Source organism: Ooceraea biroi, chromosome 9 (assembly GCF_003672135.1).
Source record: "Ooceraea biroi isolate clonal line C1 chromosome 9, Obir_v5.4, whole genome shotgun sequence".
Classification (NCBI taxonomy): Eukaryota; Metazoa; Arthropoda; class Insecta; order Hymenoptera; family Formicidae; genus Ooceraea; species Ooceraea biroi.
The window spans coordinates 3,755,070-3,827,158 of record NC_039514.1 but is presented as its reverse complement, the minus strand read 5'-3'; the positions used below and the strand labels follow the sequence as shown (position 1 = coordinate 3,827,158).

Sequence of the window (72,089 nt, the reverse complement as noted above, 5' to 3'; positions counted from 1 at the left end):
ACAACTATGTTTAATCTCGATAAATGATCGATTACATGTACAATTGGTTAGTAAGCTGCATCGACCATGTAGATTACAAGTACGAACAGTTCTGTAAGATCGCACGTAGCATTGATAATCCTAACGACATAACCGTTACCATACAAACAGCGAATACTCACGACAAGGAACTATCGATTGTGAGTTATTAGCATTAGCGTTCTGAAAAAGAACATTATTGTGTAATGTAAAACATAATATTGTGGAAACAGTATGAATAAAATAATATTTACTCCTAATCGTTGCAGCACCTCAGTTTATCTGCATGGTTAGATAAGCATCACAGAAGGTATCAAATGGCGCGAACACGTTCTGTGTAGCCCAAGAAACATTGCATCATGACATTGAGACACGTGCAACTGTTGACATCTTGCAGTCCTACAAGATATTTAGATGAGATAATGCAATTTCAACACGTTGCGTTTGAGCGAGATAAAGATACGGTGGTGAGATCTATAATTAGGAAACGATATGCAACGCATAGCAGTATACGTGTCGGGAGTTCTGGATGCATCGGTCACGAAAGTCGAAAATGAAGACACTACTCAAATAGAACAGGCTATGTGGCATACATCGCGGTCAACTTTGGGTGAATATTTCATGACGCAACAGTGCGATGACTTCATCGAGAAATTGAAGAACGCAATGCGCCAAGCAGCCGCGACTTTATCGGATAAACAATCTTAGTGGCCTCGAATCGCGTCGAGGGACTGAAGAAGCGATTAGAAAACGCTTTATCCATATTGGCGGCGAGTATACAGTGGAATAACAGTGTTGAAGGACTCGGCGAGTGATAGACTGGCGTTCCGAAGTTTTTAACCGGTGCTGTGATAATTCCATGGCTAATTGAATGCTGATTCTAAGACGTTATATCAGTGCCGATCATGTGCAAACATTAATGAATGAACACGAAAGTGTGAGTAAATACTATGTTCACTGGCGAGTTTGTGGCGTGAGAAGACGTCAATAAGAGTATATCAATACGCGAAACTGAGCAATTTTCGTACGTCCAATCTGAAAGAGTGATCGTGCAATATGTTTCGAGTCCATCTTGGTCTCTCGAAGAGTTCAGGAGCGCGACAGTGGATGGGCGTTGTCGCGTATACTTGACCGTGACGGTTACATCAACAAGTATAACTCCTATGCACGCTGGATGTCATGCCAAAGTACCGAAAGAGATTATATGAAGAGAGCAGCACAACATACAGAGTAACGATAAGCATGTTTTGCTGGTCGGTGATCGCTGCTCATCCGCTGAAAGCAACGCGGAAAGGACAACGGATATCCTGATTAAAGTCAATATTAAGACTTGATGGCATTGAATCGTCGTTGAAGCAAATAAACAAATTTGAGCTCTGAACAATATATCGATAAATGTATATACCCCACTGGAGAAGAAGAACGGAAAACTCACGGTCGTACCGATACGGGCTCACTGATCAGAAGATGGATACATGTCAATCTGTTGTACATGCAGGATCCGTTGACAACGTGCATTTGCGCATAAAACTTATCCCGGCTGAGCGCCTCAACTGAGCAACAACAAACGAAAAATACATTGCGATCGGTAAGTACAATATTATTATAATGAATACACCCCAGATTAAAGTAACAATATCTCATATTCATGCAGATGTTCAGCATTCTCTCCAACAAGAGATTGAGGCTTCACTCGATTGCACAAAATAAACGATTGTGCCATCGTTTTACCTCAACGAGGACAAGGGCACAAGTGGCCGCGTTTCGACAACCACAAGCAGGAAGGAGTGATGCCGTCGTCGTATACGCCGACTTGGAGTATGCATTGAGAAGAGAAACGGAAAACCGCCATACCCATATCACCATCAAGGATAGTGCTGCGTACTACGCGGTGTTCATACGACAACTCATTATCCGCGTATCGATATCGTCGCGGCAACTGACTGCATTTCGTGGTTTTCGAAGAACTGAAAGCTCAAGCGTTCGCGTGTGCCAATCTAACTGCCAATTGCCCATGGAAAATCGGTAATTATTGAAGGGCCCATCAAAACCTCGATGAAATTAGGCTCATCTGACGCGTTTTGCAAAACGAAAGGATCTGGCAGAAAAGTGTCGCCCTGCCACGCGAAGGAGATATTAATCGTTGTTGTCCACTTATTAGGTTAGGAACCGTCATACACCGACGAAATGTAGTGACCACGGCATGCATGCGCTGCCTTTAGTTACTTGTCGCTAGTAGAAGGCTCGTAATTTGAATTTTAGGTGTAAACAAACTTCCTTATTTACTTTATAGTAAATTTAAAATATTATTTTAGTACTTTAGTTATATTTAATATGTCATAGGTTGATTAGGTTAGTTTAAGTTTAAATACACTAAAAATAAGTTTTTCGTTATAAACCTGTTCTTACAAAATGTGCGTTTGTTAGTTAGGCGGACTGGCGTGTTAAAATTATTGAACTAAACAGTTGAACTACTGAACTTGACTTTATCGTTGAGCGTATATACAATACTGCCCTGACCCTACCTCGTGAGGGATTCAGAACCACTGAACTCGATTGCGTGTTAGGACCGATCCTGTCTCGGCATATAGTCAAACGACTCGATAGCAACTTGAAAACATGCGTCGATACAAGGAGGAGAAGAGCGAAGCGTGCAGGAATGCCGTAAGCGTACGAGAATACCATCTATTATTTCTCCGAACAAACCTAAACTAACCCTAACCAAACCTATAATTGTATAGTAAATTATATTATTATATTTTAGCAGTTTGTTATATTTACATACGCCACAGCTTAATGGGCCAGAACTGAAAACGTGGCCAAAACAACCTTCGAATTTTATCAAATCGGTCATACATCAATATAGATACTTTGAAATAGTTGATCCAAGTTTTTAATGTATCATCAATTACTGTTGATTTGACAGCACCAGAAACCAAGCAGTATGTTATTACCATTGCTGCAATAGTTTTATAAATATCAAATATAATAAAGATTTCATAGCATTCCTAGGTAGAAATGTTGGACTATTATAAATATGTTATTAAAATAAAAATCATATATATAATGGATATGATAAAACTATTTATATCTTGACATTTTCGATGATTATTGAACTTTCATAGCAATGCTAACTTTCGATTACTTATAACTGGTCATAACACGTCATAGTTAAAAAAGAACATGAACGTATTCTATATTGTTGGATATTGAGTTAGTGACACAATAGTTTTGCTAGATGGCTCTGTAATAGGTCACTATTATACCACGCGCGTAGTAATACAGGATCGCGCGCCTTCTTCTCGTTCGGTTCGTTATAAGAGTACGACGGTTCTTTATATATTCCTTAAATCGTTCTAGTACTTCAGATACACTAAGAGTCAAGTTATCTGTACACCCCAACAAAGGTTATGGGCCCAGAGCGCTCAGAGTGCGTACCGAAACGACGAAGAGTTCGGAGGCCAGACGATGGTCCGTGCGTCTGTCGAGGATCGACGCGTCGGTAGCCATTTTGGTGCGCTGTACAAAGAAGAGAGAGAAGCACGGAGGCAACGATGTACTCAAGATTGAGTTCCCGACAACAGCGAAAATTGCAAGGACAATTATAGACAGGGCGTTTTTGTGAAACGTCATCTCAAGCATCATGAGATATGAATACACGTTAGTGGTACGAAACCGATTGAGAGAGATGGCGAAAGTGACGTCTCTTCAAGCAACGATGGACGTATAATGGATCGAACCTCGCGAGCCTGATTATCGCAGGTAGTATTGAAGTAGATCAACGAGCATATTGAGTGCCAGTTTCTGCGTATGAAATGTTTATAACCTTCGCACGTATTCATCAGCGTAGTGATCCGGCTAGTAAAATTGACACTGACTCGTTTCTTTAATATCGATTAGAGGCAGGTACTGAGATCAAATGACAGCCAATGTGAAGATCTTCATGAAGAAATGTGAGATCTCAGAGAAGCTGTCAGATCTGCAAATTATGCGAAGCTTCAAGGTTAACCGTCTAAGTATCGAGGCAAGCAACAATCATGTCAAATAAGGCTATAGCTGAATAGAAGATGACTGATTTATGTGCAATGCTCGAGCACGAGGAAGCTGCTCAGGATGTTGAGGATGAAGAATTGAGCAAAATGACACAGGTATTACATTGCGTGATGGAGATTCAGAAGAAAATAAGTATAAGAGTAAGAAGCAATTGAAGAGTAACATTGACGACGTTGTTACAACTGCAACGGTGCAGGTCACTATGACACGTGATTGTCGTAAGCCAAGAAGATAAAATCTGCTGACGAAGATAGTAAGGTAAAGAAGAACACGAATGAAGCTTATTGTCGTCAACAGCAACGTCAAGGATGTCGATGAATGGAAAGTACAGGTGCATCAGCGCATACATGGACGTTGTGGTATACGATATTCAAGTCGGTCAATCAGATTTTCAACTTGCTGATGGATCACAGCTGAGATAAAAGGAACAGGTGAGATAATGTTAGATTGTCTGATTTCAGATGCAGGAAGCCCTGTAACATTAGGATATTGCTGTGTATATTCCGTTGAGGAGAATTTGTTTAGTCTCGATCAGCAGAAAATATGGTACAACAGTCAGTATTCAGAATGAACAATGCTGATTAAGAAAGTGTAAGTGTGCTGCCATGGCGAAACGAGCTCACAAAATACATTCCGATGAAGATGCGGAAACAGGTTTCAGTTCAAGGAGAAGTACTTGGTTGTGCTGATGTTCAAACATGGCATGAACGACTCCGGTCATATCAGTCAAAGCTCGTACGTGAGATGGCCAAGTAGAAATTACTCTCGATGGTGTAGAAGTTCCAACAATATTCAACTTTGTGAAGGATGTGGTCTTGTAAGACTCACATGGCGTTCTTTAAGACAGTCAACCAAACGCAAGTTAAACTTGAGAGATGATTTACACCGACGTATGTGATCTGGAAATCATCGTTTTAAGGAAAGAAGCGTATTTATACAGACGAAGGGTTCTTCGGTTCGTATATTTTATGGAAGCTACAAGAATGAAGCTTTGAGATGTTCCAGATTCGAGGCATTAGTTGAGCGCAAGTGGGAGCGTGAGATAAAAGCTACAAGTGACAATGGACTGAGTACAACAATGCCAAATTTAATAGATATTTGGAACGAAAAGGAATTGTGGTTGGAGTGAACGGCACCCTACACACCAGAACAAAATGGTCAAGTTGAATGATAATCGAACTATACAGAGAGTGCACGGTCACCATGCCAAAGTTTTGATGAGATATTAAGCAGAAGCTGTAAATTGTGCAGTCTATATTTTGAATCGATCACAACGAAGTAGACACCAGGTTCAAACCATTTGAACAATGGACTGAAAAAGGCTACAATGAAGCATGTTCGAACGTTTGGATCTATTGCTTGCATACGTTCCAGGAGCAAACGAAGTAAGTGGCAACCAAAGCAGTAAATTACTGTTGGTTGGCTATGAAAGACTCTGAACAACTATCGACTTGTGGATCAATCAACGATGAAGATGTTAAGTATCGGCTAATGTGGTCTTTCCTGAAGATACACGTATTGAAGTTGTTAAGATGATTCACCGATGCAACTTATGATTGATCAGACAAATCAAGAACAAGATTAGCCCATGAATCTGAATTCTGAAGATGAAGATGAAGAGGATGCTATTCTAGTATGAGACTCACCAAGTACTACAAGAGCACTACGAGATCGTTCACAGATTAAACCATCTGATCTGGTTTGAAGCTAACTCATTGAACTTATGATAACGACATACGAAGAGGCTATGAATAGCAAGGATGCAAGGCAAGTGAAACAAGGATTGAAGAAGAAGTTCGCGTTGAAAAATAATACTTGGATTGCAGCTGAATTACCAAAGGACCAGAAACCTATTCTGCCAAATGGGTGTTTAAAATTAAACGAAATGCCCATGGTGAAGTGGATCAGTATAAGGCAAGACTGGTGGCACGCGATGAATAACGAGAAGGTATCGACTTACTTGAAACATTTTGCTCAGTTCGATATGAGAGTGTTCGAACCTTATTAGCAGAGGCTACGGAAAACTTGAAATTGGTCAATTTGACGTTAAGACTGCGTTTCATGGAGAGCAGATGAAGAAATTTTATTGAACTGCTAGAAGGAATTGCCAAGAATAAGACTGTCAAGCTTCAACGATCACCTGCATGGTCTAAAGCAAGCACCTCGCCAGTGGAATAAATGTTCATTGTCAAGTTTGACTCACATAAATTACTATAAGCCAGTCCTGCTGACAGATGTGCATATCGAGGACGAATAGATGGTCCGGTACTGCTAGGAATATACTGTTAATGACGGACTAGTGTTAGCTGAGAACGAGAGGTGATCGACGTAATCTTGAAAGTTTCAAGGACTTAATCAGAAGTCACCATTAGGATAGGTGACTATCGTAGGCATAGAAATTCAACAAGATGTTGATACAGGAAACATCAAGATTCATCAGACGCAATATATCATGAATCTTGAGCGTTTTGGAATGAGTGATGCAAAATCAGTAAATGTTCCAGCTGACCTGAATGTTCTATAATGTCAAATACAGACAAGGATCCTGTCATGTTAAAGGTACCATATCGTAGGCAGTGGGATCCCACGTTTGCAGCAGGGTTACTGACCAGATATCATGGGAATTTCTCAGAGTGAGCAGCATCTGGCTAATCCTTCATGGAGCACTGGAAAGCAGTTAGAGAAGATTTCGGGTATCCAAAGGCACCAGTGATTTTGGATTCATTTATACTTAACGAAATAACCAACTTATTGCATAAGCAGTGATGCTGGATTACGCCACAAAGTGGAGAATCGGAAGTCTATCTCTGGAGCAATATTACAGCTGGCTGGAGGCCAGTTTTGTGATGAGTCGTCGTCAGAGTATCGTCGCTCAATTACGACTGAAGTTGGTACGTCGTAGAGCGGCACAACCAAGGAGGCTTTTATGGCTACGAACATTACTTGATAGTATTTGGTTTCAAATAGAGAAACATTATTCTATAGATAACCAAGGTACAGTTAAATCTGTCTAGTGGTACAGAATATGTCGAACTCAAGCATATAGATTAGGTTTCATTTAGTTGGGATCATGTACCAAAGAGCATTGTTGTAGAATTTGTACCTACTGATCAGCAACACTGATATTATGACTAAAGGACTTTGTGAGAAATTTCATAATGCGTTCAGCTTAAATATGAGTTATGTTTAACTGGTTAATTGTGTTCCTAACTAGTGGGAGTGTTGATATTGAGTTAGTGATACAATAGTTTTGATAGATGGCTCTAATAGGTTACGTGTTACGCGTAGTAATACATGGATCGCGCGCCTCTCTTCGTTCGGTTCGTTATAAGAGTACGACGTATTTTATATATCTAATAAATGTTCTAGTCTTGTGATACCAGAAATAAAGTTATTCGTACACCCCAAATATGTTATACAGTATAACGCATATGCTCATTTTGTTCTTTGATGTTACTAAGAAAACAATGTATAAATACGACAGCGCAGCGAACCGTCACGTCGCGCGAATCGTCATGGACGCGATATGGCGCGGCACACCTACGCGCATAATGAGCTTTCTCGTTTAGTGTTCAGATGTTAACATATTCATTTTTAACTCTTTCGTGAGCCGTAAAGACACTGGCGCTTGCAGATTGTTTCAGCTCGTAATACTGACACAAAATAACTCTTGTTATTTTCAATCGCATATACATTAATAGTATTAGTCATTTATTCCTTCATTCACCTTTTCATGGTTTTATTTGTATAAAATTTAATTGCAATTTCTTCACATTTCTTCATTCAATTTAAAAGCAAACGCAAAGTTTTATAATGACACTAAAGTTTACAAAAGAGAAATCTTGAAATCTTAAAAGATGGAAGTGTAGACTGGAGTTACATACATTATCAAAATGGATTTGCGCGATGATAATTCATCCTCAAGGAAAGAAGAGTTAAATCACTTATATCTTCACTTAGAACGAGACGTATCCTAAATTTAGCTGCGAGAAGAATAAAAGCAGATTGAAATGAAAATGCACAATGGTTAGATCTAGAATTTGTATTGATTATCGTAAATTAATCGTCGATGACAATAATGAGAAATTGAAATATTAAGTTCAACTGCAGGTCCTGTCGTCCAACAATTGATTTTAGCAATATTTGATCGTTCGAAACGTCGAGATGCCTCAGGATAAGTACGCAGAAAATAATGCCCAGAGAACGAACCTATGTCGTTATGCTGCAAACTATTCAGGTGATCAAGAGCTTATGCGATTCTCGATGAAGTTGCAGCAAGTCCAACAAAAATAAAGAAATTAATAGACACCTCATTAAATTTCACTAAACCGAAGACCTGATAGAAGTTTTGCAATTCATATCTGAAGCAATTCTATGTCAAGAGTTATATGGATATGCGATTAGAGTCCAAATTATCTGGAGCCGACATTTGGCCAACGATAATGTCGTGAGAGAAGCAATCCGCAATGTAGACCATCGAAAGAAATATTATTTAAGAGAAGAAAGCACATGTATCCTCCAATCTTTATTAGAACATACAGCACGAAGATTAGTTAAATGCAGTCCAATGTAATTATTCAGAATATGCAAAATACAATGTTCTGTTACAGACGCTGTTTTAATATGTTCGGGGATTTGATGTAGTTCTGTTACCTCATAAACAATCAGCGCGTACAGATGGAAACTAATGAAGATGAAAACCTTTTGTTACTTCATGATTCCACTACGATTGACAACACTAATGCAATTTTGTGAAATAACTGTATTTCAATCTGCAAGCTTTTGCAGGTCTATTTCATTAAACTTTGCAGGAATCGGGATGTGTTTTAAAACAGAAAAGTGAGATTGAGGAGCAAATAAGGAATTTAAAAGTCGTAGAAATTAAACTAGAGGATGTTTATTGTACTTGTATACATTTTCTATTTTACATTATAGATGAAAAGTGTTAAATATTATCACAAATACTACACGATGCAGACTTGCCCAATTCCATAAATGACTTAAACACCAATAATATTCTAATAAGAAAACAGGTACCTTTTGCCTAATCCCAATTGTCAGTATGGTACAGTCCTCTCATGCCTGGATAAGAATTTTCGAATGTGTTCCTCACATTTCATTAGAATAGATATGAAAGTCTGGCAAGGAAGTAATGAACAGAAAGCCATTTTGTGAAACGGAAAAGTTAATTCAACAAATCTTATGGGAGAAGATGGGTTTATTGTGATAAAACCAAAAGTCGAAGGCTATGGTACATACTAATGATGAAATACGGCATGTCGAGCTTGAAAATCAAACTCTCCTGCTCAATATCTTGATCTGAATTGTCATCATTTTGTAAATCCAAAACGATTTTAGTCGTTTATCGTCTCATCTTCCAATAGATCCAGTTAGATTTGACAAATTGTGCATGGCAACTGTTCAAATTTATATCGATAGTATTCTGGTTTCATGTCTTCATTTGCATAAAATTTTATGCATCGAGCACAGATATAAGTACAAGTGTATTACCTGTTGGTGTTAAGAAGAAGGATCTGAAGCATAATAAGCATTATAAAATTATATGGTTCTATAGTAGACAACACTCGTCAATTAAATCTATATGATGTATTTTATAGAGCAATGGATACATCGGATCCACACATAGCTACTTCAAAGCTTAATTACAAGTTAAGAAAATCAAAGAGCTAATACTTTCAGCAGGATATAAGAGATTTATTGTACATATTTCAGATGTTGAAGCAACGATGACAAGCAGTAATGAACAAAGGATACTGCATTAGTTGGCCTTTCTTGAAACTTTGAATTTTAGATGACACGGTATTATCGGATGACGAAGAGCAAAATACAAAACTTTCAGACAAATATGAAGAGCCTCACCAAAGATTACTTTTAATGAAAATTAAATAATAATTTTAAATATTTTATGAACTTCAAAGCACCCTGGTTGTGAGATGGAAGGATCTATGGTAAGAAAGCATCTTGAACTTATCTTATTAAAAGTTATTAATAAACGAGCGTCGATTAAAATGTTTTGAAGATTATTTGAGTGCTGTTCTTGATACATATCTCAAGGTCAAGATGATTAGAAATGACACCAAATTACCTAAAATTAATAAATGTTTTACCATTATTTTGATACTATAATAAGTATTTTTAGTGCTTCTGTCCGCATTTGACCTGTCATTTTAAATTTCTAAATTTGAATTCAAATTGAATTCAGGATCCTAGAAACCCTTAGATACCAAATTACATTAATTGAAGCACTTTATATTTCTACCAGGTTCTAGGTTTGATGGTTCATCAGAGAAGTATATAGTTTAGGTTTATAACAGAAAACTTATTTTTATATTATTTTAAATCTTAAACTAAATCCTAAACTTATAGTGTGCGTGGAATATAACGAAACTGTTAAAATATAATAATAAATTATTTATAATTAGAGTTTTAGGTTAGTTTAGTTTTAGCATACAAAACTTATATTGTTTTATTATTTAAACCAAACTAACCTAACTCAAACTATGTCATATGTAAATATAACTAAATACTAAAATAATAATTTTAAATTCTACTATAAAGAATAACGGCAGATTTGAAATTAATATCAATAGTATATAAATACACTTATTAGTTGATAATACAATTTACCTAAAATATATGAAATATCTATTATAAATATACTACTGCAATAAAAAGACTGCAGATGCTTTTATACAGTTAATGATGTCCTAGCGTCTACAATGAAAATGTACAAATATGATACGATAATTCGAGTACCGACAATACATATAGTACCACAATGTACGTTCTATGTATGTATATGGTGTGTATGTGCGTCCGCGTGTATGCTGAAACGAAACTCTTCATGAGTGCTACGTGGTTCTTCGAGTTCCACTGATCCTCGAAGTGATCTAATGGAGGATACATTTTACAGACAATCAAAGATTTCGATGCGTTCCAGCGGATCATAGACGTTTGACAGAAATCTGGCAATATCCAATACGATGGTCGGATCTGGTCATATCTGAATATTTCGAACTCTCCAAATACGCCTATTGCTGAGTATGCGCACCTGAAATTTAAAAATATATTAGAACGTATGATACATATTAATTCCTTTTCACACTCATTCTACCAACCTCTTATCGTTATTCGTAATATATTACCAATTTAAACATGTTCCCAACAGTTTGGATCGACAAAGTGGTGAATGGTTGACTGTTAAATGTTGAATCCTCATTGTTTAAATAATTATAGACTTCCAAAACATCTGAAATAGTTGTTCCTGGAGTATCCATTCCTTTATACATTCAGGAGTGTCATGTTTCTGTCCGATCCCCACTACACAGATAAAATCTTTTGATTCTCGCCTGTATCCTCCAAAATCCACCTTTCACAAGTCGACACGATTGTACTTGCTCTACAATCTTTGTTCATCGATTTCTACGGCGTCCATTGGCCAAGTTTTCATTGATTTTCAGCCTGAACATCACAGACCTATAAATAGCCATAATATTAAAATTTTATATTTTATACACTACTTAATCTTCTTATGTACATATATGTTGAGATTTAATTGAATATACAAGGTTGCGATTGAAAAGAATTTCTTTATTCAGACAAGACTATACGGTATAAACAGAGTCACTCAGTAATGAGTGAGTCTCCTTTAAGGGCGGAAAAGGATATCGCAAATACGATCGGGGGCCGATCAGAATTATCGATCTAGACTATTTGGGAATTATAGATTGCTATCAGTCAAATCCGTTGAGTACATTGCCGGGATACATATAATATTATTTGACTTCAGTGCTCTTCTCACTCAAGCTCTCCTCCTATTCATATCACAATTTATTTGACACATACTCGTTTGTGAGATACACTTAGCGATTCCTGAAGCGCGAATAAACGTCTTATTTAACAATATACAATGTGATTCTTAAAATATATGAATATAATCTACTCTGGCAAAATTAAACTAATCAACACTCGTAGCTGTACACGACGCCAGTCGTTTCCCTGTGTCATCTTACCGGATGTCGCACATTAAGGCGCAAACACTTTACAAATTGTTATTGACGTCAAGATGACTTCTGTTGAAACCACGTATTTTCATCACTTCTTAAAGTCAGCACTCTGCACGGAGACATCGTTTCTTATGTTTGTTCTTTTATTGACGTTACATGTTTCTACATCGGACTATAATGTATGTTTATCGATATTACTATCAGTCACTGTATTACATTTGAACGAGATGCTAAAGACACTCGTGCCTGATTAAAACATCTATCTAGTCCTTCGTATGTATAGTAAGATGCTCACCCATTGATGAGGCTCAATTATCAAAAGTGGTGCGAATTGCAACCCAGGAAATAACAAACATTTTGCATTTATTTGTTTTACACCTAAAATCTAAATTACGAGCCTTCTACCAGTTTAATAGCACTCAAAAGGCATGCATGTCACATGCATGCGGCACCATTTCGTTCGGTTACAGGTTGTCTCTCCCAACCTAATAAGGGGACAACTTTAACGATTAATATTGGCCTCGCGTGGCAGAGCGACACTTTTTCTGCCAGATCCTTCGTTTTATGCAAAATGCGTCGAATGATGCTAATTCATCGAGTTTGAGGGAGGCCAAACTATAATTACCGATTTTCCAATGGGCACATTAGCGGTTAGAATTGCTTTTACGCGAAACGCTAGAGCTTTCAGTTCTTCGACAAACCACGAAATGTAGTTTCGGTGCCAGTCGATATCGATACGCGGATAATGATCATGAAACTGCACTGCTAGTACGCAGCACTATATGCCCGTGATGGTGTATGGTATGCCGGATTTTGTTTCTCTCTCCAATGCATACCCAGTCGCGCATCTGACGAACGGCATCCGCTTCCTGCTGTGGTTAGAAACGCAGCCACTTGTGCCCTTGTCCTCAAGTTAGGGTAAAACGATGGCCAATCGTTTAGTTTTGCACACGATAGAGTGAGCTCCAACTTTGTTGGAGGAGAAGTAGTAGACATCTGCATGAATGTAAGGATCTTTAACTTACTATCTTACCGCCCAGAGAGTGCATTCATTATGAATATAATATTGTACTTACCGATCGTAAATGGTTTTCGTTTGTTGTTGCTCAGTAGCGCTCACCAGCCGGGATAAGTTTTTATGTACGCAAATGCCCCACGTTGTCCAGGATCCTAATGACAACAGATTGACATGCGTATCCATCTTCTGATCAGTGATGTATCGGTAATGACTGTGAGTTTTCCTCGTCTTCTTCTCCAGGTAGCTATAATTTATCGATATATTGTTCAGAAGTCAAATTTGTTTATTTGTTTCAACGACATAGGGAATTCAAGCCATCAAGTCTAATATTGGATTCTATCAACGGGATATCTCGTTTGTCCTTTCCGCGTTGCTTTCAGCCGGATGAGAGCAGACACGGATCACGCAAACATGCGTTATCGTTACTCTGTATGTTTACTTTGCTTCTAACATAACTTCTTTCGGTACTTTGGCATGACATCCAGCGTGCTATAGGTATACTCTTGATGTAATCGTCAGGTCCAGGTACGCGACAACGCCCATCCACTGTCGCGCCCTGGAACTCTTCGAGAGACGCTGGCAGATGGACTCGAAAATATACTGAGCTGAATCACTCTTCAGATTGGACGTAATAGAGTGCTCGGTTTCAGCGTATTGATTTTATTGGCGATCTTCTACCCGCCACAAACTCGCCATTGAATATGTATTTACTCACACTTCGTGTTCATTCATAATGTTTGCACATGATCGAGCACTATGATGCTAGCGTCTTCAAGAATCGCCGCGGTTCAATATAGCCGGAATTTATCACAGCACGGTAAAATGCGGCTTCTGAACGCGGTTCTACTTCACTCGCCACGAGAGTCCTTCAACACCTGTTATTCCACCCTGTATACTGCCACCAATATGGATAAAGCGTTTTCTATCAGCCTTCAGTCCCTCAGCGCGCGATTCGAGCCACTTGGATTGTTTGTATCCGATAAAGAGTCGCGGCTTGGGCGATTGGGTGTTTTCCAATTTCTAGAGAAGTTACCTGCACTTGCGCCAGTCCAGAAATTATTCACCAAAGCGATACACACGCGATGATTTGCATGCCAGCTAAATGGCCTGTTCTTATTTGAGTGAGTGTTCTTATTTCGACTGTGACGATGCATCATCCAGAACTCGACACGTATATGCCGCTATGCTGCATATCGTTTCCGTAATTATACTATCTCTACCATTCTATATCTTTATCTCGCTTCTACGCAACGTGCGTTGAAGAATTGTAGTCTCATCTAAAATATCTTGTCGAGGTTACTCAGAGAGTGCAATCTAGTTGCACGTGTCTCAACGTCATGATGTGTTTCATGAGGCTAAGAACGTTACTGCGCCATTTGAGCCTTCTATGATACTTATCTAACTATGCGAATAAACTGGAGTGCTATGCAACGATTAGAGTAAATATTATTTTATTCCATACTATTCCACAATATTATGTTTATATTACACAATAATGTTCTTTTCAGAACGCTAATGCTAATAACTCACAATCGATAAGTTCCTGTCATCGAAGTATCTGCTTTTTGTATGGTAACGGTTACGTCGCTAGGATTATCAATGCCTGCGATCTTACAGAATAATTCGTACTTGTATTCTAATTGTCGATGCAGCTTAATTTCACCAATTGTACATGTAATCGACATTATATCGAGATTAAACATAGCGTTAGTGGCTTAGCCTATCATTATTGACGCACGTTGTTAGCTTCGAACCGAAACACTTGTATTGTTATACTTAATAAAGTCTACAGTTAACAGGCCGTCTGAATATATGGGATCTACGGCTGTTTATATTTGGAAAATACTCGGATTAAATGTTGATGTTCCATGAGGCCTTTCCAGGTTTCCATTCCGAGATCAATTCATTCCCTCGTTTGTCCCCACAGCAATCTCCATGTAACTCCGGACCGCGTCCACAAGCCATGCCAACTTAAATACTTGTGTTCCGTCGTTGCCACGCGTATCTTCTCTTCCTAGACATGAACGCATCGTCATCGGCGTTGTGGTTGCGATGCTGCAGTATCACGCGCTTCGGAAGTGACGCCTGCTGTGAATTCAGTACTGCGGAGAAATACGTAGAACCATTAGAAAATCCAGTTTCATATATCAATTAAGCAATATACTTACTAGCTTGCCTACTGCTGCTGTTCGCGCTTCACCCATGCCCTTGCTCCACACACCTTCTAGCTTCTTCCTTCAGATCTAATCGTGCTTAGTCCACTGAACAACCATTATTTTAACATCCACACTTATATATGCATTTTGTTTCACCTCCACCGCGAAACGTACACGAAGGATGGCTGTTATGTTACGTACGTACGCATGCGTAACCATCTACTATCTGATGCAGCAGCGGATGGCGCTGCGTTTGTAAGCTGCAAGTGCAGAGTGCTGGAGAAGGTTTCAGTACGAAGGCATGCGTATATCGCCATGCTACTTCGGCGCAGCAGGCATGGGGCTTTTACAGGCTGCGCATGTGCTTCAAGCGTTTCGCGGGCTGTTGCGAAATGCCGCGGCATTTCTCTCGTGAAAAGGTGAGGTAGCTACAGAGAAATATAGAAAGTGGTATAAATGTGCGTTGCATACACGGAGTGAATTAAGTGGAGGCAAATTGCGGCTGCGTATGACAAGTATGCATGTGCACAGTGTAATGGCATCTTCTTCTTCTGCGAGTAGGTTCATGACATGTTACCTGGGTGAAATATGTTGTGTACAAGGAGGTGTCGGTTATACGTGCATGTGTTTCTCGTTTCTCTGCAGCAGAAGGCAAATATGCCAGCGTCTACTTTCTGCGGAAAGAAGGCAAATATGGGCGTTTCTTCGCGGGTTAGTTCGCGAAATTCTTCGCATAGTTCGCGATTCGATCTCCCACCCCGCAATCCGCCCCAACCAACCACCGTTCCAGGGCAGCGATAAAATTTTGTGAAGGTAACAAGTGTTTAGCGTACCAGGCAATTTTTGTGGCAGTTAGCGAAGCCGTGGGCCAGCTCTGTAAGCGTGCAGTGCCATTTGCAGGCTGTACAGCGTAGTAATGAATAAGCAGTGGAGGTAGAAAGTAGCCATTCGCTCGGTACGATGTATGTTGAAATCTGTTTGAACATTTGAAGACAGTTTTTAGATTGTTTAGGTTTTCACGTTTTAGACAGCCTGAGAATGTTTGACGTTTTGCATTATAAGCATTTTCTGCCCGCTTTTGCCTTTTTCATGAATATTGCTCTGTTTAACATTTTAAATGCTTTTAAAGTTTAAATTTTGACAAGTTTCTAGATGTTTTGAGAAGTTTGATGCTTTTTAGATTGCTTCAAGTATTTTTCGCCATGTTTCAGCAGTATGATGGTGAGATGGCCAGATGCACTACTATGTAAGCCGTGTTCGTGCGTTTATATTATTCTACCAAGGCGTATTGCGCTGGTATTGCTATCTTTTCTTCGCTGGGATGAAGTTTCACAAGTTGTTCAGTATACAGGAGCATGTTTTTCGTTTCAAAGTGAATATTTAAGCTACCATATTTTAAGGCATAGGTATATTTCCGACAAAAGGTTTTTGCTACTTTTGCCGCGAGTAGTAAATTCTCGTAGAATGTACTGTATATTTATGTACTATAGTACTTTTTCGGTAAAGCATAGTTTTGCAATAATGTAAGTGCGTAGTAGTACATTTACGGAATGTAAAGGTGTTTAGTAACAATATAGTGAGGTGAAAATAAAATTTTGCCCGGCACGAGGTGCGCTGCTGGAACCATTTGAACATCTGACCGTTTTCAGACTAGTTCAGGTTCTCCGCACCGTCTTGTTTACCGAGAACGTTCTGATTGCTTCAGACTATACGCGATTCTTCCGTCCGTTTGTCTTCGCGCTTAGAACATTTGGTTTGCTTGGAACATCTGAACGCTCTCTAGACCAGCTCCAAATTCTGATCAAGTCTCTAGATTTGTTCGAGAAGCTTCTGATCGCTTCTTTAGACTATTCATGATTCTTCATCACTTGCCCGTTAGCGATGGTGTGAGGATACCCCGCGAATTAATCTACGTGTCGCGTCCGTGTGCGTCGCGAGATCATCCCACCACATGCTATCATGTTTCAGTATCGCTGACTTTCTCCGCTGACGAAGCCCACAAGTCGTTCAGTGCATTGGGACAGGATACTTCACTTTTCGTTCTCAAGTTGAATATTCATGGTCTTCGAATCTAATAATTTACAATATTGTAGACATTTGACGCTATTACATCCTTCTTCGGTCAGCGATAGTAACCGCAGGAATGCAATTGCATACTTACGCACCATAGTAATTTTCTCGGCAGCTTACTAGGCTCGTAAACAAACGGCAAGCGCGCGCAGTGAAATACTCCACGGAATGTAAACGCGGTTTGCGCAACGAATACAGTGATAAGTGAAAATAAAAATTCCGTCCGCACGAGTGCGTTGCTGAACCATTTGAACATCTGAACGTTTTCAGACTGGTCTAGGTTCTCCTCAATCAAGTCTCTAGTTTGTCTGAGAACGTTCTGATCGCTTCTTCAGACTATAAGTACGCGATTCTTCCGTCCTATTTCTGTCTTTCATGAACATTTGGTTCTGTTTGAACATCTGAATCACTTTCAGACCAGTCTAAATTCTTTTGACTGCCTCTGATTGTTCGGTAGTTTGATCGCTTTAGACTATTCGCGATTCTTCACCACGGTTCGTTAGCATGGATGGTGGAGTGATGGCCCGCGACGCACCAATCTACGTGTCGCGTCCGTGCGCGTCGCGAGATCATCCCCACCATTTACGCTATCATGTTTCTGGCACGCGATCCCTTCGCTGACGAAGCCCATGTCGTTCAGCATTGGGACAGGATACTCGTTCTTTCTGCTCGTGCTGAATATTCATAGTTCGACCCACACTTACAATATTGCAGACATCTGACGTTATTTTCATTAACTTCTTCGGTCAAAGATAGTAACTCGCAGGAATGCAATTGTATACTTACGCACCATAGTAATTTTTCTCGGCAGCTTACCAGGCCTGCAACAAATTCGCAAGCGCAGAAAATACCCACGGAATGTAAAATAAGTGGTTTATGCAACGGTATGATAAGTGAAAATAAAATTCGCCCGGCAATGAGGCATGTTGAACCATTTTGAACATCTGAATCATTTTCTGTATAGCTCAGGTTCTCCTAATCAAGTCTCAGTTTGTTCGAGAACGCCTTGATCGCTTTCAGACTATACGCGATTCTTCCGTCCGCTTCTGTCTTTTCATGAACATTTGTCTGTTTGAACATCTGAATCGCCTTCTAGACCAGTTCAAATTTTCGATCAAGCCCTAGATTGTTCGAGAGTTTGATCGCTTCTTAGACTATTCGCGATTCTTCACCACGGTTCGTTAGCATGGATGGTGTGTGAGTGATGGCCCGCGACGCACCAATCCACGTGGCCGCGTCCGTGCGTCGCGAGATCATCCCACCACATGCTATCATGCTTCGGCATCGCTGATCCTTCCGCTGGGACGGCTCCACAAGTCGTTCAGCATTGGGACAGGATACTTCGTTCTTTTCGCTCGCAGTTGAATATTCAGGTTCGAATCTAATACTTACAATATTGCAGACATTCGACGTTATTAATAATCCTTCTTCGGTCAGCGATAGTAACTCGCAGGAATGCAATTGTACACTACGCACCATAGTAATTTTCTCGGCAGCTTACTAGGCCTGCAACAAATTCGTAAGCGCGCGCGCAGTGAAAATACCCACGGAATGTGTAACAAGTGGTCAGCAACGGTCACAGGATAAGTGAAAAATAAAAATTCCGCCCGGCACCGTGAGGTACAAGCTGAAACCATTGAACATCTGAATCGTTTTCTAGACCAGTCTAGGTTCTCCTAATCGTCTCTAGTTTGTCTTGAGAACGTTCTGATCGCTTCTAGACCATACGCGATTCCGTCCGCTTCTGTCTTTTCATGAACATTTGCCCTATTTGAACATCTGAACGCTCCCCAGACCAGTCTAAATTCTTTGATCAAGTCCTTAGATTGTTCGAGAAGCTCGATCGCTTCTTGTGATCATTCGCGATTCTTCACCACGGTTCGTTAGCATGGATGGCGGAGGATGGCCTCGCGACGCACCAATCTACGTGTCGTCTTCGTGCGCGTCGCGAGATCATCCCCACCACATGCTATCATGTCGGGCATCGCTGATCCCTTCTCCGCTGACGAAGCCCACAGCTGCCGTTCGTGCTATTGGGACAGATACTCGTTCTTTCGTTCCCGTAAGTTTGAATATTCATATTCGAATCTACACCTACAATATTGCATATCCGACGTTATTTAATAATCCTTCTTCGGTCAGCGATAGTAACTCGCAGGAATGCAATTCGTATTACTTACGCACCATAGTAATTTTTCGGCAGCTACTAGGCCCGTAAATAAATTGGGTAAGCGCGCAGTGAAAACTCACGGAATGTGTAAATAGCGGTCAAAGTGAAAATACAGTGATAAGTGAAAATAAAAATTCCGCCCGGCAATGAGGCAATAAGTTGAACCATTTGAACACATCTGAATCGTTTTCAGACTGTCTAGGTTCTAATCAAGTCTCTAGTTTGTCTGAGAACGTTCTGATCGTTTCTTCTAGACTATACGCATTCTTCCGTCCGCTTGTCTTTCATGAACATTTGTCTTGTTTGAATATCTGAATCGCTCTCTAGACCAGTCTAAATTCTTTGATCAAGTCTCTAGATTGTTCGAGAAGCTTCTGATCGCTTTTAGACCATCATGATTCTTCACCACTTGCCCGTTAGCATGGACAGTGTGAGGACGGCCTGCGACGCACTATCTACGTGGAAACAGTGTCCTGCGGCGCGTCGCGAGATCATCCCCACCACATGCTATCATGTTTCTGCATCGCTGATCCCTTCTCCGCTGACGAAGCCCATGTCGTTCAGCATTGGGACAGGGATATTTCGTTCTTTCGTTCTCGTAAGCTGAATATTCATAGTTCAATCTAATAATTTTACAATATTGTGTATTATTCGACGCCGCTTCTATTAATCCTTCTCGGTCAGCGATAGTAACTCGCAGGAATGCAATTGCATACTTACGCACCATAGCAATTTTCTCGGCAGCTTACCATATATAAATATGCGTGCATAATTATGCGTATTTCTTAATTAGGAATAATTCATTGATATTATTACTCACCTGGTCGAACAATTCGAATAGGGACGCACTAGGCTGATGTATAGTACAAATTATTGTTTTACCCTCTTGTGCGAGCCGCTTTAGGAGATTTACAATTTTCGTGCAAGATGAGCTATCCAGACCTCTGCAAGGCAAAAAATGCAAATATAAAATGACAAGCATGAGAATGTTGTTTATAGGTGATTCCCTTTGTTACGTTGATATATGCTGTGATATTAGTTGGTCAATAGTGACACTTATTAATCTATATCCATACAAAAAAGAAACGGAACAAATCAGATATTTTCCTGCAGTATTGATTTTAAAAAGTAATATATCTTTTTTGGATATATAAATACGCGAATATTTAATTTATTAATACATCTTTTCTGAACGTTACGCAGAATAAAGTAGATATTCGTCGACATGTTATAAAGAAGAAATTAAGATACCATGTTCATATAAAGATGTTTAATCATCTTAAAGTTGAATGCGTAAGTTATTATTACAAATGATTAAGATATTAATTATTTTAAAATATTAGAATATTTGATTTGATTCTTGTCTTGACTGTTTCAAGAAAGCTTCAAAGTTCAAAAGATAGAAAGATCAGGTATCAGTAACTGATACAATCAATGTTTTACTGTACATAACATTAATTATTGTTTCAACGTAATATCATCGCGGACACTGGCATCGCCTGATGGACGGACAGAATTATTATTGTGATAGCTGCAAGCCAACAATTCGTTTGGACATACTGCAGATACTTTTACTCCCCTACCCCCCTACCCCCGACTACGCGCCAACATATCGTTAGACTTTATAACGTATCTCTTTTACGGAAATAATTAAATGAAAATACTCCATGGTTAATGAAGAATTTGTAATTAATTGTATTTCGTTGTGAAAAAATACCACCCCACGCCAGGGTTCGAACCTGGACCTCCCTCATTCCGTGCGGGCGTCTTAACCAACTCGACCACTTGGGGCATGTGATGATATCTTCTCACAACGAACGATATAAACACCTTGTACGCGCGGTGTGTGTCAATAACAAATATAGATATTCGCCAGGTAATTTTAATTCAACGTAATATCATTGTAATATCATTAATTATTGTTATGTACTTACGTTGTGGGCTCATCAAGAAACATCATCGTGGGATTATTAACCAATTCTAATGCGATGGACAGTCGCCTTTTTTGACCGCCACTTAATTGGCCGGCTCTCGTATGCAAGTGCTCGTACAAACCAAGTGCCGTGAGAATTTCTTTAATCTGAAACAGAATAATTAATTCTAATTATATTAAGAGCTGATATATTTTAACTTAAGTAATAATCGTTACAAACTGAAATTTTGAAAACTGTCTTTTACTTTATGAATCTCTCTCGGCGCCATGATAATTGAAAACTAATCTATTTGTTTTCATTTTTCAACGGCGTTAATCATTAACGGGCGGGATAGGAACGGTAGTGGGAAAACGGTGATGGGTGTCGCGGCGATCTTCCATTCTCTACGCGAGATGTAAAACCGAGAGAGAAAGCATTATGCGACGTACTTCATTAATGCTGTCCCTGGGACAGCATTCGCGTGAATTGAAAGCATGTTTATAAAAGCTGTTTTAAAACTATGTATGTTTGCCAATCATACATAGTTTCGATTAATATATTACATTTCATTTACGAAAATGCGTTAAAGATGTCAGTTAAGTTGCCAAAGATTTGATAAGATTCTCTGTTTCGTTTGTTAAAATATTATTCTCATAGTTATAAGTGCTATAAGTTGAAATAGGATGTATTTATAAGTATTATAAGTAATTACAAATAGTTTTTATTTAAATTGTCAAACAAAGTAGATTTAGGAGATTTACAAAGGGGCAATAAGCATCTTTCTAACTTGTCCAATATTATTTATTATGTCAAAGGCTCGTATTCTCATCTTATTTTTAATGATAAATGTAACATTACATGCACTTATAGTGTAACTTAATGTATAGTATACATTACATACTATAGAGATTCTGAATTAATAAATTTTGTCCATAAAGATTTGGTTTTTTTATTAAGGGGGAAACCTGCTTTAGAACGCTGAAAATAAGATATATTTTACGAATTTGTTTTGGAGAAACTGTACTGCGGATTATTATGAAACTTTTAGGCATTTATTATTACATATTTGAGAGTATGAAAAAATTTTTATTGTTTAAATATATCGCCTGTAGAGGTCGCCCTGGAGAAATCTTCGTACAGTCTCGCCGCCTGTATTGCAAATTGGCGGCCGTTCTCCTACCTCCAAATTTCATCTAAATTGAAAAATTGAAATATTTTCTCATTATTTATGAATTCCCATCGTTGATGAACCAAAGAGAAAAATCTCTCGGCGAAAAATCAACACTGCTGACCGATTTTTATTTTATCTAATGTTTGCATCATCTTCAAAACTGCATAATAACCTTCATTAAAAACACCGACAGCTATAAAAGCAGCGATTTTAATGTCAATTTTTTTTGCCGGAGTTGAGATACTTGAGGAGCGAGACGCCAAATGGTAGAGTTATAACTCTCATTAGGCTATCAATATACAAACATTGACTCATACTCATAAATTCAGGTAAATAGCTGCATATAAGTTATACGAAGAAACGGGTCTACAGGCGAGACTCGTTCGACGCTCCGAGTATTCGATGCGCAGGTATACGCTCGACGCCCAGCTGCTCCGGGGCCTTTACCCGGGGCCTGAAAATACTACGAATTTCGATCTAAAACATTAGAATTATATTTTTCACATGTATTACTATCGATTAAAAGTAAAATCGATTTTTCGACCTGATAAAGCAGATTCCTCCCTTAAAATAAGAATACGGGTCAAAGTTTCGAAAAGAGAGATGACTTATATATTCAAACATTTATTATAATTAAGATAACCAAAAATTCAAGTCAGCCAGAAAATTCAATGAATGAACGAGAATTCCTTAATCAACTCACTGGCAGTTTATTCTCAAATGTGACACAACGTTTCGACCGAAATCCGGTCCTTTTCAAGTGATATGTCTTTTTCTACAAATATAAAGTAAAATATACAATATATAAAAATATAAAAAAAATAAAAAAAGAACAATATAAAACGCAAGAGTACAATATAAATAAATATCTACCAACGTACTGGTTGAAAAAGACACAAACAAATTAGTACAAGATAAAGTGACCGAACACAGTGAGAACACGCTCGCAAATGACACGCTCGAAAATAGTCAGCAAAGTCAAGGTGGAAAGGAGATGTTTGTCAAAATCTGATCGTATGTACCGGGTAGGTTCTCCGTGTCTTTTATTTATTTTATTTATTATAATAAAACATTTCTTACAAGATTTATTGTAATGAAATGTAAAAACATTTATTACATTTTATTCAGACCTACAAAGATATGTACCTGTATAACTAAAAACATATATATAGTTTTATATAGGTGAATGAAAGATTTCTTATTTTTTCAATAAAATAGTTAATAAAATAGTTTCAGTAGTTTCAATACAATGTGACAGTGTAAGTTTATTTCCCCAACGTCGACGTGATCCGGCTCGTCGGAAGTTTATAAAACAATAGGAATATTTTAAATATTTTCATTTTATATTTTTTTATTGATGTTATTGAAATTATTGCAAATTATCATTAATTTCTGAAACTGTTGTATGAATTTTGAAACTATTATATTACATTATCGAATTGTTGCGCTATAAAATTTTGGATTGCTATATTTCGGACAAACGGGAGGTTCTCTCAATTCTGGTCACTGAATTGTGGCCGAAGGAGACGCGGTGTGCGACCGATGTGGACGGGAGCGAGAGGAGAACAGCGAGGTGTGTTCCCATCCGGTCCATAGGACGGACGAGGATAGACGGTGATCAGGGGCGTATGCTCAATTGTATAGAATGTCGATTGATATCGATTCATCGATACGCAAAGAACGCATGCGTAAATGACCGACGGCATCGTACCCGGTCTATGCTCGAAGGAGCGGGATCACTGTGTGGCACTCTTTGGATGGCGGTGCTATAGTAAAGTCCTAGCAGAATCCTAGAGTCAGCTCCCGGGGAGTCGGATCGCCGCTTTATAAGATTTTCTCTGAACCGTGGACGGCTTACAACTGAGATTGCAAAGTTTAATAACACAAGGCTGACAGAGTAAGAGACCTCCCGTCGTCATTGTGAGTAGAAATAACTTGCACTATTCTGCCTAAAGCTAAATTTTCTGTGAGACCTCTATTATTCCGAATTATATAGTATTTGAAGTTCCGTATAACGTTTTTTTATTTCTCAATTATATCCTGTCAATCGGTGTTTTAACAGTCAGTATCGTATAGAAAGGGTCCTCCCAAATATCCACCCCTGAGACCTTATCCAATTTTACTAATTTTATAAAATTAGTTGGCGCCCAGTTATAATGTTCTACTATGTCTCAATAAATTAGCAACCTGATAGCCGCGGACCTGGCCACGTCAGGTGAAGCCGATAAGAAGCTCCCAGTAATTTTTACTTAACGGGAGAAAAGGCTGTCGCAACAATAATAACATATTACATACGTGTCTACCTATTTTTTACCATATTTGCATCCCTTGTACAGTACATATCTCATATACATATGGAGTAGAGAAAGAAAAAGATCGAGAAGGAGAGAGATGGAAAATTTGAGGAGTATGGGAGTTAACAACTAGAGAAGACTATGAATAGAGAGAATGAAAGAGAATCACGGAGGCTCACCAAGCACTGTATATAGTACTGTGATGATGATTTAAATAATAATTTATTATCTACTATATAATTTAGTAATAATATGATCATGATTTAAATAATAATTTGTTATCTACTATATACTATAATTTACTACTATATAATTTAGTTAAAATAACTTCGGTTCCAATCGGTAATAAATTATTAATTGTTAATTAATTTCTTATTCTAAACGTACAGTCGCTTCTTTTTTATTTTGTAAGGTATCCGCCGGCAGCTTTAAATCGGCGGCGATCTTCATATATTCGAGTACAGTGAGTAAAGGTTCCAACCGATCCTCCTGTGTAATGTAGGCAGTGTACCTGAAGACAAAAAATAAACGAGGCGTCAAAAATGTAGGCGTTCATTTATAAAACAAACAGTATAAAAATACATTTAGTAATATATAAATACTTTTCTTACATCTTTTTATATATATACAAGTATATATATAAGTTTTCTTAGATATACTATCTACGAAACAATCTCGGATTTGATAAGTCAATTAGTGATTGAAAACTTACTTCCGGAAAGAGTTGAGATCCCGGACATGACCGTTGACAAATATAGTACCATCCACTCCGGTTACGCGGAAGCCAGAGAGTACATCGAATAACGTGGACTTCCCTGCACCAGATGGACCCATCAGAGCGATCAACTGTTTGCTGGGAAACCTTCCATTAATTCCGTGTAAAATCTCTTTTTTTCCTAGAATTAACAATGCGATGTTACATAATTAGTTTCATTCATATGTATAATTAAATAGTATTTCTATAATTTTTGTGTAACATCCTGTGTGAAGAAGCTAATATCATAAATCGCACTAATTCGCGACGAATATTCGTAATCCATGTAGAAAAAAAAGAAGAATGAAAAGAAGAAAGCAATAGCGTGATCATGATGATCATGATTTACCTTTCCTGAAGCCGAGGTTCACAGTATATGTGATGTGCTCGAAGATTATGTTGATCGATTGTTTGCCGTTGTCGCGTGTGATGCTGGTCGCATCCTGGTCGACATCCTCCGGCGAAGATCGGTCCAAGTCAATCCAATTACACATTGCTGGTGCATCGACCTCTTGTCGATTGATCGTTTCATTACTTCCGTACTTCTTAACTTCAAGCTTTAATACTTCCATTGTTTGTCCTCCCCGTGCACACCTAAGTGATGATTATATACAAATTGCGTCGATGTGGCAGAAGGCTGCAACAGAAAATTCACCACTGTCATAAATACATGTGTTATATGCTATCTTAGGATTATACGTTTAAGTACGTTAAACGTGGTCATCTAACGATAAGATAACATTGAATACAACAATAATAAGACCAATTGAAAAATAAGTTACACGTAAAATTATTTATATTAATCATGTTTATCCATTCCTACTTATAATTAATAATGCATTATTTAATAATAATAATAATACATTATTATCATAAATATTAGCGAGACCATCCCCACCACATGCTACCGAACATGCTACCGTGGCGCGACCTGGCATGAAAAGACAGAAGCGGACGGAAGAATCGCGAATAGTCTAGAGAAGCGATCAGAAGGTTCTCGAACAATCTGGAGACTTGATTAGGAGAACTTAGACTAGTCTATAAACGATTCAGATGTTCAAATGGTTCAACTTGTACCTCGTGCCGGGCGGAATTTTTTATTTTTTCACTTATCACTGTATTCGTTACTTTAAACCACTTATTTACACATTCCGTGGAGTATTTTCACTGCGCGCGCTTACCCGAATTTGTTACGAGCCTAGTAAGCTGCCGAGAAAAGAATTACTATGGTGCGTAAGTATACAATTGCATTCCTGCGAGTTACTATCGCTGACCGAAGAGAAGGATTAATGAAAATAACGTCGAATGTCTACAATATTGTAAAATTATTAGATTCGAACTATGAATATTCAACTTACGAGAACGAAAAGAACGAAGTATCCTGTCCCAATGCTGAACGACTTGTGGAGCTTCGTCAGCGGAGAAGGGATCAGCGATGCCAGAAACATGATAGCATGTGGTGGGGATGATCTCGCGACGCGCACGGACGCGACACGTAGATTGGTGCGTCGCGAGGCCATCCTCACACCATCCATGCTAACGAACCGTGGTGAAGAATCGCGAATAGTCTAAAGAAGCGATCAGAAGCTTCTCGAACAATCTAGAGACTTGATCAAAAGAATTTAGACTGGTCTAGAGAGCGATTCAGATGTTCAAACAGAACCAAATGTTCATGAAAAGACAGAAGCGGACGGAAGAATCGCGTATAGTCTAGAGAAGCGATCAGAACGTTCTCGAACAAACTAGAGACTTGATTAGGAGAACCTAGACTAGTCTAGAAAACGATTCAGATGTTCAAATGGTTCAACTTGTACCTCGTGCCGGGCGGAATTTTTTTATTTTTTCACTTATCACTGTATTCGTTACTTTAAACCACTTATTTACACATTCCGTGGAGTATTTTCACTGCGCGCGCTTACCCGAATTTGTTACGAGCCTAGTAAGCTGCGAGAAAAGAATTACTATGGTGCGTAAGTATACAATTGCATTCCTGCGAGTTACTATCGCTGACCGAAGAGAAGGATTAATGAAAATAACGTCGAATGTCTACAATATTGTAAAATTATTAGATTCGAACTATGAATATTCAACTTACGAGAACGAAAAGAACGAAGTATCCTGTCCCAATGCTGAACGACTTGTGGAGCTTCGTCAGCGGAGAAGGGATCAGCGATGCCAGAAACATGATAGCATGTGGTGGGGATGATCTCGCGACGCACACGGACGCGACACGTAGATTGGTGCGTCGCGAGGCCATCCTCACACCATCCATGCTAACGAACCGTGGTGAAGAATCGCGAATAGTCTAAAGAAGCGATCAGAAGCTTTCTCGAACAATCTAGAGACTTGATCAAAAGAATTTAGACTGGTCTAGAGAGCGATTCAGATGTTCAAACAGAACCAAATGTTCATGAAAAGACAGAAGCGGACGGAAGAATCGCGTATAGTCTAGAGAAGCGATCAGAACGTTCTCGAACAAACTAAGACTTGATTAGGAGAACCTAGACTAGTCTAGAAAACGATTCAGATGTTCAAATGGTTCAACTTGTACCTCGTGCCGGGCGGAATTTTTTATTTTTTCACTTATCACTGTATTCGTTACTTTAAACCACTTATTTACACATTCCGTGGAGTATTTTCACTGCGCGCGCTTACCCGAATTTGTTACGAGCCTAGTAAGCTGCCGAGAAAAGAATTACTATGGTGCGTAAGTATACAATTGCATTCCTGCGAGTTACTATCGCTGACCGAAGAGAAGGATTAATGAAAATAACGTCGAATGTCTACAATATTGTAAAATTATTAGATTCGAACTATGAATATTCAACTTACGAGAACGAAAAGAACGAAGTATCCTGTCCCAATGCTGAACGACTTGTGGAGCTTCGTCAGCGGAGAAGGGATCAGCGATGCCAGAAACATGATAGCATGTGGTGGGATGATCTCGCGACGCACACGGACGCGACACGTAGATTGGTGCGTCGCGAGGCCATCCTCACACCATCCATGCTAACGAACCGTGGTGAAGAATCGCGAATAGTCTAAAGAAGCGATCAGAAGCTTCTCGAACAATCTAGAGACTTGATCAAAAGAATTTAGACTGGTCTAGAGAGCGATTCAGATGTTCAAACAGAACCAAATGTTCATGAAAAGACAGAAGCGGACGGAAGAATCGCGTATAGTCTAGAGAAGCGATCAGAACGTTCTCGAACAAACTAGAGACTTGATTAGGAGAACCTAGACTAGTCTAGAAAACGATTCAGATGTTCAAATGGTTCAACTTGTACCTCGTGCCGGGCGGAATTTTTTTATTTTTTCACTTATCACTGTATTCGTTACTTTAAACCACTTATTTACACATTCCGTGGAGTATTTTCACTGCGCGCGCTTACCCGAATTTGTTACGAGCCTAGTAAGCTGCCGAGAAAAGAATTACTATGGTGCGTAAGTATACAATTGCATTCCTGCGAGTTACTATCGCTGACCGAAGAGAAGGATTAATGAAAATAACGTCGAATGTCTACAATATTGTAAAATTATTAGATTCGAACTATGAATATTCAACTTACGAGAACGAAAAGAACGAAGTATCCCTGTCCCAATGCTGAACGACTTGTGGAGCTTCGTCAGCGGAGAAGGGATCAGCGATGCCAGAAACATGATAGCATGTGTGGGGATGATCTCGCGACGCGCACGGACGCGACACGTAGATTGGTGCGTCGCGAGGCCATCCTCACACCATCCATGCTAACGAACCGTGGTGAAGAATCGCGAATAGTCTAAAGAAGCGATCAGAAGCTTCTCGAACAATCTAGAGACTTGATCAAAAGAATTTAGACTGGTCTAGAGAGCGATTCAGATGTTCAAACAGAACCAAATGTTCATGAAAAGACAGAAGCGGACGGAAGAATCGCTATAGTCTAGAGAAGCGATCAGAACGTTCTCGAACAAACTAGAGACTTGATTAGGAGAACCTAGACTAGTCTAGAAACGATTCAGATGTTCAAATGGTTCAACTTGTACCTCGTGCCGGGCGGAATTTTTTTATTTTTTCACTTATCACTGTATTCGTTACTTTAAACCACTTATTTACACATTCCGTGGAGTATTTTCACTGCGCGCGCTTACCCGAATTTGTTACGAGCCTAGTAAGCTGCCGAGAAAAGAATTACTATGGTGCGTAAGTATACAATTGCATTCCTGCGAGTTACTATCGCTGACCGAAGAGAAGGATTAATGAAAATAACGTCGAATGTCTACAATATTGTAAAATTATTAGATTCGAACTATGAATATTCAACTTACGAGAACGAAAAGAACGAAGTATCCTGTCCCAATGCTGAACGACTTGTGGAGCTTCGTCAGCGGAGAAGGATCAGCGATGCCAGAAACATGATAGCATGTGGTGGGGATGATCTCGCGACGCACACGGACGCGACACGTAGATTGGTGCGTCGCGAGGCCATCCTCACACCATCCATGCTAACGAACCGTGGTGAAGAATCGCGAATAGTCTAAAGAAGCGATCAGAAGCTTCTCGAACAATCTAGAGACTTGATCAAAAGAATTTAGACTGGTCTAGAGAGCGATTCAGATGTTCAAACAGAACCAAATGTTCATGAAAGACAGAAGCGGACGGAAGAATCGCGTATAGTCTAGAGAAGCGATCAGAACGTTCTCGAACAAACTAGAGACTTGATTAGGAGAACCTAGACTAGTCTAGAAAACGATTCAGATGTTCAAATGGTTCAACTTGTACCTCGTGCCGGGCGGAATTTTTTTATTTTTTCACTTATCACTGTATTCGTTACTTTAAACCACTTATTTACACATTCCGTGGAGTATTTTCACTGCGGCGCGCTTACCCGAATTTGTTACGAGCCTAGTAAGCTGCGAGAAAAGAATTACTATGGTGCGTAAGTATACAATTGCATTCCTGCGAGTTACTATCGCTGACCGAAGAGAAGGATTAATGAAAATAACGTCGAATGTCTACAATATTGTAAAATTATTAGATTCGAACTATGAATATTCAACTTACGAGAACGAAAAGAACGAAGTATCCTGTCCCAATGCTGAACGACTTGTGGAGCTTCGTCAGCGGAGAAGGGATCAGCGATGCCAGAAACATGATAGCATGTGGTGGGGATGGTCTCGCGACGCACACGGACGCGACACGTAGATTGGTGCGTCGCGAGGCCATCCTCACACCATCCATGCTAACGAACCGTGGTGAAGAATCGCGAATAGTCTAAAGAAGCGATCAGAAGCTTCTCGAACAATCTAGAGACTTGATCAAAAGAATTTAGACTGTCTAGAGAGCGATTCAGATGTTCAAACAGAACCAAATGTTCATGAAAAGACAGAAGCGGACGGAAGAATCGCGTATAGTCTAGAGAAGCGATCAGAACGTTCTCGAACAATCTAGAGACTTGATTAGGAGAACCTAGACTAGTCTAGAAAGCTATTCAGATGTTCGAACGGTTCAACTTGTACATCGTGCCGGGCGGGATGTTTTTCTTTTTTCTCTTATCACTGTATTCGTTACTTTACACCGCTTATTTACACATTCTCTGGAGTATTTGCACTGCGCGCGCTTACACGAATTTGTTACAGGCCTAGTAAGCTGCCTAGAAAAGAATTGCTATGGTGCGTAAATATACAATTGCATTCCTGCGAGTTACTATCGCTGCCCGGAGAGAAGGATTAATGAAAATACCGTCAGTAGGGAAGGATAGCAGATTCTAACGCTGGGATCTGAGTGGCTGAGTCAGGTGGAAGGGGGGATCGCGGACTATTCGCGAGAGGGGGTTTTCGCGGACCTAACCCGCGGGAGGGAGACCGTGACATGTTTGCTGACCTAACCCGCGGAGGGGTGGACCGTGACATGTTTGCTGACCTAACCCGCGGAGGGGCAAGGGGGGGAGAGCCACGTGCGCGATGTAATAGACACCTCATTGTACACAACATGTTTCGCGGGTGACGTGATGTCGCGGACCTAACTCGCGGGAGGGGAGGGAGGGTCGCAGTGCATGATGCACGTGCATACTTGTCATACGCGATATGATTTGCTATCCGCTGATTCGCTCCAGGTGTTAATACCACTGACGCACGTTTTATCTCGCTTTCTATGTTCCTCTTATTGTTACTTACTCCTACTACTGTTACTCACGGGAGGGGAGGGAGGGTCGCAGCGACATTTTCGCGAACTATTCGCGAACCCAACCGGAGCCACGTGCGCGATATAATAGAAACCCCCATTGTACACAACATATGTCAGGGTGGCGTGATGGAATGTGCATGATAGCATTCGTTACTAAGGAACCAATATCCAGCATCTCGGCACTTCCGCTGACCTGAGCCCGCGAGCGCCGTCCGGCTGCTATGAAATCGGATGAGTGGATGTTAAAGCACATCGCGTCCACGTGCGTGACGTAACCGATGCATCCTTCGATGACACGTTTCGCGGTGGAGGGGGTGAAACAAAATGCATATATAAAGTGAAAAGCGAATGTTAAAAATATTAGTTGTTCAGTGGACTAAGCACGATTAGATCTGAAGAGAAGAAGCTAGAAGGAACAATGTGGAGCAAGAACACATGGAGCAGAAGCGCGAACAGCAGCGTGGAAGCGAAGCTAGTAAGTATATTTAGCAATTGATATATGAAGCATGGATTTCTAATAGTTCTACATTATTTCTCCGCAGTGCTAATTCCACAGCGGGCGTCACTTCCGAAGCGCGTGATACTGCAGCATCGCAACCACAACGCCGATGACGATGCGTTCGTATCCTAGGAAGAAGATACGCATTGGCAACGACGGAACACAAGTATTTAGAAGTTGGCATAAACGTGAGACATGGTCCGAGTTACATGGAGATTGCTGTGGGAGACAAACGAGGGAATGAATTGATCCTCGGAATGGAAACCTGGAAAGGCCTCATGGAACATCAACATTTAATCCAGGAGTATTTTTCCAAAACTAATAAACGACCCGTAGATCCCATATATATCGGGCCATTAACTGTAGACTTTATTAAGTATAACAATACGAAGTGTGTTCGGTTCGAAGTAACAAACGTGCGATCAATAATGATGGAAGCTACACTAACAACTATGTTTAATCTCGATAAATGTATCGATTACATGTACAATTGGTTAGTAAGCTGCATCGACCATGTAGATTACAAGTACGAACAGTTCTGTAAGATCGCACGTAGCATTGATAATCCTAACGACATAACCGTTACCATACAAAACAGCGAATACTTCGATGACAAGGAACTTATCGATTGTGAGTTATTAGCATTAGCGTTCTGAAAAAAGAACATTATTGTGTAATGTAAAACATAATATTGTGGAATAAAGTATGGAATAAAATAATATTTACTCCTAATCGTTGTAGTGCACTCCCAGTTTATTCGCATAGGTTAGATAAGTATCATAGAAGGTATCAAATGGCGCGAACACGTTCTGTGTAGCCTCATGAAACATTGCATCATGACATTGAGACACGTGCAACTAAGTTGCACATCTTGGGTAGCCTCACAAGATATTTTAGATGAGATAATGCAATTCTTCAACACGTTGCGTTAGAGCGAGATAAAGATATAGGGTGGTAGAGATCATATAATTAGGAAACGATATGCAACGCATAGCAGTATACGTGTCGGGAGTTCTGGATGATGCATCGGTCACGAAAGTCGAAAATGAAGACACTCACTCAAATAGAACAGGCCATTGTGGCATAATCATCGCGTGTGTCAACTTTGGGTGAATATTTCGCATGGACGCAACAGTGCGATGACTTCATCGAGAAATTGGAAGAACGCAATCGCGCCAAGCAGCCGCGACTCTTTATCGGATACAAACAATCCTTAGTGGCTCGAATCGCGCGGCTCGAGGGACTGAAGAAGCGATTAGAAAAACGCTTTATCCATATTGGTGGCGAGTATACAGGGTGGAATAACAGTGTTGAAGGACTCTCGTGGCGAGTGATAGAGACCGCGTTCGAAAGCCGCATTTTAACCGGTGCTGTGATAAATTCCGGCTATATTGAACCGCGGCGATTCTTGGAAGACGCTAGCATCATAGTGCTCGATCATGTGCAAACATTAATGAATGAACACGAAAGTGTGAAAGTAAATACCATGTTCAATGGCGAGTTTGTGGCGGGTGAGAAGATCGCCAATAAGAGTATCAATACGCGAAACCGAGCACTCTTTCGTACGTCCAATCTGAAAGAGTGATTCGCTCAATATGTTTTCGAGTCCATCTTGGCGTCTCTCGAAGAGTTCCAGGAGCGCGACAGTGGATGGGCGTTGTCGCGTATACTGGACCTGACGGTTACATCAACAAGTATAACCCTATGCACGCTGGATGTCATGCCAAAGTACCGAAAGAGATTATGTTGAAGAGAGCAGTAATAAACATACAGAGTAACGATAACGCATGTTTTGCGTGGTCGGTGATCGCTGCTCTCTATCCGGCTGAAAGCAACGCGGAAAGGACAAACGGATATCCCGATTGTAAGTCAATATTAAGACTTGATGGCATTGAATTCCCTATGTCGTTGAAGCAAATAAACAAATTTGAGCTTCTGAACAATATATCGATAAATGTATATACCCCACTGGAGAAGAAGAACGAGGAAAAACTCACGGTCGTACCGATACGGCTCACTGATCAGAAGATGGATACGCATGTCAATCTGTTGTACATGCAGGATCCGCTGGACAACGTGGGGCATTTTGCGTACATAAAAAACTTATCCCGGCTGGTGAGCGCCCAACTGAGCAACAACAAACGAAAAAAATACATTTGCGATCGGTAAGTACAATATTATATTATAATGAATACACTCTCTGGGCCAGATTAAAGTAATTAACAGATCCTTACATTCATGCAGATGTCTGCACTACTTCTCCTCCAACAAGAGATTGGAGGCTCACTCTGTCGATTGCACAAAACTAAACGATTGTGCCATCGTTTTACCTAACGAGGACAAGGGCACAAGTGGCTGCGTTTCGACAACCACAGCAGGAAGGAGCGGATGCCGTTCGTCGTATACGCCGACTTGGAGTATGCATTGGAGAAGAGAGAAACGGAAAAATCCGGCACATACCCATATCACCATCACAAGGCATATAGTGCTGCGTACTACGTGCGGTGTTCATACGACAACTCATTATCCGCGTATCGATATCGTCGCGGCACCGACTGCATTTCGTGGTTTGTCGAAGAACTGAAAGCTCTAGCGTTTCGCGTAAAAGCAATTCTAACCGCTAATGTGCCCATGGAAAATCGGTAATTATTCAGTTTAGCGGCCTCACCTCAAAACTCGATGAAATTAGGCTCATTCGACGCGTTTTTGCATAAAACGAAAGGATCTGGCAGAAAAAAGTGTCGCTCTGCCACGCGAAGCGAGATATTAATCGTTAAAGTTGTCCACTTATTAGGTTAGGAAACCTGTCATACCGACGAAATGTAGTGACACGAGCATGCATGTGCGCATGCCTTTTAGTTACTTGTCGCTAGTAGAAGGCTCGTAATTTGAATTTTAGGTGTAAAACAAATGAAATGCAAAAATGTTATTGTTATTCCTGAGGTTGCAATTCGCACGCACGATGTTGAGCCTCATCGAATTTGAGCATCTTACGTATAATACAGAAGGACTAGTAGATGTTTTAATACAGCACGGTGTCTTAGCATCTACAATTAAATGTAATAAATGTGGTAACGATAGTAATATCGATAAAATAACATTATGGTACCGATGTAGAAACATGTACTCAATAAAGAACAAACATAAGAAACGTGTCTCCGTGCAGTGTGACTTTAAAGAAGTGCTATGAAAAATACGTGGTTCAACAGAAGTCATCTTGACGTGGCAACAATTTGTAAAATTGTTGCACGCTTTTTAATGTTGCGACATCCGCGTCAAGATGACACACAGGACGAAACTGGCGTCGTGTCGGCTACGATTGTTGATTGGTTTAATTTTTGCCGAGAGGTAATTATATTTTCATATATTTTAAGAATCACATTGTATATTGTTAAATAAGTACGTTTATTCGCGCTTCAGGAATCATAAGTGTATCTCACAAACGAATGTGTGCAAATACGTGTGATATGAATGAGTGAGAGAGAGAGCTTGAGTGAGAGAACTGAAGAGTCAAATAATATTATGTATCCCGGCTGTAGGCTCAACGGATTTGACGATAGCAATCTATAATTCCCAAATGATCTAGATCGATAGACTGATCATGCGCCGATCATGTTTGCGATATCCTTTCCGCCCAAAGTGAGCTCACTCGTGCTAGAGCCGTTGTATAGCACACACGTATAGTCTTGTCTGAATAAAAGTTACTTTGTCAATCGCAACCTGCTGTTTATTCAATTAAAATCTCAACATATATGTACATAAGAAAGATTAAGTAGTGTATAAAATATAAAATTTTAATATTATTTGTATTTATAGGTCTGTGTGTTCTGAGCTGAAAATCAAAATGAAAAACTTGGGGGCCCAGGACGCACAGTAGAAATCGATGAAGCAAAGATTGGCAAACGGAAGTACAATCGTGGTCGACTTGTGAAAAGGAATTGGATTTTTGGAGGATACGAGCGAGAATCAAAAAAGATTTTTATCGTGCCAGTGGAGGATCGGACAGAAAATACACTCCTGGAGTGTATAAAGGAATGGATACTACCAGGAACAACAATTATTTCAGACTGTTGGAAGTCCTATAATTGTTTAAACAATGAGGGATTCCAACATTTAACAGTCAACCATTCCTACAACTTTGTCGATCCAGAAACTGGTGAGACATGTTTAAAATTGTTAATATATATTACGAATAACGATGTAGGTTGGTAAAAGTAATTAACAAAAAACGATTAATATGTATCATACGTTCTAATATATTTTTTAAATTTACAGGTGCGCATACTCAGCACATAGAGCGTATTTGGAGAGAAGTTCGGGGAAATATTCCAAGATATGGAACCAGATCCGACCACGTCATTGGATATTTGTCCGAATTTCTGTTCAAACGCGTCTATAGTCGGCTGGAACGCATCGAAATCTTTTTTGATTTAATCGCAAAAATGTATCCTCCATTAGTCACTTCCGAGGATCAGCCAGGAACGTCCGAAGAACCACGTAGCACTGCATGAAGAAGTTTCGTTTTCACACACACATAGACACACACATACACACACACACACACACACACCACATATACACACATACATAGACACATACATTGGTACTATAATGTTATTTTGTCGATATTAATATCGTTATCATATTTATTACATTTCATTGTAGACGCTAGGACATCGTGCTGTATTAAAACATCTACTAGTCTTTTTGTGCAATTATGTATATTTATATAGTATATTTATATATTTTAGTAAATTGTATTTATGCAACTAATAATGTATTTATATGTATTGATATTAATTTCAAATCTCCCGTTATTTACTTTATAGTAAATTTAAAATTATTATTTTTAGTAGTTTAGTTATATTTACATATGACATAGGTTTGGTTAGGTTAGTTTAGGTTTAAAATAATATAAAACAATAAGTTTTTGTGTTATAAACCTAAACTAACCTAACCAAACCTATAATTGTAATAGTAAATTTAATATTATTATATTTTTAGCAGTTTCGTTATATTCACATACACTATAGGTTTGGTTAGGTTAGTTTAAGTTTAAAATAATATAAAAAATAAGTTTTTCTGTTATAAACCTAAACTAACCTAACCAAACCTATGCACAGTGGGCCAGCAAACCTAAGAACCTGGCCAAAATACTAAAAGTGCTTCAATTGTAATGTAATTTGGTATCTAAGGGTTTCTAGGATCGCTGAATTCGAATTTGAATTCAAAATTTAGAAATTTAAAATGACGGGTCCAAAATGGCGGACAGAAGCACTAAAAATACTTATTATAGTATCCAAAATAATGGTAAAAAACATTTATTAATTTTTAGGTAATTTAGTGTCATTTCTAATCATCTTGACCTTGAGATATGTTATCAAGAACAGCACTCTAAATAATCTTCAAAACATTTTAATCGACGCTCGTTTTATTAATAACTTTTTAATAAAGATGATTATTACCAAGATGCTTTCTTTACCATGAATCCCCTTGCATCTCACGAACCGGGGTGCTTTGAAGTTCATAAAATATTTAAAAATTATTATTTAATTTTTCATTTAAAGAGAATCTTTGGTGGTAGGCTCTTCATATTTGTCTGAAAGTTTTGTATTTTGCTCTTCGTCATCCGATAATACCGTGTCATCTAAAAATTCAAAAGTTTCAGAAAGGCCCGGCAAATTCATGGTATCACTTTGTTCATTATTGCTGCTTGTCATCGTTGCTTCAACATCAGAAATGTACAATAAATCTCTTATATCCTGTGAAAATGATAGCTCTTTGATTTTCTTAACTTGTGAATTAAGCTTTAGAGTAGCTATTATTGGATCCGATGTATCCATTGCTCTATAAAATACATCGTGTAGATTTAATTGACGAGAGTGTTGTCTACTATGAAACCGCCTATAATTTTTATAATGCTTATTACGTGCTTCAGATCCTTCTTCACCCAACATTCCAACAGGTAATACACTTGTACTTATAATCTGTGCTCCGTGCATAAGAATTTTATGCAAAGTCGAAGACATGGGAAACCAAGAATACTGATCGATATAAATTTGAACAGTTGCCATACACAATTTGTCAAATCTAACTGGATCTATTGGAAGATGAGACGATAAAGCGACTAAAATCGTTTTGAAGTTACAAAGTAATTGACAATTCAGATCAAGATATTGAGCAAGGAGAGTTTGATTTTCGAAAGCTCGACGTGCCGTATTTCCGTCATTAGTAGTACCATAGCCTTCGACTTTTGGTTTATCCACAATTAAACCCATCTTCTCCCATAAGATTTGTTGAATTAACTTTTTCCGTTTCACAAAAATGGCTTTCTGTTCATTACTTCTCACTTGCCAGACTTTCATATCTATTCTAATGAAATGTGTAGAACACATTCGAAAATTCTTATCCAGGCATGAAGAGGACTGATACCATACTGAAGCGAATTGGGATTAGGCAAAAAGGTACCTGTTTTCTTATTAGAAATATTATTGAATTGTTTAGGAGTCGCATGGCAAATTGGGCAAGTCTGCATCGATGTAGTATTTGTGATAATATTTAACACCTTTTCATCTATTAATGTTAAAAATAGAGAAAAATGTATACAAGTACAATAAACATCATCTAGTTTAATTTCTACGACTTTTAAATTCCTTATTTGCTCCTCAATCTCACTTTTCTGTTTTAAAACAACATCCCGCGATTCCCGCACAAAGTTTAATGAAATAGACCTGCAAAAGCTTGCAGATTGAGAAATACGGTTATTTCACAAAATTGCATTAGTGTTGTCAATCGTAGTGGAATCATAGAAGTAACAAATAGGTTTTCATCTTCATTCGGATTTCCATCTGTACATGCATATGATTGTTTATAAGCAGAGTAACCAGAACTACCATCAAATCCCCATGAACATATTAAAACAGCGTCTGTAACAAGAACATTAGTATTTTGCATATTCTGAATAATTACATTGGACTGCAATTTAACTAATCTTCGTGCTGTATGTTCTAATAAAGATTGGAGGGATACATGTGCTTTCTTCTCGCTGATAACAATGTCTTCTTTCGATGGTCTACATTGCGATTTAGCTTCTCTCACGACATTATACGTTGGCCAAATGTCGGCTCCAGATAATTTGGACTCTAATCGCATATCCATATAAACTCTTTTAGACATAGAATTCTTCAGTATGAATTGCAAAGCTTCTATCGGAGTCTTCGGTTTAAGTACAATTTAAGGGGTGTCTATTAATTTCTTTATTTTTGTTGGACTTGCTGCAACTTCATCGAGAATCGCATTAAGCTCTTGATCACCTGAATAGTTTGCAGCATAACGACATGGGTTCAGGATTCTCTGGGCATTATTTTTTAACGCGGTACTTATCTTACAGGCATCTCGACGTTTCGAACGATCAGACATATTGCTAAAATCAATTGTTGGACGACCAGGACCTGCAGTTGAACTTAATATTTCCAATTTCTCATTATTGTCATCGACGATTAATTTACGATAATCAAATACAAATTCTGAATCTAACCATTGTGCATTTTTCATTTCAAATCTGCTTTTTATTCTTCTCGCAGCCTGAAATTTAGAATTACGTCTCGTTCTAAGTGAAGATATAAGTGATTTTAACTCTTCTTTCCCTTGAGGATGAACATTGTCATCGCGCAAATCCATTTTTGATAAAATGTATGTAACTCCAGAGTCTACACTTCCATCTTTTAAAATTACATTCAAGATTTCTCTTTTTGTAAACTTTAGTGTCATTATAAAACTTTGCGTTGCTTTTAAATTGAATAAGAAGAAATGTGTGAAAAGTACAATTAAATTTTAGCTAAATAAAACCATGAAAAGAGTGAATGAAGGAAATAAATGACTAATACTATTAATATATGCGATTGAAAATAACAAGGTTATTTTGTACAGTATTGCGAGCTGAAACAATCTCTGAAAGCGCCAGTGTCTTTACAGCTCCACGAAAGAGTGTAAAATGGACATGTTAACATCTGAACACTAAACAGAGAAACTCATTATGCGCGCGTAGGTAATGCCGCGCCGCGCTCGCGTCCATGACGATTCGCGCGACGTGACGGTTACGTGCGCTGTCATGTTTATACATTGTTTTCTTAGTAACATCAAAAGGAACAAAAATGAGCATATGTACGTTATACTGTATAACATATGTTGGGGTGTACAGATAACTTGACTCTTAGTGTATCACAAGTACTAGAACGATTTATTAAGAGATATATAAAATACACGTCGTACTCTTATAACGAACCGAACGAGAAGAAGGAAGCGCGCGATCCATGTATTACTACGCGTGCCTAGTAACCTATTACAGAGCCATCTATCAAAACTATTGTATCACTAACTCAATATCCAACACTCCCACTAGTTAGGAACACAATTAACCAGTTAAACAAATTAACTCATATTTAAAGCTGAACGCATTATACGAAATTTCTCACAAAAAAGTCCTTTAGTCATAATATCAGTCAATTGCTGATCGGTAGGTACAAATTCTACAACAATGTCTTTCTTTAGTACATGATCCCGAACTAAATGAAACCGTACATCTATATGCTTAGTTCGACGATACAATTCTGTACCACTAGACAATTTAACTGTACCTTGGTTATCTATACGAAATAATGTTTCTCTCTGTTTGAAACCAATACTATCAAGTAATGTTCGTAGCCATAAAACCTCCTTGGTTGTGTCCGCTGCTACGACGTACTTAGCTTCAGTCGTAGATTGAGCGACGATACTCTGACGACGACTCATCCACAAAACTGGCACTCCAGCCAGCTGTAATATTGCTCCAGAGATAGACTTCCGATTCTCCACATTATTGGCGTAATCAGCATCACTGTATGCAATAAGTTGGTTGTTTCCCGTTGAAGTATAAATAATCCCAAAATCACTGGTTGCCTTTAGATACCGAAATATCTTCTTAACTGCTTTCCAGTGCTCCATAGAAGGATTAGCCAGATGCTGACTCACTCTTGAAACCGCATACATGATATCTGGTCGAGTAACCACTGCTGCAAACATTAAGGATCCCACTGCCTAACGATATGGTACCTTTAACATGACAGGATCCTTGTCTGTATTTGACATTATATGAACATTCGGGTCAGCTGGAACATTTACTGATTTTGCATCACTCATTCCAAAACGCTCCAAGATTCGCTTGATATATTGCGTCTGATGAATCTTGATGTTTCCTGTATCAGCATCTCGTTGAATTTCTATGCCTACAAAATAGTCACCTATCCTAATAGTGACTTCGAATTCGTCCTTTAGAGCTTTCAAGATTACGTCGATCACCTCTCGTTTCTCAGCTAACACTAGTCCGTCATTAACGTATATTCCTAGCAGTACCATCGAGCCATCTATTCGTCCTCGATATACACATCTGTCAGCAGGACTAGCCTTAAATTTGTAACGAGTCAAGAACTTATTAAAACATTTATTCCACTGGCGAGGTGCTTGCTTTAGACCATAGAGTGATCGTTGAAGCTTGACAGTCTTATTCTTAGCTTGAATTCCTTCTAGCAGTTCAATAAAAATTTCTTCATCTAGCTCTCCATTAAGAAACGCAGTCTTAACGTCAAATTGACCAATTTCGAGTTTTTCCGTAGCAGCCTCTGCTAATAAGGTTCGAACACTCTCATATCGAACTACAGGAGAAAATGTTTCAGAGTAGTCGATACCTTCTCGTTGACTAAATCCGCGTGCCACCAGTCTTGCCTTATACTGATCCACTTCACCATGGGCATTTCGTTTAATTTTAAACACCCATTTGGCAGAGATAGGTTTCTGGTCCTTTGGTAATTCAGCTGCAATCCAAGTATTATTCTTTTTCAACGCTTGAACTTCTTCTTCAATCGCTTGTTTCCACTTGCTTGCATCCTTGCTATTCATAGCCTCTTCGTATGTCGTTGGCTCATCAAGTTCAATGAAGTTAGCTTCAAACCGAATCGGTGGTTTAATCTGTGAACGATCTCGTAGTGCTCTTGTAGTACTTGGTGGAGTCTCATACTCAGAATAGCTTTCCTCTTCATCTTCATCTTCAGATTCAGATTCAGTGGGCTAATCTTGTTCTTGATTTGTCTGATCAATCATAAGTTGCATCGGTGAATCATCTTCAACAACTTCACATGCAGTATCTTCAGGAAAGACCACATTAGCCGATATGACAATCTTCATCGTTGATTGATCCACAAGTCGATAGTTGTTCGAGTCATTTTCATAGCCAACCAACAGTAATTTACGACCTTTTGGTTGCCACTTACTTCGTTTGACTCCTGGAACGTATGCATAAGCAATAGATCCAAACGTTCGAACATGCTTCATTGTAGCCTTTTTTCCAGTCCATTGTTCAAATGGTGTTGAACCTGGTGTCTGCTTCGTTGGCGATCGATTCAAAATATAGACTGCACAATTTACAGCTTCTGCCCAATAATGCTCGTCAAAACCTTTAGCAGCCAACATTGACCGTGCACTCTCTGTTATGGTTCGATTATCTCGTTCAACTTGACCATTTTGTTCTGGTGTGTAGGGTGCCGTTCACTCAACCACAATTCCTTTTCGTTCCAAATATCTGTTAAATTTGGCATTGTTGTACTCAAGTCCATTGTCACTGTGTAAAACTTTTATCTCACGCTCCCACTTGCGCTCAACTAATGCCTCGAATTTCTGGAACATCTCAAAGGCTTCATTCTTGTGCTTCATAAAATATACGAACCGAAAACCTGTCGCTTCGTCTTTAAATTAAATAAAATACTTCTTTCCGCTAAAAGACGATGATTTCCAAGATCCACATACGTCGGTGTAAATCATCTCTCCAGGTTTAACTTGCGGTTTGTCGTTAACTGTCTTAAAAGAACGCCTGTGAGTCTTACCAAGACCACATCCTTCACAAAGTAGTTGAATATTGTTTGGAACTTCTACACCATCGAGTAATTTCTACTTGGCCATCTCACGTACAGCTTTGACACTGATATGACCGAGTCGTTCATGCCATGTTTGAACATCAGCAACCAAGTACGCTTCTCCTTGAACTGAAACCTGTTTCCGCATCTTCATCCGGAATGTATTGTTGTGAGCTCGTTTCGCCATGGCAACAACTTTATTACCTTTCTTAATCAGCATTGTTCCATTCTGAATACTGACTGTTGTACCATATTTTTCTGCTGATCCGAGACTAAACAAATTCTTTCTCCAACCAGGAATATACACAACAATATCCTTCAATGTTACAGGCTTCCATTCATCTGAAATCAGACAATCTAACATTATCTCACCTGTTCCTTTTATCTCAACTGTTGATCCATCGGCAAGTTGAAAAATCTGATTGACCGACTTGAATGTCGTATACAAATCACAACGTCCCGTAATATGCGCTGATGCACCTGTATCAGCTACCCATTCATCGACATCCTTGACGTTGCTGTTCTCGACTGACAAAACTTCATTCGTGTTCTTCTTTACCTTACTATCTTCGTCAGCAGATTTTATCTTCTTAGGCTTACGACAATCACGTGCATAGTGACCTACACCGTTGCAGTTGTAACAACGTCCGTCGTTACTCTTCAATTGCTTCTTACTCTTATACTTATTTTTCTTCTTTGAATCTCCATCACGCACGTGTAATACTTCCTGTGTCATTTTGCTCAATTCTTCATCCTCAACATCCTGAGCAGCTTCCTCGTGCTCGAGCATTGCACATAAATCAGTCATCTTCTATTCAGCTATAGCCTTATTTCGCCAGATTGTTGCTACACTCCGATACTTAGACGGTTAACCTTGAAGAAGCTTCGCCATAATTTGCGAATCTGACAGCTTGTCTCCGAGATCCTCACATTTCTTCGCTAAGATCTTCACATTGGCAATGTGCTTCGACATCTCAGTACCTGCCTCATATCGATATTAAAGAAAACGAGTCGAGGCTGTCAATTTACTAGCCGGATCACTACGCTGATGAATACGTGCGAAGGTTATAAACATTTCATACGCAGAAGCACAGCACTCAATATGCTCTTGTTGATCTACTTCAATACTACCTGCGATAATCAGCTCGGCGAGGTTATTTTTCGATGACCATACGTCCATCCGTTGCTTGAAAGAGACGTCACTTTCGCCATCTCTCTTAATCGGTTTCGTATCACTAACGATGTATTCATATACCTTATGATGCTTGAGATGACGTTCAACTACAAAACGCCACTGTCTATAATTGTCCTTCCGCAATTTCGCTGTTGTCGGGAACTCAATCTTGAGAGTCGACATCGTTGCCTCCGTGCTTCTCTCTCTTCTTTGTACAGCGCACCAAAAAATGGCTACCGACTTGCACGTCGATCCTCGACAAGACGCACGAGACACAATCCGTCTGGCACTCACGAACTCTTCGTCGTTATCGCAGTACACTTACTCTGAGCGCTCTGGGCCCATAACCTTTGTTGGGGTGTACAGATAACTTGACTCTTAGTGTATCACAAGTACTAGAACGATTTATTAAGAGATATATAAAATACACGTCGTACTCTTATAACGAACCGAACGAGAAGAAGGAAGCGCGCGATCCATGTATTACTACGCGCGTCTAGTGACCTAGTGACCTATTACAGAGCCATCTAGCAAAACTATTGTGTCACTAACTCAATATCCAACAATATAGAATACGTTCATGTTCCTTTTTTTTAATATGACGTGTTATGACCGGTTATAAGTAATCGAAAGTTAGCATTGCTATGAAAAGTTCAATAATGCATCGAAAAATGTCAGAAATATAAATAGTTTTTATCATATCATGATTATATATATGATTTTTTTATTTTAATAACATATTTATAATGATCCCAACATTTCTACCTATTAAGAATGTATGAAATCTTTATTATATTTGATATTTATAAAAACTAATTGCAGCAATGGTAATAACATACTGCTTGGTTTCACAGTGCTGTCAAATCAACAGTAATTGATGAAACATTAAAAAACTTGGATCATAACTATTTCAAAGTATCTATAATATGATGATATGATCGATTTGATAAAATTCGAAAGGTTGTTTTTGGCCACGTTTTCGGATTTCTGGCCCATTGTGCTGTGGCGTATGTAAATATAACGAAACTGCTAAAAATATAATAATATTAAATTTACTATTACAATTATAGGTTTGGTTAGGTTAGTTTAGGTTTTGTTCGGAGAAATATTAGATGTATTATTCTCGTACGCTTACGGCATTCCCGCACGCTTCGCTCTTCTCCTCGCTTGTATCGACGCATGTTTTTCAAGTTGCTATCGAGTCGATTTCGACTACCATACCGAGACAGGATCGGTCGCTAACACGCAATCGAGTTCAGTAGTTCGCCAATCCCCTCACGAGTAGGGTCAGGCAGTATTGTATTACGCTCCAACGATAAAGTCAAGTTCAAGTAGTTCAACTGTTTAGTTCAATAATTTTAACACGCCAGTCCGCCTAACTAACAAGCACATTTTTGTAAGAACAGGTTTATAACAGAAAAACTTATTTTTTTAAATTATTTTAAACTTAAACTAACCTAATCAAACCTATGACATATGTAAATATAACTAAAGTACTAAAAATAATAATTTTAAATTTACTATAAAGTAAATAACGGAAGATTTGTTTTACACCTAAAATTCAAATTACGAGCCTTCTACTAGCGACAAGTAACTAAAAGGCATGCGCACATGCATGCTCGTGTCACTACATTTCGTCGGTATGACAGGTTTCCTAACCTAATAAGTGGACAACTTTAACGATTAATATCTCGCTTCGCGTGGCAGAGCGACACTTTTTTCTGCCAGATCCTTTCGTTTTATGCAAAAACGCGTCGAATGAGCCTAATTTCATCGAGTTTTGAGGTGAGGCCGCTAAACTGAATAATTACCGATTTTCCATGGGCACATTAGCGGTTAGAATTGCTTTTACGCGAAACGCTAGAGCTTTCAGTTCTTCGACAAACCACGAAATGCAGTCGGTGCCGCGACGATATCGATACGCGGATAATGAGTTGTCGTATGAACACCGCACGTAGTACGCAGCACTATATGCCTTGTGATGGTGATATGGGTATGTGCCGGATTTTTCCGTTTCTCTCTTCTCCAATGCATACTCCAAGTCGGCGTATACGACGAACGGCATCCGCTCCTTCCTGCTGTGGTTGTCGAAACGCAGCCACTTGTGCCCTTGTCCTCGTTAGGTAAAACGATGGCACAATCGTTTAGTTTTGTGCAATCGACAGAGTGAGCCTCCAATCTCTTGTTGGAGGAGAAGTAGTGCAGACATCTGCATGAATGTAAGGATCTGTTAATTACTTTAATCTGGCCCAGAGAGTGTATTCATTATAATATAATATTGTACTTACCGATCGCAAATGTATTTTTTTCGTTTGTTGTTGCTCAGTTGGGCGCTCACCAGCCGGGATAAGTTTTTTATGTACGCAAAATGCCCCACGTTGTCCAGCGGATCCTGCATGTACAACAGATTGACATGCGTATCCATCTTCTGATCAGTGAGCCGTATCGGTACGACCGTGAGTTTTTCCTCGTTCTTCTTCTCCAGTGGGGTATATACATTTATCGATATATTGTTCAGAAGCTCAAATTTGTTTATTTGCTTCAACGACATAGGGAATTCAATGCCATCAAGTCTTAATATTGACTTACAATCGGGATATCCGTTTGTCCTTTCCGCGTTGCTTTCAGCCGGATAGAGAGCAGCGATCACCGACCACGCAAAACATGCGTTATCGTTACTCTGTATGTTTATTACTGCTCTCTTCAACATAATCTCTTTCGGTACTTTGGCATGACATCCAGCGTGCATAGGGTTATACTTGTTGATGTAACCGTCAGGTCCAGTATACGCGACAACGCCCATCCACTGTCGCGCTCCTGGAACTCTTCGAGAGACGCCAAGATGGACTCGAAACATATTGAGCGAATCACTCTTTCAGATTGGACGTACGAAAGAGTGCTCGGTTTCGCGTATTGATACTCTTATTGGCGATCTTCTCACCCGCCACAAACTCGCCATTGAACATGGTATTTACTTTCACACTTTCGTGTTCATTCATTAATGTTTGCACATGATCGAGCACTATGATGCTAGCGTCTTCCAAGAATCGCCGCGGTTCAATATAGCCGGAATTTATCACAGCACCGGTTAAAATGCGGCTTTCGAACGCGGTCTCTATCACTCGCCACGAGAGTCCTTCAACACTGTTATTCCACCCTGTATACTCGCCACCAATATGGATAAAGCGTTTTTCTAATCGCTTCTTCAGTCCCTCGAGCCGCGCGATTCGAGCCACTAAGGATTGTTTGTATCCGATAAAGAGTCGCGGCTGCTTGGCGCGATTGCGTTCTTCCAATTTCTCGATGAAGTCATCGCACTGTTGCGTCCATGCGAAATATTCACCCAAAGTTGACACACGCGATGATTATGCCACAATGGCCTGTTCTATTTGAGTGAGTGTCTTCATTTTCGACTTTCGTGACCGATGCATCATCCAGAACTCCCGACACGTATACTGCTATGCGTTGCATATCGTTTCCTAATTATATGATCTCTACCACCCTATATCTTTATCTCGCTCTAACGCAACGTGTTGAAGAATTGCATTATCTCATCTAAAATATCTTGTGAGGCTACCCAAGATGTGCAACTTAGTTGCACGTGTCTCAATGTCATGATGCAATGTTTCATGAGGCTACACAGAACGTGTTCGCGCCATTTGATACCTTCTATGATACTTATCTAACCTATGCGAATAAACTGGGAGTGCACTACAACGATTAGGAGTAAATATTATTTTATTCCATACTTTATTCCACAATATTATGTTTTACATTACACAATAATGTTCTTTTTTCAGAACGCTAATGCTAATAACTCACAATCGATAAGTTCCTTGTCATCGAAGTATTCGCTGTTTGTATGGTAACGGTTATGTCGTTAGGATTATCAATGCTACGTGCGATCTTACAGAACTGTTCGTACTTGTAATCTACATGGTCGATGCAGCTTACTAACCAATTGTACATGTAATCGATACATTTATCGAGATTAAACATAGTTGTTAGTGTAGCTTCCATCATTATTGATCGCACGTTTGTTACTTCGAACCGAACACACTTCGTATTGTTATACTTAATAAAGTCTACAGTTAATGGCCCGATATATATGGGATCTACGGGTCGTTTATTAGTTTTGGAAAAATACTCCTGGATTAAATGTTGATGTTCCATGAGGCCTTTCCAGGTTTCCATTCCGAGGATCAATTCATTCCCTCGTTTGTCTCCCACAGCAATCTCCATGTAACTCGGACCATGTCTCACGTTTATGCCAACTTCTAAATACTTGTGTTCCGTCGTTGCCAATGCGTATCTTCTTCCTAGGATACGAACGCATCGTCATCGGCGTTGTGGTTGCGATGCTGCAGTATCACGCGCTTCGGAAGTGACGCCCGCTGTGGAATTAGCACTGCGGAGAAATAATGTAGAACTATTAGAAATCCATGCTTCATATATCAATTGCTAAATATACTTACTAGCTTCGCTTCCACGCTGCTGTTCGCGCTTCTGCTCCATGTGTCTCTTGCTCCACATTGTTCCTTCTAGCTTCTTCTCTTCAGATCTAATCGTGCTTAGTCCACTGACAACTAATATTTTTAACATTCGCTTTTCACTTTATATATGCATTTTGTTTCACCCCCTCCACCGCGAAACGTGTCATCGAAGGATGCATCGGTTACGTCACGCACGTGGACGCGATGTGCTTTAACATCCACTCATCCGATTTCATAGCAGCCGGACGGCGCTCGCGGGCTCAGGTCAGCGGAAGTGCCGAGATGCTGGATATTGGTTCCTTAGTAACGAATGCTATCATGCACATTCCATCACGCCACCCTGACATATGTTGTGTACAATGGGGGTTTCTATTATATCGCGCACGTGGCTCCGGTTGGGTTCGCGAATAGTTCGCGAAAATGTCGCTGACCCTCCCTCCCCTCCAGTAACAGTAGTAGGAGTAAGTAACAATAAGAGGAACATAGAAAGCGAGATAAAACGTGCGTCAGTGGTATTAACACCTGGAGCGAATCAGCGGATAGCAAATCATATCGCGTATGACAAGTATGCACGTGCATCATGCACTGCGACCCTCCCTCCCCTCCCGCGAGTTAGGTCCGCGACATCACGTCACCGCGAAACATGTTGTGTACAATGAGGTGTCTATTACATCGCGTGGCTCTCCCCCCCTTGCCCCTCCGCGGTTAGGTCAGCAAACATGTCACGGTCCACCCCTCCGCGGGTTAGGTCAGCAAACATGTCACGGTCTCCCCTCCGCGGGTTAGGTCCGCGAAACCCCCTCTCGCGAATAGTCCGCGATCCCCCCTTCCACCTGACTCAGCCACTCAGATCCAGCGTTAGAATCTATCCTTCCCTACTGACGGTATTTCATTAATCCTTCTCTCCGGGCAGCGATAGTAACTCGCAGGAATGCAATTGTATATTTACACCATAGCAATTCTTTTCTAGGCAGCTTACTAGGCCTGTAACAAATTCGTGTAAGCGCGCGCAGTGCAAATACTCCAGAGAATGTGTAAATAAGCGGTGTAAAGTAACGAATACAGTGATAAGAGAAAAAGAAAAACATCCCGCCCGCACGATACAAGTTGAACCGTTCGAACATCTGAATAGCTTTCTAGACTAGTCTAGGTTCTCCTAATCAAGTCTCTAGATTGTTCGAGAACGTTCTGATCGCTTCTCTAGACTATACGCGATTCTTCCGTCCGCTTCTGTCTTTTCATGAACATTTGGTTCTGTTTGAACATCTGAATCGCTCTCTAGACCAGTCTAAATTCTTTTGATCAAGTCTCTAGATTGTTCGAGAAGCTTCTGATCGCTTCTTTAGACTATTCGCGATTCTTCACCACGGTTCGTTAGCATGGATGGTGTGAGGATGGCCTCGCGACGCACAATCTACGTGTCGCGTCCGTGTGCGTCGCGAGACCATCCCCACCACATGCTATCATGTTTCTGGCATCGCTGATCCTTCTCTGACGAAGCTCCACAAGTCGTTCAGCATTGGGACAGGATACTTCGTTCTTTTCGTTCTCGTAAGTTGAATATTCATAGTTCGAATCTAATAATTTTACAATAGTACATTCGACGTTATTTTCATTAATCCTTCTCTTCGGTCAGCGATAGTAACTCGCAGGAATGCAATTGTATACTTACGCACCATAGTAATTCTTTTCTCGCAGCTTACTAGGCTCGTAACAAATTCGGGTAAGCGCGCGCAGTGAAAATACTCCACGGAATGTGTAAATAAGTGGTTTAAAGTAACGAATACAGTGATAAGTGAAAAATAAAAAAATTCCGACGAGGTACAAGTTGAACCATTTGAACATCTGAATCGTTTTCTAGACTAGTCTAGGTTCTCCTAATCAAGTCTCTAGTTTGTTCGAGAACGTTCTGATCGCTTCTCTAGACTATACGCGATTCTTCCGTCCGCTTCTGTCTTTTCATGATTTGGTTCTGTTTGAACATCTGAATCGCTCTCTAGACCAGTCTAAATTCTTTTGATCAAGTCTCTAGATTGTTCGAGAGCTTCTGATCGCTTCTTTAGACTATTCGCGATTCTTCACCACGGTTCGTTAGCATGGATGGTGTGAGGATGGCCTCGCGACGCACCAATCTACGTGTCGCGTCGTGTGCGTCGCGAGATCATCCCACCAGCTATCATGTTTCTGGCATCGCTGATCCCTTCTCCGCTGACGAAGCTCACAAGTCGTTCAGCATTGGGACAGGATACTTCGTTCTTTTCGTTCTCGTAAGTTGAATATTCATAGTTCGAATCTAATAATTTTACAATGTAGACATTCGACGTTATTTTCATTAATCCTTCTCTTCGGTCAGCGATAGTAACTCGCAGGAATGCAATTGTATACTTACGCACCATAGTAATTCTTTTCTCGGCAGCTTACTAGGCTCGTAACAAATTCGGGTAAGCGCGCGCAGTGAAAATACTCCCGAATGTGTAAATAAGTGGTTTAAAGTAACGAATACAGTGATAAGTGAAAAAATAAAAAATTCCGCCCGCACGAGGTACAGTTGAACCATTTGAACATCTGAATCGTTTTCTAGACTAGTCTAGGTTCTCCTAATCAAGTCTCTAGTTTGTTCGAGAACGTTCTGATCGCTTCTCTAGACTATACGCGATTCTTCCGTCCGCTTCTGTCTTTTCATGAACATTTGGTTCTGTTTGAACATCTGAATCGCTCTCTGACAGTCTAAATTCTTTTGATCAAGTCTCTAGATTGTTCGAGAGCTTCTGATCGCTTCTTTAGACTATTCGCGATTCTTCACCACGGTTCGTTAGCATGGATGGTGTGAGGATGGCCTCGCGACGCACCAATCTACGTGTCGCGTCCGTGTCGTCGCGAGACCATCCCCACCACATGCTATCATGTTTCTGGCATCGCTGATCCCTTCTCCGCGAAGCTCCACAAGTCGTTCAGCATTGGGACAGGATACTTCGTTCTTTTCGTTCTCAAGTTGAATATTCATAGTTCGAATCTAATAATTTTACAATATTGTAGACATTCGACGTTATTTTCATTAATCCTTCTCTTCGGTCAGCGATAGTAACTCGCAGGAATGCAATTGTATACTTACGCACCATAGTAATTCTTTCTCGGCAGCTTACTAGGCTCGTAACAAATTCGGGTAGCGCGCGCAGTGAAAATACTCCACGGAATGTGTAAATAGTGGTTTAAATAACGAATACAGTGATAAGTGAAAAATAAAAAAATTCCGCCCGGCACGAGGTACAAGTTGAACCATTTGAACATCTGAATCGTTTTCTAGACTAGTCTAGGTTCTCCTAATCAAGTCTCTAGTTTGTTCGAGAACGTTCTGATCGCTTCTCTAGACTATACGCGATTCTTCCGTCCGCTTCTGTCTTTTCAGAACATTTGGTTCTGTTTGAACATCTGAATCGTCTCTAGACCAGTCTAAATTCTTTTGATCAAGTCTCTAGATTGTTCGAGAAGCTTCTGATCGCTTCTTTAGACTATTCGCGATTCTTCACCACGGTTCGTTAGCATGGATGGTGTGAGGATGGCCTCGCGACGCACCAATCTACGTGTCGCGTCCGTGTTCGCGAGATCATCCCACCACATGCTATCATGTTTCTGGCATCGCTGATCCTTCTCCGCTGACGAAGCTCCACAAGTCGTTCAGCATTGGGACAGGATACTTCGTTCTTTTCGTTCTCGTAAGTTGAATATTCATAGTTCGAATCTAATAATTTTACAATATTGTAGACATTCGACGTTATTTTCATTAATCCTTCTCTTCGGTCAGCGATAGTAACTCGCAGGAATGCAATTGTATACTTACGCACCATAGTAATTCTTTTCTCGGCAGCTTACTAGGCTCGTAACAAATTCGGGTAAGCGCGCAGTGAAAATACTCCACGGAATGTGTAAATAAGTGGTTTAAAGTAACGAATACAGTGATAAGTGAAAAATAAAAAAAATTCCGCCCGGCACTAGTACAAGTTGAACCATTGAACATCTGAATCGTTTATAGACTAGTCTAAGTTCTCCTAATCAAGTCTCCAGATTGTTCGAGAACCTTCTGATCGCTTCTCTAGACTTCGCGATTCTTCCGTCCGCTTCTGTCTTTTCATGCCAGGTCGCGCCACGGTAGCATGTTCGGTAGCATGTGGTGGGGATGGTCTCGCTAATATTTATGATAATAATGTATTATTATTATTATTAAATAATGCATTAATTAATTATAGTAGGAATGGATAAACATGATTAATATAAATAATTTTACGTGTAACTTATTTTTCAATTGGTCTTATTATTGTTGTATTCAATGTTATCTTATCGTTAGATGACCACGTTTAACGTACTTAAACGTATAATCCTAAGATAGCATATAACACATGTATTTATGACAGTGGTGAATTTTCTGTTGCAGCCTTCTGCCACATCGACGCAATTTGTATATAATCACTCATCACTTAGGTGTGCACGGGGAGGACAAATGGAAGTATTAAAGCGAAGTTAAGAAGTACGGAAGTAATGAACGATCAATCGACAAGAGGTCGATGCACCAATGTGTGTGGATTGACTTGGACCGATCTTCCCGGAGGATGTCGACCAGGATATCCAGCATCACACGCGACAACGGCAAAGAATCGATCAACATAATCTTCAGGCACATCACATATACTGTGAACCTCGGCTTCAGGAAAGGTAAATCATGATCATCATGATCACGCTATTACTTTCTTCTTTTCATTCTTCTTTTTTTTCTACATGGATTACGAATATTCGTCGCGAATTAGTGCGATTTATGATATTAGCTTCTTCACACAGGATGTTACACAAAAAATTATAGAAATACTATTTAATTACATATGAATGAAACTAATATGTAACATCGCATTGTTAATTTAGGAAAAAGAGATTTTACACGGAATTAATGGAAGGCTTCCAGCAAACAGTTGATCGCTCTGATGGGTCCATCTGGTGCAGGGAAGTCCACGTTATTCGATGTACTCTGGCTTCCGCGTAACCGGAGTGGATGATACTATATTTGTCAACGGTCATGTCCGGGATCTCAACTCTTTCCGGAAGTAAGTTTCAATCACTAATTGACTTATCAAACTGAGATTGTTTCGTAGATAGTATCTAAGAAAACTTATATATATTTGTATATATAAAAGATGAAAAGTATTTATATATTACAATGTATTTTTATATGTTTGTTTTTATAAATGAACGCCTACTTTTGACGCCTCGTTTATTTTTGTCTTCAGGTACACTGCCTAATACAGGAGGATGGTTGGAACCTTTACCACTGTACTGAATATGAAGATCGCTGCCGATTTAAAGCGGCGGATACCTACAAAATAAAAAGAAGCGACTGTACGTTTAGAATAAGAAATTAATTAACAATTAATAATTTATTACCGATTGGAACCAGTTATTTTAACTAAATTATATAGTAGTAAATTATAGTATATAGTAGATAAATTATTATTTAAATCATGATCATATTATTCTAAATATATAGTAGATAATAAATTATTATTTAAATCATCATCGCAGTACTATATACAGTGCTTGGTGAGCCTTGACTGCTTTCATTCTTCTATTCATATTCTCTAGTTGTTAACTCCATACCCTCAAATTTTCCATCTCTCCTTCTCGATCTTTTTCTTCTACCCATATGTATACAGAGATATGTATACAAGGATGCAAATATGGTAAAAATAGGTAGACACGTATGTAATATGTTATTATTGTTGTGACAGCCTTTCTCCGTTAAGTAAAATTACTGGGAGCCTTATCGGCTTCACCTGACGTGGCCAGTCCGCGGCTATCAGGTTGCTAATTTATTGAGACATAGTAGAACATTATAAAAGCGCCAACTAATTTTATAAAATTAGTAAAATTGGATAAGGTCTCAGGGGATATTTGGGAGGACCCTTTCTATACGATACTGACTGTTAAAACACACGATTAGGATATAATTGAGAAATAAAAAAACGTTATACGGAACTTCAAATACTATATAATTCGAATAATAGAGGTCTCACAGAAAATTTAGCTTTAGGCAGAATAGTGCAAGTTATTTCTACTCACAATGACGACGGGAGGTCTTACTCTGTCAGCCTTGTGTTATTAAAACTTTGCAATCTCAGCTAAAGCCGTCCACGGTTCAGAGAAAATCTTATAAAGCGGCGATCCGACTCCCCGGGAGCTGACTCTAGGATTCTGCTAGGACTTTACTATAGCACCGCCATCCAAAGAGTGCCACACAGTGATCCTGCCTTCGAGCATAGACGGGTACGATGCCGTCATTTCTTATGCATGTTCTTTGCGTATCGATGAATCGATATCAATCGACATTCTATACAATTGAGCATACGCCCCTGATCACCGTCATCCTCGTCCGTCCTATGGACCGGATGGGAACACACCTCGCTGTTCTTCCTCTGCCCTGTCCACATGGTCGCACACCGCGTCTCCTTCGGCCACAATTCAGTGACCAGAATTGAGAGAACCTCCCGTTTGTCCGAAATATAGCAATCCAAATTTATAGCGCAACAATCGATAATGTAATATAATAGTTTCAAAATTCATACAGTTTCAGAAATTAATGATAATTTGCATAATTTCAATAACATCAAAAAATATAAAATGAAAATATTTAAAATATTCCTATTGTTATATAAACTTCCGACGAACCGGATCACGTCAACGTTGGGGAAATAAATTTACACTGTCACATTGTATTGAAACTACTGAAACTATTTTATTAACTATTTTATTGAAAAATAAGAAATCTTTCATTCACCTATATAAAACTATATATATGTTTTAGTTATACAGGTACATATCTTTGTAGGTCTGAATAAATGTAATAATGTTTTTACATTTCATTACAATAAATAAGAAATGTTTTATTATAATAAATAAAATAAATAAAAGACACGGAGAACCTACCGGTACATACGATCAGATTTGACAAACATCTCCTTTCCACCTTGACTTTGCTGATTATTTTCGAGCGTCATTTGCGAGCGTGTTCTCACTGTGTTCGGTCACTTTATCTGTACTAATTTGTTTGTGTCTTTTTCAACAGTACGTTGGTAGATATTTATTTATATTGTACTCTTGCGTTTTATATTGTTCTTTTTTATTTTTTTTATATTTTTATATATTGTATATTTTACTTTATATTGTAGAAAAAGACATATCACTTGAAAAGGACCGGATTTCGGTCGAAACGTTGTGTCACATTTGAGAATAAACTGCCAGTGAGTTGATTAAGGAATTCTCGTTCATTCATTGAATTTTCTGGCTGACTTGAATTTTTGGTTATCTTAATTATAATAAATGTTTGAATATATAAGTCATCTCTCTTTTCGAAACTTTGACCCGTATTCTTATTTTAAGGGAGGAATCTGCTTTATCAGGTCGAAAAATCGATTTTACTTTTAATCGATAGTAATACATGTGAAAATATAATTCTAATGTTTTAGATCGAAATTCGTAGTATTTTCAGGCCCCGGGTAAAGGCCCCGGAGCAGCTGGGCGTCGAGCGTATACCTGCGCATCGAATACTCGGAGCGTCGAACGAGTCTCGCCTGTAGACCCGTTTCTTCGTATAACTTATATGCAGCTATTTACCTGAATTTATGAGTATGAGTCAATGTTTGTATATTGATAGCCTAATGAGAGTTATAACTCTACCATTTGGCGTCTCGCTCCTCAAGTATCTCAACTCCGGCAAAAAAAATTGACATTAAATCGCTGCTTTTATAGCTGTCGGTGTTTTTAATGAAGGTTATTATGCAGTTTTGAAGATGATGCAAACATTAGATAAAATAAAAATCGGTCAGCAGTGTTGATTTTTCGCCGAGAGATTTTTCTCTTTGGTTCATCAACGATGGGAATTCATAAATAATGAGAAAATATTTCAATTTTTCAATTTAGATGAAATTTGGAGGTAGGAGAACGGCCGCCAATTTGCAATACAGGCGGCGAGACTGTACGAAGATTTCTCCAGGGCGACCTCTACAGGCGATATATTTAAACAATAAAAATTTTTTCATACTCTCAAATATGTAATAATAAATGCCTAAAAGTTTCATAATAATCCGCAGTACAGTTTCTCCAAAACAAATTCGTAAAATATATCTTATTTTCAGCGTTCTAAAGCAGGTTTCCCCCTTAATAAAAAAACCAAATCTTTATGGACAAAATTTATTAATCAGAATCTCTATAGTATGTAATGTATACTATACATTAAGTTACACTATAAGTGCATGTAATGTTACATTTATCATTAAAAATAAGATGAGAATACGAGCCTTTGACATAATAAATAATATTGGACAAGTTAGAAAGATGCTTATTGCCCCTTTGTAAATCTCCTAAATCTACTTTGTTTGACAATTTAAATAAAAACTATTTGTAATTACTTATAATACTTATAAATACATCCTATTTCAACTTATAGCACTTATAACTATGAGAATAATATTTAACAAACGAAACAGAGAATCTTATCAAATCTTTGGCAACTTAACTGACATCTTTAACGCATTTCGTAAATGAAATGTAATATATTAATCGAAACTATGTATGATTGGCAAACATACATAGTTTTAAAACAGCTTTTATAAACATGCTTTCAATTCACGCGAATGCTGTCCCAGGGACAGCATAATGAAGTACGTCGCATAATGCTTTCTCTCTCGGTTTTACATCTCGCGTAGAGAATGGAAGATCGCCGCGACACCCATCACCGTTTTCCCACTACCGTTCCTATCCCGCCCGTTAATGATTAACGCCGTTGAAAAATGAAAACAAATAGATTAGTTTCAATTATCATGGCACCGAGAGAGATTCATAAAGTAAAAGACAGTTTTCAAAATTTCAGTTTGTAACGATTATTACTTAAGTTAAAATATATCAGCTCTTAATATAATTAGAATTAATTATTCTGTTTCAGATTAAAGAAATTCTCACGGCACTTGGTTTGTACGAGCACTTGCATACGAGAGCCGGCCAATTAAGTGGCGGTCAAAAAAGGCGACTGTCCATCGCATTAGAATTGGTTAATAATCCCACGATGATGTTTCTTGATGAGCCCACAACGTAAGTACATAACAATAATTAATGATATTACAATGATATTACGTTGAATTAAAATTACCTGGCGAATATCTATATTTGTTATTGACACACACCGCGCGTACAAGGTGTTTATATCGTTCGTTGTGAGAAGATATCATCACATGCCCCAAGTGTCGAGTTGGTTAAGACGCCCGCACGGAATGAGGGAGGTCCAGGTTCGAACCCTGGCGTGGGGTGGTATTTTTTCACAACGAAATACAATTAATTACAAATTCTTCATTAACCATGGAGTATTTTCATTTAATTATTTCCGTAAAAGAGATCACTACGTTATAAAGTCTAACGATATGTTGGCGCGTAGTCGGGGGTAGGGGGTAGGGGAGTAAAAGTATCTGCAGTATGTCCAAACGAATTGTTGGCTTGCAGCTATCACAATAATAATTCTGTCCGTCCATCAGGCGATGCCAGTGTCCGCGATGATATTACGTTGAAACAATAATTAATGTTATGTACAGTAAAACATTGATTGTATCAGTTACTGATACCTGATCTTTCTATCTTTGTCATACACTTTGAAGCTTTCTTGAAACAGTCAAGACAAGAATCAAATCAAATATTCTAATATTTTAATTAAATAATTAATATCTTAATCATTTGTAATAATAACTTACGCATTCAACTTTAAGATGATTAACATCTTTATATGAACATGGTATCTTAATTTCTTCTTTTATAACATGTCGACGAATATCTACTTTATTCTGCGTAACGTTCAGAAAAAGATGTATTAATAAATTAAATATTCGCGTATTTATATATCCAAAAAAGATATATTACTTTTTAAAATCAATACTGCAGGAAAATATCTGATTTGTTCCGTTTCTTTTTTGTATGGATATAGATTAATAAGTGTCACTATTGACCAACTAATATCACAGCATATATCAACGTAACAAAGGGAATCACCTATAAACAACATTCTCATGCTTGTCATTTTATATTTGCATTTTTTGCCTTGCAGAGGTCTGGATAGCTCATCTTGCACGAAAATTGTAAATCTCCTAAAGCGGCTCGCACAAGAGGGTAAAACAATAATTTGTACTATACATCAGCCTAGTGCGTCCCTATTCGAATTGTTCGACCAGGTGAGTAATAATATCAATGAATTATTCCTAATTAAGAAATACGCATAATTATGCACGCATATTTATATATTATTATTATTAAATTAAATATATGTATTTCTATTTTATTTCCATATTGATAGAGAAAGTTTATCTCTTCAGTGTCAAATAATCAATCAATCAAATCAATATCAAATAATAACAAAAGATATGAGATGAACTGTGGTGGACGGTTTTCCAATCACGCGATAGAGAACATGTCAATCTTAGAAGGAAATCCATAGCTATAATCTTGATAAGCTTGAAATATGTCGTAATATACATACATAAACATATTTCAAACTCATTAAACTTGAAAGGATATACTTCCTTGTAGTTGTGGATTTCCTTGTTAAATCACTTGACGTGAAGCACTATATTAGATTTGTGATAATAGAACATTGTATTGTGTAAATTATGTTTATAATTAATAAACAATTTACGGTTCTTACAGGTATACGTGTTGGCAAAAGGCAGTTGCTTGTACCAAGGTGCAACGAACAAATTAGTGCCATATCTTGAAGATATGCAAATGCCATGCCCGATGTATCACAATCCTGCCGATTACAGTACGTATAATAACATAACAAATATAACGAACTTAATTTCTAATTAATTATTTAGAAATTTTATTTATTTTGCCATGTCACTTTGAATTAATTATAAATGATAAACTAAATAAATATAATATCTAAAAAAATCCTGCGGACGCCCATGATCAATGGTGATAACGGAATTGTATATTTACAATTGTATCACTATGTTTCTAGTAATCGAGCTTGCCTGTGGAGACCACGGTGAGGATAAAATAGATATACTAAAAACTGGATCGCAAAATGGATCGAAAAATTTTCAATCGTTCGATAATCCTGAAGCTCCGAGAGATGATGAAAGTTTAACAGGTACAAAAATCGATAAATACATCATTATTAATTCTTTCAGCTCTTATAATAGCTTTCATAGCTTATAATGTACAAAATAAAATGTTCTTCTTCTTTTTGGATAAACGTATCAATGATCATTAACATTAGATAAAATCTTATTCTGACGTAATAACAATACATGTTGCCTGCTTCTAGTATAGCACAATGCCATTTTCTCTAACACATATGCATATACAACATATAATATTTATATAAAATCTAATTTTTTTCAGAGCTGTATTCCTTGAAAAACTCACATATGAAAAAGAATGGTGACTTACACGCAACGAATTTTCTTCATCAAATCAAAGTTTTACTTCGACGTGGATTCATCATGTCCAAACGAAACACGGTATGTTTCACACGTTTTGTATACATTTATTCATAAATTTATATAATTTATATATTTAACTTCTTAATCATTAATAGACATATATCTTACAAACTTTTTAAATATTTACGTGGCATCTTTTTATCTCATCATATTCACACTGTGCTTATATTGTTTTATTGCAGACTCTTACGCATATGCGCATCGGAGTAAACATACTTGTCGGTTTGATGCTTGGATCGGTCTTCTGGCAATCGGGCGCTGATGGCTCACGCGTTCTAGATAACTACAAACTTCTCTTTTCTATCCTCATACATCACATGATGACGACGATGATGCTTACCATAGTAACCTGTAAGTGAATTTTATTCGCTTCCGTTTAATTCATTATAAATTGTACAAAAGTGGCTCTCCACTCTGATTACTATAAAACTAATATGTATTGAATGATGAAATCGCTTCAAAGATCAACTTATTATCTGTTTCTCTTCAAATCAATTTATTCAACCAAGTCAACATTCAACTAAATAATTTCCTTGATTTTCAACCATTTTTGATTGTGTAATACGTTCACATTTTAATCATGGCATTGCCATTTTTATCTTATATTGAGATTATCTACTAACTCAATCATTTTAATACTTTGTTGCAATTTTGAAAGTTACATAACAACACAAGATTTTATTCATGATTTGCAGTTCCAATGCAGATAGCTATTCTTCTAAAGGAGCATTTTAATAGATGGTACAGCTTGAAGGCATTCTACATGGCAATGACACTGATTGACATGCCAATCTCGATACTATGCTGCACCTTATTTAGTGTAATTGTCTATGGCATGTCGGCGCAACCGTTGGAAATAATACGATTCTCCATGTTCTTCATCATTAGCTTGTTGATAATGTTCATAGGACAAAGTACCGGCCTTATGATAGGCGCTGTATTCAACGTTGTGGTAAGTATAATCTCGATAAAAATACCTTGTTTAAAAAATGGTAAAAAAAGGCGTCAAGTATGCGCGGAGTGTTATCTCGATTTAAAAAAATGTATGAAATCTTTAAATTGCGCCAATTACAAAGATTCAAGGATCTTCCTGTCCCAACCCAAGTGGTAGTACCTTTATTTCTCCTTAATAAAATTATTATATCACAAAATTACCTTATTCAACCTAAATAATATATATCGAAATACAATTGTATAACTACTTTTAAAAAATAACTAGAAAAACTTGGCGCGCCCGGGTCGCATTAAAACTACTTTACTTTACTCAACTAACGAACAATATTACACGAGCGTGCAGCTTCATTAAATGAAAATGGAATAAATTATATATATTTTTTTTTATTATTACATAAGAGGAGGAAAAATTAACAGAAGACACTTTACTTTCTTCATTTTATTAGATTTCTCTTTAAATTATTAAATTATTAAATTATTAAATTGTATTGTTATATTATTTATAAATATTATAATAAATCATATGTATTATAATATAATAACAGTGTGTACATGTGTTTTAATGCGACCCGGGCGCGCCAAGTTTTTCTAGTTATTTTTTAAAAGTAGTTATACAATTGTATTTCGATACGTATTATTTAGGTTGAATAAGATAATTTTGTGATATAATAATTCTATTAAGGAGAAATAAAGGTACTACCACTTGGGGTGGAACAGGAAGATCCTTGAATCTTTGTAATTGGCGCAATTTAAAGATTTCATACATTTTTTTAAATCGAGATAACACTCCGCGCATACTTGGCGCCTTTTTTTACCTTTTTTTAAGCAAGGTATTTTTATCGAAATATCATGCATTTTTGTAGTTAAGTATTCTATAAAGAGTATATATATATATATATATATATTTTTTTTTGCAACAAAAAAATATGCAGCAGTAATATAATTCATTAGTAAAACATTTTTAATAAATTCTATATATAACGTAATATGTAGTAAAAAATAAAGCTCACTATACACATCCCAGCAAACACAAAGTAACAGTAATATACATGTTATGTTATAATTTCCCACTCAACAATGTAATTGTTACATAACACGTATGTTATGTTGTATTTATATTACTGAGTGTGAAATTATAACATAACATGTATATTACTGTTACTTTGTGTTTGCTGGGATGTGTATAGTGAGCTTTATCAGGACTCTTTATATCAAAACTTTTATTACATCTTCGTATCATGGTCCTACCTATATTCTCTCTGTACTATATCTTACGATATTATCCTACCAGTTTCTCTCTCTCTCTCTCTTTCTCTCTCTCTCTCTCTCTCTCTCTCTCTCTCTCTCTCTCTCTCTCTCTCTCTCTTCCTCTCTTACAGAAAAAATATATGCATTTTTACCAACTATACCTTTATATTTTCGAAGCATATGTATACATACATATATATATATATATATATATATATATATATATTCGCACCAATATATATTTTTTCCAGGTACAGCTTTAATTTTGAAATCTGTCAGTTTAATTAATTTAGTATCATTAATTGTAAATGGTTTTATGTATTTTTGTATTGCCGCAATAATAAGCACCAATATATATTTTTTCCAGGTACAGCTTTAAGTTTGAAATCTGTCAGTTTAATTAATTTAATATCATTAATTTTTAATGTTTTTATGTATTTTTGTATTGCCGCAATAATAAGCCACGATGATTACATTTAAAACAATTAAATTTAATTTAAATTAATTTACATAGGTCATAAATGCACACATTCACGTAATCATTGGCGCCTTTGATTGTATAGTCAAAGATTGCCGCCATTTTCCGGCCAATAGCCAGTCTGTTATAGAGGGTTTCTATTTTCTAACATCACTGCTCCCTAGTGTAAAAAAATGGAAAGTTACATCATGTTTGTCCAACGTGGACGTTTCTTATACGACATTCTCTCTACATAACGTACTTTATATCATGATATCTCCGCTCATGCGGCACGTAGAGGAAAAATAAAAAAACTTTTATAATATGATTCAAACCCAAGCTATCGATTGAACCTAGCTAGAAATTGATCGGTTCAGCCATTATTGAGTTCCAAATAACTCGGTTACTCGCAACTCGTTGACTCGCGTAAAGAGACACGTCCGGTCTCGCTGCGCGCTTTACTTGGCGCGAGACACTACCGTGTCTCTTGATAGATAATTGTATAACATCACGTTAATGGATGTATATGATCAATGCAATTATCAATATCTATGTAATTATCACTTCCAAAAATCATTTTTGTGACTAAATTGTATTTTACTATTATTACAACACGTATTATTACAAAACGTTTCCTAAAAATGTTTAATCTTTTAAAAATTTTAAATGTAATGAAGACATTTTGAATTTTACAGAATGGTACATTTATTGGACCAACATTGGCAGTAGCACTAATGATGTTCTCTGGATTTGGAATATTGTTACGCGATCTACCGTCTTATCTAAAATGGGGAAGCTACGTCAGTTATCTACGATATGGTCTGGAAGGGTAAGGATTATTCTATGTCCCATTAATTTTTTATTCATTATTTAATATTACTTTAATGTTTAATTTAGATATGTATAATTTAATTAAAACACGTGACATGTTGAATATTTATGATTCTATTTATATCTCTTGCGACTTTAAGAATTTATTTATATTTATATTCAAAAGACATTCAGGAGAGATTTGTTTATATTCGTCTTTGCACACATTACTTATATTCATATTTGTAAATTTACCTTCCATTTGTTGCGTGTAATGTATTTACAATCCTATAAATGTAAAATGTTAAATTTACGTTATAAAAACGAGATGCTTTTTGCAGCTTTATTGATGCAATCTACGGATTGAACCGCCCTGTTCTACCGTGTGAAGAACTTTACTGCCATTATAGATATCCTACCAAATTTCTCTCGGATATTGACATGAAGGAAGGCCAATTTTGGAACGACGTCATGGCGCTCACTGCAATACTCATCATCACGCGATGCTGCACATATTTGCTTCTGCGGTGGAAGATTGTATGGACGCGATAAAACTAATACGAGCACAGTATCGAAAATACTGCCAGTTTATTACCAGCAGTGCACAAGTCTAAATTTGTTATGTATTTCCTTGTAAGAACTAAATTATACTTATATATCTGTATATATAAGTATATATTAAATATGTATTAAGCATATAGTAAATATATTATATATCTTATATATCTTAAGTATAGAATTTTCGATTGCTGCTAATGGACTAGCAATATTTTCATTAGATTTGTGAATGTATTAGATTATTACATACATGTATAATACATTTTATAATTTTATACGTATACATATATGCATAATAAATTTTATACATCTTTATCCTGTAACCTGGCAATATCTTACATATATTATATTTGAAATACAGAAATATTTCAATTACAAAAAGTAAAAAGTGTTATATTTATTTAAGTCCACATAATTATAGTCTCCTCTTTCCTTACCGCTTCACTGTATTTTTAAAATATTATACCTATCATATAGCTAATTATTTGTCATGAAATAGTTTCTTACTTATGTGTCACGTAAGTACATACATCTCGAAATTAATTTTGTACGTCATTTTCTCACATAATAAATTTTCCAAGAAAGTACTGCGTAAATGATTATATGTAAACAGAATATCTAAGAGCCGAGTATTATTAAAATTACATGAAACGACACTGTTGGCATGTCCATCATCGAAAGAATCTCGCTTGGAGATCGTAAGTAACAATATATTTCCGAACATGATAAATTCGGTCGATCGCTGTAGCTCGCTTGCCTTCATGTAGATCATGCCTTCGCAACAAACAAGATTCGCTTGCGGTTTTTCTGCTCGCTTCGACGTTATCAAGAGACACGGTAGCGTCTCACGCCAAGTATATGCGCAGCGCGAAACCGCACCGTGAACTATTACGCGCGAGTCGGCGAGCTGCGAGTACCCGAGATTATCAGATCTCAATAACGGTTGAATTGATCAAGTTCTGAGTAGGCTCAATCGATAGCTTGGGTATGATTTGCATAAGAATAGTGTGTAAGATCTTTGTCAGGGAATCATTGATTAACACGGCGAGTACTGTTCAACTCTCACATGTATTTCAGTTCACACTTGTACAAAACTCCCGCAGTAGACCTTGTCGACGACTTACGCCGAAAGAGCCTCGATTTGGCTACTGTGTGTGCTTTTATTAGTTGCGATCTATCGATTCCAGCCAATACGACGATTACACGGGCTTGATCGATCGCTCTTGTCATGCGCGTATAGATCCGCTGATCGATTCCGCTAATCGGAGCATTCCGCGTGCTCCGGTCGCTCACCTGCGCAAACGCGGGGGATGATTCGGAGCTCGCCCGCTGTCGGAAACGCCAAATGACAGGGGTTCTCCGCTCGTACACTATTTCTAGTGGTTCTCATTTTACTGTGAACTTTACAGCTCGGCCAGCCTGCGATGCATACGTCACGGATGCCGTGTAATGCTGTACTGTTACTGCATGATTACACTGCGATGACACAATTAACATCTTCAACATACATTGCAAAATTATTAGTATTTAACACAACTTAATTAACGATTTATGTAACTTACGTAACTATAAGAACTTATGTAACTATAAAATCTATATATTTATTACATCTCGCCATCTTAAACTACTCGTTATTGATCGGCTTGACCCAATGCTTCATACGATCCGGAGAGATGATCGTGTTGTACGGTTTCGATGTTATGTTAAACCCGGGTATATCTTTAATCACATACCGGTTATTGTTCAAAACCTTCGAGACCATGTAAGGCCCCTTATAATTCGGTTTCAATTTACTGTTTTCGCCCGGCTTAACTACAGTACTTCGAATCAACACGTAATCTCCCGGCTTGTATACTGAGGGCTTCTTATGTCTTAAATCGTATTGAATCTTATTGTACTCTCTCACTCGATCCATCGTCTCAATCGCTAAATCTCTACTAGCCGTTCTTTCGCTTTCATAATTTAACTCTACTTTAGTTACTTGCCGTAGAATTTGCACCATCTTTGCGTCCGGATGGTTACGTTGCTCTAATCCGAAGAACAATTTAGAGGGTGTGGCTTTGAGAGACGAATGCACGGTGTTATTCATAATATATTGCACCAACTCTAGCTGCTCTTTCCAGCTTGATGGCTCATCGACCATTTTCCTTAACGACGATTTCAAAAACCGATTCGCTCTCTCTACCATCCCATTGGCCCAGGGCGCCGCTACTGCTACTAAACGGTGCTTAATTCGCGATCTTTCCATCAATTCAGCAAATTCTTATGAGGTGAACGCGGTACCTCTATCTGAGACGATATTTTCGGTATTCCGACAGTCTTGAACAGTGATTCTAAACACTCGACAACCTCTCTCGTCTTTGTTGACTTTACCGGATATAGCCACGTAAATCTTGTAAAGGCGTCTACGATTATAAAAATATGTTTGTAGCCATCGGTCGTCTCAGCTAACGGCCCGAAATGATCCAAGTGCCACGTTTGGCACGGTTCCGTTGGATTATTACACGCGCTCATTTCACCTTCTCTAGAATTCGCCGAAACATCTGACATTAGACATGTTAGGCAATTGTCGAGATAATCTTTAATCTTTTTTCTCATTAACGGAAACCAATAATTAGTAGCGATCCCTTGAACGGTTTTCTCAAATCCGCAATGCGCCATTCCGTCATGGTAAACTCGTATTTGTCTTGGAGTTGCCGGAACTCCAACTCTCTTTCTAACGGGAGAAGATCTACGTAGCCTATGTTCCTGCTCAACGCATCGACGTGGGTCATGCGGCTTCCTGGCCTATGAGCTACTTTGAACTTATAATTCTGCAATTTTAGCGTCCATCGTGCGATACGCGGATTTAAGTTCGCTTTGGTTACCGCATATACTAGCGCGTTACAATCGGTTATTATCGTAAACTCCATGCCATATAAATACACATGGAAACGCTCGACAGCTCTGACGATCGCCAACATTTCGAGCTCGAAAGAATGATAATTCGCCTCCGCTTTGTTCGTCGACTGACTATAATAGGCCACCGGTGCCCACTGATTCTTACTTCCTTTTTGCAACAATATTGCCGCGAGACCTACCGAGCTTGCGTCCGTATGGAGCTCTGTCTCCGCCGTCGGATCGTAAAGTCGCAACACCGGGAAGGACGTTAATTTTTCTTTCAAAAGTTCAAAGGCTTGGCAACATTCCTCGTCGAAGTCGAAGGGCGTATTCTTTTTTAGCAGGTTGTACATCGGTTTCGCAATCTTGGCATAATCCTGTATGAAGCGTCTAAAATAATTTGTTAACCCCATGAACCGCTGAACATCTAATGGCTTTCGAGGTTGCGGAAAAGCTCTCACCGCTTCCGTGTGCCGCGCACTCAACGTTATTTCGTTCGCCGAGACTACGTACCCTAAGTACTCTACCGACTTTTTCAAAAACTTACATTTCTTGTAGTTCACTTCGAATTTATGACGTTTGAGAAGCAACAGGGTCTCTTTCAGAATTTCAACGTTTTCTTCGACTGTCTCAGTCGCTATCAATATATCGTCCACATAGGGCACGATTTTATCTTTCCTGATCAATGTGCGTAATATTTGCGCTAACCGTTTCTGGAATTCCGCCGAAGATTCACAGAAACCGAACGGCAATCGCGTAAACTCGAACTGACCATCCATCGTGGCAAACGCAAAGTATTTTGTATATTCGGGGTGGATAGCTATTTGATAGAATCCGTCTTTAAGATCAAGTAAAGAGAACACCCTTTTGTTGCTCAAACGTGATAAACAATCCTCCACTGCTGGAGCCGGATATTTTTGCTTCGATACTCGCAAATTGAGTGGTCGCAAGTTGACGCACATACGCATCGATCCGTCTTTCTTTTTCACGGGTACTACCCTCGCACAATAGGGCGACGTACTATATTTTATAATTCCTCGGGCAAGCAGATCATCTGTAATTTCGCGTAACTTCACGCGCTCACTCCACGCGACCTCCGCGGCGCGTACGCGTATGTCGAGTCATCTTTCAGAGCAACTCGAACTTGATAATCATCCTCCACTGTATCTACCTCGCTATTCTCGATTTCTGAAACCGTTTGAATAAGACGCCGTGTCGCTTCCGTACCAAAATCCGTCTGGATATTTTTAATCTGTTCTTCGCGAGAATCCGTCGTCTTTTCTGACGATTCCGAGAACGCTATTTCAGCAAATAATTGAGCCTTACTCAACGTTTGAAGAGGAATGGGTTTATACGTCACGGTTATACCATTATCATTAAGACAATCCCGACCGATAATAATATCCGAGGACAATAGATCGTGCTCCAAAACATGAAGCTTGATATTTACTCTAATTCCCGGTAACGTTTCTATTTCAATCACGGTATTTATTCTCCCGAGAAGTCGAATAGGCGTGTTATTCAGTGCTTTATATGTACTATAAGCTAACTCTAACGAATTTACTTTGTTGCCGAAGAATTTATTGAAAACTGACGGACGGACGGACGAAATCGGACTACCCGTATCAACCAACGCGGCTAAAACACACGATTCTTCGTTAATCTTATTAACATTTACAGAGGTACCTTGTACCGTGAGGTTTCTCGCTGCGCCTTCCTCCACGAACGCCACCGTGGCCGACTCCTCTGCTTCCTCTGCTACGGCCGCAACTGCCTCGACCGGAACGGGTTGCTTTCCGTCCTTCTGTGTCTCTTCAGCTTGTAACACTCCGTCCGAAGATGGCCCTTCTTTTTGCAGTAGCTACACAAAACTGCCTCCTGCGTCGCCTTCGGTGATTGACTCGCCTTCGTCTTATCGCTCGCTTCTTTTGGCTTGAGCGACTTCGTCGACCTCTCCGTCGGCTTCCTCTGCTGATCAGCTGTAGCTACTGCTATCTTGTACATCTCTTCGATGAACTCGTCGATCGTTTCTATTTTCAGCGCCGCGGCTGTTCCTCTCAACGACCGGCTTCCAATTCCGCTTATTAACAGGTGAACTGAGTCCACCTCCGTCAATCTCAGCGGTTGCATCAGCGCGAGCTTCTCCATCGCGTAGTCTTGGAACGACTCCTTGTGGTGCTCCCACTTCCGGGCCTCTATTTTTTGCATCGCAACGTGGAACAGTATTCGGCGCCTAAATCTTCGTGTGATCGCCTCCTTGAAGGCCTCCCACGACTCGATCACTGCACCCGAGTCTAGGTCGAACCATTTCCGCCCGGTTTTCACCAGCTTGCTCGTAGCCGCTAACAGCTTCATCTCCGCCGTGGCGCCATGCACTTGTGCGACCCTCTCGACCCTCTGGAGCCAACACTGGACATCCTCTTCCTCCGAACCGGCGAACTCTGGTATTTGCGTGCTCAGCAGATTGACCGCCTGCGCTGGTGAGACCGTCGAGATGGTGGTGCGCCGATTCGTCTCTTCCGACGCCTGACTGCGCCCCGGTGATCCGCTCACGGCCTCCTGGACAGTATTCGTCGGCTGAGGATTGTCCCGTTGACCCGTGGTCATGGCCAACAGCAATTGATTTATCATTTGTTGCTGTTGCTCCATGCGGGCAGCTAACGCTGCGCAAACCTGTACTAAATCTCCGCGCTCGCTCGTACTGCCTGCTCCTCCACTCGTATTACCTTGGAGTATGGGTCCTTGCGCGCCCTGCGCCGGAACGTCTCTCTGCGATGTCACCTCTGCAGCACTGACCTGCAGCGGATTACTCCACTCGTATTCTCTTGTCGGCCCCTGACGCTCCATGTGCGTATCAACAGGGCGTCGAATAAGACCCCGTGATCCTTGGGTGGATAGCCCGTTCCTGGCTGCCTCCTTTCTCAGCTCCTCCAGAGTCATTTCTTCCAACCGCGAGCGATCTGCCATTTTTCCGCTTCACTTGTCAACACTTTACGAGAATGCTTCAGGGTAACCACCGAGCTTAATGACCGTCGGAATGTATTCCGCGACCGCCTTCTATCTTCCACGTGGATCGAGATCCCACTTCTGAATTAATACTGTAAGATCTTTGTTAGGGAATCATTGATTAACACGGCGAGTACTGTTCAACTCTCACATGTATTTCAGTTCACACTTGTACAAAACTCCCGCAGTAGACCTTGTCGACGACTTACGCCGAAAGAGCCTCGATTTGGCTACTGTGCGTGCTTTTATTAGTTGCGATCTATCGATTCCAGCCAATACGACGATTACACGGGCTTGATCGATCGCTCTTGTCATGCGCGTATAGATCCGCTGATCGATTCCGCTAATCGGAGCATTCCGCGTGCTCCGGTCGCTCACCTGCGCAAACGCGGGGGATGATTCGGAGCTCGCCCGCTGTCGGAAACGCCAAATGACAGGGGTTCTCCGCTCGTACACTATTTCTAGTGGTTCTCATTTTACTGTGAACCTTACAAGTGTTTTTAGTTTTTGCCTACGTGCCCTACGAGCAGAGATATTGCGACGCAAAGTCAAAAATCTGAAAATTTTTCATTAAGAAACGTCGTCGTCGTCGTCGACGATCACAAAATTGTTGTCTAGTTGAAACTTCTGCCACAAGAGAGCGCTAGCAATATATGTAGATACCTTTGTAGTTTATGGTTATAGATCAACTGAACGAACGAGAGAATGAAAGAGCCAGCGAAAGAGAGATCGAGCAAGTAATGAATGAGTAAGTAGGAGTGAGTAAATAAGTGGCATGCGTGCGTGCGTGGTGTGAGAAAAAGAGAGAGAGAAAAAGATAGATCACTTTTCAGGTTAGAAAATCTGTCAAATACATTATTTAAATATGACAGGTTTCCTAACCTGAAAAGTGGTTTTTCTTCCAAGTTCTTTCGATCAATCATTAATCATACTTGTTCTTTTTCTTAGGTTTTTAATATACTTTGTAACTTGCAGAATATTTAAATGAATTTAATTCTTTTGAAAATGAGTATAATGAATCAGAAACCAAAAACTAAATATATATTAAAAATATATAAATAAAAATATTTAACAAAATAATAAAAATGAAAAACGATAAAAAGAAAAAATATAGGTAGTGACCGTCACGTCCTTCGCGTTTCAAGAGACACGGTAGTGTCTCGTGCCAAGTTTACGCGCAGCGAGACCGACCGTGTATCTTTACGCGAAGCGACGATTTCAGAGACACTTAGATTATCGGATCTTAATAACCGCTGAATGGATCAAGTTCAGACTAGGTTTAATGGATAGCTTGGGATCGACTTATGCAATAAAAGTGTTTTCATTTTTCTTCTACGTGCCCTACGAGCGGAGATATTGCGATGCAAAGTCTGAAATTGGCAAATTTTCAATTAAGAAACGTCGTTATTATCATTATTATTATCGTCGTCATCGTCGTTTGTACAGTTCGATCTTTTCAACGGGATGGCAGCAGCTCGGGTTTCTCGCGTGCGCCAGAGACGGGCGGGGAATCCGAACGCAGCCAAGGAAGACATGTGAAGCTGTTGATATTGTCCGGGTTAATATACGAATTGTTCTACGACGTTGAACGTCGACGACAACGACGACGACGACGACGACGTTGCACCACGACGACGACGACGTTACACCACGTCGATGACGATAGAGAGTGAGAGAGCGAGGGAGCGGGAGGACAAGAGAGCGAGTGAATGAGAGAGCGAGAGGGCGTGAGTGA

General features: G+C 39.0%; 1 protein-coding gene, 2 non-coding genes and 1 pseudogene across 3 annotated transcripts; 1 reads left to right on the top strand and 3 right to left on the bottom strand.

Moving 5' to 3' along the window:
- Positions 1-20,022: 20,022 nt before the first annotated feature.
- LOC105283088 lies at positions 20,023-26,216 on the bottom strand. The gene is made up of 6 exons (XR_003406986.1): positions 25,994-26,216; positions 25,603-25,786; positions 25,278-25,401; positions 21,447-21,592; positions 20,333-20,456; positions 20,023-20,115 (listed from the first exon to the last, which is right to left on the bottom strand). It is a non-coding gene; the product is annotated as an ATP-binding cassette sub-family G member 1 (transcript).
- Positions 21,231-21,303, bottom strand: Trnas-gga. The gene has a single exon. It is a non-coding gene; the product is annotated as a tRNA-Ser (tRNA).
- Positions 26,217-44,730: 18,514 nt separating the features above from the next.
- Positions 44,731-47,226, bottom strand: LOC113562577 (annotated as a pseudogene).
- Positions 47,227-58,733: 11,507 nt separating this feature from the next.
- On the top strand, positions 58,734-64,504 carry LOC109611517 (ATP-binding cassette sub-family G member 4). Its single transcript, XM_026972304.1, has 8 exons — positions 58,734-59,166; positions 59,639-59,753; positions 59,955-60,086; positions 60,341-60,459; positions 60,624-60,792; positions 61,137-61,393; positions 63,796-63,929; positions 64,252-64,504. The coding sequence occupies exons 1-8, from the start codon at positions 59,005-59,007 to the stop codon at positions 64,460-64,462; spliced, it is 1,299 nt and encodes a 432-aa protein (XP_026828105.1). The 5' UTR covers positions 58,734-59,004; the 3' UTR covers positions 64,463-64,504.
- The last annotated feature ends 7,585 nt before the right edge of the window (positions 64,505-72,089 follow it).

Coding starts and splice junctions, on each gene's coding strand:
- LOC109611517 (XM_026972304.1), top strand. CDS start 59,005: ATGCTTGTCATTTTATATTTGCATTTTTTGCCTTGCAGAGGTCTGGAT. Junction 59,754..59,954: donor TCACAATCCTGCCGATTACA/GTACGTATAATA, acceptor CTATGTTTCTAG/TAATCGAGCTTGCCTGTGGA. Junction 60,087..60,340: donor AGATGATGAAAGTTTAACAG/GTACAAAAATCG, acceptor AATTTTTTTCAG/AGCTGTATTCCTTGAAAAAC.